Raw genomic sequence first — 72,089 nt, 5'->3', positions numbered from 1 at the left:
CTCAGTCAGACTCATTGGGAAAAGGGAAAAGTCAAGGTGAGTGTGTGTGTGTGTGTGTGACTCAATGGGTGAGCAAGTCCGTGTGATGGAAACCTCAGGTACTCGCTTTTATCTAGAACCCTCGAAATAACTGTGGAGAGCATTTAATGCGCTTCAGTCACGGCCAAACAATTAGCTGTTTGTGGTCCTTTCAATGCAGCTGCTAAGTATTTAGACACCCACGCATAGTATTCTGTTCTGGCTCCGGATTGTATTAAAGTAGAAGACGACAAAGAAGAAAAGAAGACTTACTGCCAAAACATACAAAGAAAGAAATGATGTGGTTACTGTGGAATGAGATAAATAACTATAGCTGTGAGTACATTGGGATTTGATGATTGGCTATAACTTTACACTGGTTATTGAAGAGTATCTTGTGTAGATTGTTTGATGATTTACTATATTATGTTGACCCCAGATTGATGATTTATATGTATTTAAAGACATTTTAAATGTATTGATGTGTAGTATTTTCAATATTTTTGAACTTCTATGAGGAAATCATTTGTGAAATTACTTTGTTGTTTATTTGTATGCGTGTTATTCGCATAAGTCAAAAAGTATTAAACCGAATCGCATGAAATTTGGTGGGATGATTGGTTATTAACTGGGGACCATGTGATTAGATTTTGGGATCGATCGGGTCAAAGGTCAAGGTCATGAAAAGGTCAACATCTTCTTTTTACCATAGTACGGTCAATTTATATCCAATTGGCATGCAACTAATGCCAAAATGTTCATAATTCAATGCCCAATCTTGTGATATGCGAAGGTATGCGCTCTACCGAGTGCCCATTCTCGTTTTAAATCTGTTATGCTGGAGTACGGAGACAAAACAACGGACATGTCTTCCTGTCCAAATTCTCTGGATGTGTCACTGTATGTGCAAAGTAGGTCAGGAGCAATGAAAAGTCGAGCTGGGGAGGAGGGTCGGTGGGAAGTGATGAATAGAAGAGAGTTCAGCTCAGTGTGAGTCATCAGGGGTGGTGAGGTGGTAGGCAAACCGCATTCCTGTGTCAATAATGAAGGAGGGACTCTGTGAGGAGGGCAGCCATCACTGAATCATCGAGTCATAGCAGCTCACAAATTAAACAGAAAAGGTATATCAGGTGGTCCGAGGGACACCGAGAGGAGAAGACGGATTCAAGTTTGTTTCCACGACTTGAGAGCAAACACACACACACACACACACAAAGGCATCCGGCTCGAGCCACCTTGCTGTCTTTAGGTCGTTACGGTGCCACCCTGGCTTTCACTCTAAATAGCCCGCCAGGGTTGAACGCCTTTCCTAATGAGCATCTGCAACACTGTCAGCATCGCAGTTCATGTTTGATGGCAAACATTGTAATGCATTATTCTGTTTCACTGAGAAAAACAACAAAGAAGAAGAAGTACACACAAGCAGGCCCTGCAAATCCAGAGGATGAATAAAACATGAGCAGACCAGGTTTTACATGGTGAAGTCTCGCCGTGGACTTTTTTCTGAACACTGAGAACCTCTGAGGTGATGATGCACACAGAAACACTCTATGGACAGTTAATTTGTGCTCTGCAGGTATTCTGCTCTTCATGCAGACAGTTAAATGAGAATATGAAACCTCACTCGAAATATGTGAAGCTTAGCCTCCTGTGGATGTTACAGTATTAAATGTTCTTTAAAGTGCCTGCAAACCTGTTTTCTCCATCAGCCTCCTAAGCTCCGGCATGAAACTATTATTCTCTGCCAAGGTTAGATAGGTAAGGTTGGTTCTTTCTCACGGGAGACACTTCTGCATTTTTTAAAACCAGATTTCTAAGTTTGACTGTGAAAGATAGCTGAGGATGTTTTTTGCTTTGACAGTTGCTTACTTAGTCTTGCATTTTTAATATAAATAACATCTTTTAGATGTTATAACCAAGTTTTCTCTTTATTCAACTCGTATGGTCTCTTGCAAAGTCAATTGGTTTTTTTACTTTTCTTTTTGTGGCCAAAATGGCAGTACAATTATGTTGCATGAGCCGGCACACACAAAGAGGAAGAGAACGAAAGTAGAAAAATAGGATGGAAAAAGTGGGGAAAATATGTACACAGCATTCCCACAAAAAGAAAAACAATTTAAAACATTTACATTTGCCAATTTAATTCCTTGAAGTGTTTATATTGCCACTCCACCTCCCAAAATCTGATTTTGGTGTGCGGTTTCCTCTGGCTGCACAAACATCATCAGACGATAGGAACCACGCTGTAATATGAAAGTGTAACCGTCTCCCCTCTCGCTCTGTGAAGGTGCCAGGATTCCATCTGCAATTTTCCTCTGGCCCCGTGAAATCTGTGAGAAGTTTGCTTTTCCACTCAGCTCGGCTGCACCTTGGTGACAGGCCGACCCAGAGTTTACATCCATGAGGGGCCCCGTTTTTCATAATTCCTGCGGCCTCGTTGCACAGTGCTCTGACTGTTTGGAGCTCCTGCCAAGTCCATAGTAACAGACAAGCCTATATTTAGCCGTGTGTACGGACTGTTGGAAAACGCTTAAAATAGTTCGGAGGGAGACAGGAGTATAATGCTGCCCCACAGGGGTCCACCGTGGGCTGTCGACTATTAAAACTGCATAAACACAGCTCTTATTGTGCTATCACTGGGTCTTGGCACTTGAACATGTAGCCTACATGACTGTTACCTGTGTGTGTGTGTGTGTGTGTGTGTGTGTGTGTGTGTGTGTGTCTGTGTGAAGAAGTCTTAAAAAACTCAATTGAAAAGTCTCTGAAACCTCATTGAATCATTTACTCCCCAAAGGTTGTCAAATAAGATTTTTCCGGCTCTGGATACAGGAGCCTTTTAGCCCGCGGCTGTGTGCGCTCACCTCCAGCCAACATGCTGTGGATTCTTAATGCAGCCTTTGCCCCCTTCACTTATCTAACAGGTTCAGCTTTACAACCACGGGGAAGGCTGTAGCTTTCAGAGACAAATCTGGAACCATGCCAACTAAATGCCTCCAGGAAACAATGACTGACAGTCGACAACATCAAAGATGTGACTTCTGGTCACCTTGATGCTAGAGGTTCAGAGACACAGGCAGAGGAACATCAAAACACACACACACACACACACACACACACACACACACACACACACACACACACACACACACACACACACACACACACACACACACACACACACACACACACACACACACACACACACACACACACACACACACACACACACACACACACACACACACACACACACGTGTGTCAACCATCTTTTCTATATTTTAGACAAGACTTTGAACAGCATGCACAATCAAAGGCTCAAAGGGAATTATTATATCATGAAAGGAACGTGGGCTTCAACTTCAACATTACATGTTGCCTTTAAATTTTTAACTCTCACATTTACAATTTCTTGGAGAGGAGGTTTCTTTTTTACATTTTGAAAACATCAGAATGAGACCCAACAGGCCATTGTCTCCATCACTAACCTGGGTGAGCCTAAGTATACTGTATGTTTACAGCCCGTTGAAGTCAGCCATCTAATGGATCATTGCGTGAAATATGGTGCAAACAAAAGCGCTGTGAAAAAAATGTTGGGACTTGCAAGCAAGTGAGCGATAAAACCCAGACCAGGCCACTGAGGCAATTGCTGTTTTAAGTGTGGAAGGAATCAGAAATTGATGGAAGCCGAGATAATGATGTGGCTCGAGCAGATAAACTGGCGGTATGAGCCAACAACCGAAATTCCCACTATTGTAAATATAGGAGCATATCAACACTATATTTAGACTGAATTCCATAGAGCCTGTTTGGATTATGCCATCTCTTTGTTGATATTATGGAAACATATCACAGCCAGATTTTCCGCGAGTGGAAAGAAAAATCCATCCATGTGCCGGCAATTTTCTTGACAATCCACTCCAGTCCACTGATCCACGCCTAAATAAAGGGTCTATCCCAGTCTAAGCATGGCGTCCACAACCGCAAAGTATACCCAGGGCTGCAAAACACCTGCTTCATACACTCGGCAATAACCTTTAACCAGCTGCAAAATCCACAACTAATAAACATCGAAATTCCGTCTGAAAATATTTTTTTCTCCACTTGCAGGACCCATAAGGAGCTGGCTGTTTCGGCGTGCACCGATATTGGGAGCAGAGAGGTGGAATAGATTTTTGGCCGACCTGTGGGCTCAGAGTGGCACGGTGGTCCGGGCTCCGTGACCCTTGCGTGGGATGGTGTTTGGGGACTTCTCAGACAGCGCCTAATATCCAGCCAGCTGGAAAATTTCCGAGAGCATCCTTGGCTCATTCCCTGCGCTGCTGACAGTGAAGCCAGCGCTCTCATCGCCTCCATCCTCCCCTCCCTCCAACTCCTCTTCCTCCTCTCCTTGCACCTCTTTAGACCTGCATGCTCCCGTGAAGCAGCGAGACACTGATTATGCTGAGCAATGCGCGCTGGGAGAACACCAATTACCCTGATGTGCCTTTTCATGTTTGCACATTGCAGGTCCTCAGCTCACATGTCTGCAGGGGCCACAGGGGGCGCTTTCATGAAGGCAGGAGAAAAGACGGAGGGCAGCAGTTCAGTCACGACTGAATCGGGAATAACACAGTTAGGGATGTCGCGATATACAGTGAATAACCGTGAATGTGATTTGTGGAAAAAAAAAAAAAAATGTATATCAATTGATGTCCTGTTAATAAAATGATAAGACGGTTTCTTCCCTTTTTCCCCCCTGAAGGGTTATTTGAGAGTTTTTCCTGATCCGATGTGAGGTTTTGGGACAGGGATGTCTATGTGTACAGATTGTAAAGCACTCTGAGACAAATGAGTAATTTGTGAAAATGGGCTATACAAATAAACTGAATTGAATTTAATTGAATAAGGTAGTGTAGATGTCCAGCACCTCTTAAATCACGCTTTTGTAAAGTTTTGGTGAGAGAATCCCTCCACCTCCCTGTACTTGTATGTTGAGCGTGAAGAGAAGACGCACAATAAACAAAGAATGAATTTTCAATTTTCCGCTGGTTGAGTTTTACATTTTTGCAGGAGCGCTTGAAAGAAATGTCCGTGCCTGACGTTATTCATGTTTATTCCTGGTTACCCGAAGCTGTAGGACTTTACCAGCCATCTGCAACTAATGAGTATTTTCAATATTGGTTAATCTCTTTATTATATTTTAATTAATTGAGTAATGTTGCAGTGTATAGTTTGTGAAAAATGCTCATCAACATTTTCCACAGCCTGGATTCATTTTAAATGATTTAAAAGCAGGCATAGGCAGAGCATTAAAATATTTGAGAAGCAGCGAAGGCTTGTTTTTTCTTCTTGAATTTCATCTTCATACATTAGCATCAACCCTATCACAACTGCTGACTCAGCATCCACAAAGTGCTCGCGGTTTGATGCGTATGACTGCAATAAATAGATGACCTCATGTCAGCTCTCCGTCAGCAGCCAGACCTTGGAGATGCCCTGTGCTGTGAACAGCCCCACCGGCACCGAGCGGAGGCAGCTCCTCATCACCGAAAGAGGAAGCGAGGTTAAACAGCACTATTTGGATTCAGAGTTGGGAAGCTGTAATTTTCTCCCAGCTTTATGCTAAGCTGCACGATATCTCGGTTCCATTTGGAGCATTAAATCGTTTCGTCTATATATTTCAGAAAAACAGCAAATGTAATGCTTATATGAAGCTTTAAATATTGAATACATGATTACAAGTTGCTGTTGAATGCTGATAGAATGCTGATGTGCACATTAAGATGAATAGAAATCAGCTTGTCACACATTATCCCTGCTAAAGTACTTAATACCTTAAGCTTAAGCTGACTCACCATACACATGTGTGCAGTTTCTAATCATATTTATATTTGGTAGAATCAACAAAGAGGAGCACACATACATGTCTAGAGTACTGTATGTCGAAAAGGGATTTTGTATAGTGATGTCATCCTTTTCATATCTGATGACATCTCTCCCCAATAAGGAGATGTGTTATTGTCCCCACAGTTCCCAATTCAAATCAAATAGTTCAGGTGCTCAATGGGTGAAGCAGATTCACAGTGCCAGTTTGACTTTGGGTTGTAAAGCCAATGATTCTTCTTCTAGGCTAGTTTTGAAAAAAATATCAATTTTCTTTTTGAGGCTGCTAGAGGAGGTAGCAGTCGCAAAGCTCATTGGTGCTTCCCAGAGGGATCCAGTCCGTAATGCCTCTATCTAACCTCCTGGGCTAAAAAACAATCATGTGTGAGGTGGAGGTCCCTCCGAGCGTCTGCCTTCAATAATAGCACCTGCCTTGTCGCCTGGAGGCGTGTTAGCAGCGGCCATGTTGGAGAGCTTTACAGCAGCGCCTATTACCAGCACCAGTCCAGGCCTAGAAAAGGCTGAAATACTCCAAAAAAAACCAAAGAAAACAAAGCTCGATCAGCCTGAAGTTGAAAAAAAGGAAGATTACTGACAGTCCCCTTGCTAACAACGATATTAAAGCAGAAGATGACAACAAAGACAAAACACAAATGTGTCCAGTATTTAGCTCCTTGCCGTGCATTTCCCTTTGGGATTTGGTGGAGACCGAAACCGAGCTAAAAGAAGAAAGAAAACATGACTCCCAATAAATGCTGTTGTTTCTTTTGTCGTAATACTTCAAGGTTTTGCTGACAGCCTGGTAAACGGCCATCAAGTGGCAGTGGAAAAGCTCTGTTGGAGGAAGACACAGAGGCAGGTCCTGCAACATCAGAGTTTATACAGAAAATGTCTCCATAAGACTTTATTGCATTCTCTTTTTCAATGTGGCAACATTTCTACCTCAGCCAAGCAACAACATCATTTGGTTTTCAATTTGTTTATCAAAAACAGGTCAATGGAAATGTACCTCCAGTCCTCTGCACCAGGCTTTTAGAACAGAAACAAAATGCTGCTGGCTCTTTGCTAAAAACAAATGGAAACTTTTGAGTATGATTCTGGAGCATGTGTGCAGTAAGAATGTAATGCAACATGTATCCCCACGTTCCCCTTTGAGATGAAACCACTCAAATGAAAAGCAGCGCTGAGGAGCATCTTGCGGTGTTCATTAAAGGCGAGCAGCGACATCTGAGGAATATCAAAAAAGGGCTTGCTTGAGTGGCTCTGCTCAACAACGACCTTTGAGTTCATTTTAGCTGCATCATTCATCAAAGCACTTGGTTTGATTACAAATGTCAGGATAGGAGTGCGAGGCTGATAAATGATAGCTTTTTAAAGGTCAGAGATCATCAATACCATGTGTGATATTTCGCTATTAATGGAATAAGCAAACGCAAAGGATTAGCCCCAACTAAGAATGCATCCTCGTGAATATTCATGAGTGGAAGTAAAATAATCCATCTCTTTATCAGCGTGCGTGCAGATACTGATCTGGGGCTTTCTGGAAGCCTCTTTTGATCCTGGTATCTCCTTAGTCGATTTATCTTCCCTCAAACCTTTACTTTGACGGAGATTTCTTCGGCCGATTATTCCACACGAGGCAAACAGGCACAACAGCAAACACACCCGAAGCCACTTTAAGTGTTTTGTATGCCTCGAGTTACATGAATAAACTTGAGAGGACTCATTGAAGTGTGCACTTGTTTCAAAGCATGCAAAGATGTGAGAAATCACGTGTGTATCGGCAGCAGGAGAATCACATCAGCCGCGATCTAATCCTGCATCCTGTGTGTGTGTGTGTGTGTGTGTGTGTGATGGCGTGGACCGCTCCACAGATTCACCCAGAACGCCATGAGGGATTAAGTAGCGTCCACATTTGCGACACAAGCAGAAGCAGAAGAACTGGATTCGTGAAGAATGTCCCATCCGACGACTTTGTTTTTTAAGGAAATTGCACGTGTTGCATAACAGCAGCACAACACAACACTGACCTTCGCTGCAGGAAACTCTGCGTCGATGTTCCGAGACATTCTGTCCTGACTGCTCTAAAAACTTGGCGACAGAGGAGGGCATCAGCGCTGACCAGAAAGCAGTTTCCAGTGGAATGTTGCCTTCATACTTTCCACATTAAGAAAACATGAGCATCGAAAATGTTCAAGTCCACATCTTCTTATAACCGAAATCGCAGTGAAAGGAAAGAGAGTCCTTCGCCGGTTTGTGTGCGGTCCAGTCCGGTCGAGATGATATTTCCACAAATACGGATCGATCCCACTCTAATGTTCTCCATCGAAGGAAAACATGCAATCCGACTGGGGGTAATGGACTTTACTTTAATGATGTTACACGGCCTTTCTATTATCAAATGCGTCTTAAATCGTCTTTTCTCTTATTATTTTAGTCTTTTTATCTTCAGCTGCATTCCTCATGTGAATGTTTAAATTTAAATAAAGTTTATTGTTATTTCTACTATAATATAAGTCATCGCTGAGGCTATTATGACACCTTTTTATTTAGAAATTAGCCCTATTTGACCCATTTGACCTGTATTATTTTAAATTGTTGCACCTGATGTAGTTTAAAAGAGTCTTTATTGTAATAATAGTGCAGCAAGGACGACTTTCTGATACTTACAGGTTTTGTTCAGCAAGATAAACTTTAGAAAAATGACCATTTAAGATTATTAATGCGCAAATACAATCACCAGAATTAAAAACGTAACATTAGGCCATGGCCAGACCACACCCTAGTCGCGTGACTTCACGTCACCACCACGAAGGGAAAGGCGTACGAGTGTTTAGCCTGAGGATGCGTCGGAGTCTCCTTTAGTCGCTTTACGAGCTATGACAGCAAGAATTCTTTATTACCTTTGCGCATTCAACGCGAATCATGAACCGATTGGTCGGGGTGAAAGATGCAGTGCGACATGTCTTGGCAGGAATTACTCCGCCGCCTTCTAAATAAATAACTACACGGTCAATTAAAACCTTAAAAAGTTTCCTTACTGAAGCAGTTTGGTTCTATTCGGCCTTTGCAGCCATGTGTACGTTAAGATAAGAACGCACTGTATGCTCAGTCAGCTCGGCTCCTCAATACGAGTAAAATGGTCTTTTAATGAGATACATTCGGCCACATGCTTGTTCTGCAACTTCCTCTCAACAAATTGTGGCATGTAACTCCTGTAGAGTGAGTAAAATGGAAGTGCGTCTATTCTCATCTTTTAAGACTGCAGTTTTGGTTGCAGGTTAATTTACAGTGTCTCCTGTCTACTTGTAAACAACAATGATTTATCCCACGGCGGCAGCTGCATGCGTCGGGATAAGAATCTCAGATGGATCGACGGCTAAGCACACAGCAGAAATGAAATGGAAAAAAAAACACATTTCGAGATAAACGGCCGAAAAACAAAAAGAGGGTAACGGCGCAGAGGAGTAAAAAGATGTGTTTTCAGTTTGAAACGCAATTCACCAAATTTAATTGGAGTGAAATCGGTTGTGGAATAATGACCCGGCTTAAAAGGCCTGAAGTGCTGACACAGCGCTTTAAACGTGCACGTACATCTGTAAACGAAGTCACTCTCGCATGGAACAAGTGAGGCAGGCGTGAGGAGTTTGAGCCCACTCGGCGAGTTTTGAGGGACGCAGAGCTGAGCCCACTTTGAACTTTACGACCCAGTTTCTCAAAATCAGACACAGCCGGCGTCATCCCAATGTTCCCCCCTTGAAAGCAGATCGGACCGGCCATTATCCGGCAATAAAGCCTTTGGCTCGCTGTACGGTGGCCAAAGCCCCGGGGTATGAGATAAGACGTGAGGCTGGATTTGCCACTCAAAGCTGTAAATCTCTTTTACATGCCCTCCTCCCAACTCATGTTGGAAGCTCTTGCTGTCTGCGCTAATTGGTTGAAAGGACTCTCTCGGCTCAGAACTATGAAAAGAGATTGAGCGGCGGGAATCCGATTGGCTCCGCGTACTCATGCAGGAGTTTGGGAAACGACAAAGGGATGAAACAAGGGGCGGTGGAATGAAAGGGGAAGAATAGTAACAGGGTTGTAACAACATAGCACACAACAATGTGTTGGTAAGGATTGCGCAAGATAACATATGGATTATAATATTTAAGGAATAGATTTGCCATGTTTCCCAGCGTTAGATTGATACCTCTCTCGTATCTGTGTGCTATATATGAGGTGTAGAGGCGGTAGCTCAGCAGATATGAGGGATATTGATCCAACTCTCAGCAAGGGAGTAAATCAGCAAATATTCTCAAGTTCAAACTATTCCTTGATTAAATCAGTTAATTCTCCCAAATGGTATGATCGGACATATCTGAACCGTCTCCACTGCAGCCTGAAAATGGTGACAGGCCTTTCTTAGAAAATGTCCATGTCCTTCCCTAGAAATGTATCTTTATAGTGTTTGGCGAGTCCAAATCAGACGTTGGCTCTTTATCTACGTATATGAGGCGTTTCCATCGAGGTGAGGGGTTATTTTTAGATTAAGAATTGCAAGTAAAACTGCTGCTGAAACAACATGATTTGCACTGTTACAAGAGGATAATTAAGAAAATGTTGACTGTTGTATTAACTGTCTTAATACAAAAAATAAAGATGGGAGAGCTAATGGCAAAAATAATCAAAGTATGCAAGAATCTGTGTTGTGTAAACAGCAGCTTGGAGGGTAATGATGACCTTGGACATGTGCCCGTGTCTGTTGGAGTCAGCAGACTGTGCTGCTGCTACAACACCTGAATCAGTGTGAAACAGCAAGGCATCACAATAATGCTCAGTAGAGACGAGGTGTGTGTGTGTGTGTGTGTTTGGGGGAGAGGAAGAGGAGATTTGTGGTTGCTGTTGGGACAGTATGGGAACATCTATTTGAAGGTTGCAGCCAGTTCTAAGTCCTAGATTCTTAAAAATTAACAATCACCGCACTACATTTTAAATAAAGAAAAACGTCAAAATGAAACAAGACGAGTCGCGAAGATGGCGAGAGGACGAGAAGCACAAATAACAGCCGGCGGCGGTTGCTATACTGAGCCGTTTTTTAATTATCATCCCCAGGGGAGCCGCATCTGTCAGAGGTCGTTGTCTCCCACTGAACTTCCGCTGTGATTTTGCATTTCGACCCCAACAATAAATCGGAACTAAGCGAACATGATGTGTCAATGTCTTTAGTGCTGAAATGATTCGGTGAATTAATCGGTCAGGGAATCAAAAGATAATAAAGTGCCAACAGTATTAATTAAAAAACCATGACATACAATCGTTAAGCAATCTCTGTGACATCAATATATGTAAAAAAATCTCGATATAAATACGCAACGGCCACTTTCCACTATTCTTTGAGATTGTGAGAAGATTGAATGATTAATCAATCAACATCAGATTTGCATGAATCATTCATTAGTCAGCCCTTTTTGTTTGTTAATTCCTTTGTATGGCCTTGCTTTGCAGTATTCTCAATTTTACAGGTGCCAGTGATTTTTCTGTGATGAATTTGCTATGTCCACTTTCCACTGCCTTGCCCTCCTTTATCTTAAGTCTTGCCCGATCCCCCCATCCCTTCTGCTCGATAGATTCTCCCTGTTGTGGATGAATAAGAGTCAGTGTTGGTGGATGATGTGAAGTCACCCCCTTGGCAGAGGAACACAGATTGGCACCTGGACTTGACTCAGATTTACTCACCTGTGTTCCCACCGCTCCTGACCAGTGGAGTGGAGTCCAATCAGACAACATCCCCCTTTTTCCTTTTTTACAACCGAGGAGAAGCACAGAAAACGTCCTCGTCGTTGGACAATCCAGCTCCAATTTCTGAACTGCACACAGAGCCGTGTGTCTCTCTAATTCAATAGATCAGCATTTGACAGGCCCCGAAACTTAACTCCAGCTAAATGTATTTCAACTGCAATTTGATCATTTAATCTGTTGCACAGAGGCTGACTTTGGCTCCTGAGTGAATATGAACGGCTGCTTTTTCTTAAATCTCTGGACTCTGGACTTTTTCTTTCATTAAATTGGCCGCCTGCTTTTAATCTAAAGTTACCGCACATGGCTCCATGAATGCATCACTGTCTGTCACCCCGCTGACCCGAGACACTTTACACTTGTCTTGGCATGTTTGATTTAAATACTGAATTTGAACTATGAAGTGTGTTTTTAGAGGTGAAACAATGAAGCGATTGTTGTTATGATTGACATACACATTTTAAGAAACAATGTCCAACCTTTGCTTATTTCAACGTGCTGCATTTCTTAGTTTTACATAGTTGTAAACTGAGTATGTCACGGTTTTCGTCTGTTAGTCAAGCAATTGAAAGAATTTTCACTTTTTCGTCCAATATTGACCTCAATATAAAATCTAAATTATGATTGCTATCATGAAAATAACCTTAAATACAAAAATGCTTCAATCAACTCCTGTCTCGGCTTTTATATTGTCTTAAAAATCTTTGCATGTGTTGAGTTTTGTTTCATAAAAGACAAAAGTTAACTTTTTCGCTGCCCGATAAGCACGAGTTTCCCTTTATAAAAAACTAATTGTCCATTTTTATGAGCTGCTGTGCATAATAGACTCAGACGTTCTCTCATTGTCATTTAGAGATATAATATCTCATTGTGCCTCTTAGTGCTCTGTAATGAATGTTATCGCCATATTCAATCTCCATATTACATTTTCCTTGAGAAATGTACAGGCTTTATGAACTTATGCTCTTTGAAAATCTCTTGTGATCACGGAAAAAAAAATCCAATTTGGGTTCCTCACTATCAGGCCGTGAGTATTAATGAAATGGCTTCTGGGGTATCTCTGTTTCAGAGAGGCATCCCGCAGGATGTTTATCCACCAGTACAATGTTAATTGCTCCATGGTTACGTGTGAAGGCCGCGCAGTCATCACGCGGCTGTAAATCCCACAACGCAATGTGCAAATCTTTTTGCGTTAAACCAATTATCTCCATTTGATCTGTGAGCGGAACACAGGAGAGGTCTTGAGCCTGTGAAATCACTTTTAATCACTGTTATTTGCATGGATATAGTTATTTATCGGTGAAAACAGCCACACTGCTGTGTCACTGAAAAACATTTAGAATGTGCTCACGATTCTGTTATCTCGGGGGAAGACAACAATCCATTGCAACAATCACACGATGAAAACGATGAAAACGTGACTTTGGAGCTAAATCTGCTCACAACAAAGTGCACACCTCCTCCGAGCCTGAATTCAGGCTTGTATTCATTCATAGCAGGATAGGGATATGCAACGGTGGTTATATCAAAACCAGAAACGCCTTCAAACTGTTTCTCATGAAGAAGAAGAAATGCGATCCCCAGTGTGCACACCCTGAAACACCGAGCACAAGATCTGAAGTGAGCCGACTGCAAAAGAACGTGCATCCACGCTCTGGCACACCGCAACGTAGCGTTCACAAATCGGCATCACTTCAGACGCCTCGATGTGGTCCCCCCCCTCCCCCCCACACTTAAAACATAAACATCACAAAAATATACTCCTCGAGCTGCATCTGCAGTTGCTGTTTGTTGCATGTCAAAACCAGGCAAGAAATAGTGATGTGAATGAGAATAAAACCGGTTTGACTGACAGGTTTCCGTTACTCATAATGACTTTATTATGACCCTCTTAGAGTCCACTGTTTATTTACACGACAATGCCGTTAGAGCAGGATGAAATGCAAATGGGAACACATGATATGCACTTCTGTTCACCTCCAGCCATCTTTTGGTTCACGTGCGAGTCTCGGTTGCTATTTGAATTCCTTTGTCGGCTCATTAAAAACCTTCAGTCCCAAACCAATGAGGCTTGTTTCCTGGCGTTAGGCATGTTTAAAATGATCCTCAGGAAGACAATAAGTATGGAGGAAGAATTTCTTTCACACTAAAATAGTGTTTATTCCCACATAAGTATGTGGAAATGTGAACATTTCCTGTGAAAACATGTTTCTATAATATGTTCTGGCAACAACATACAGACGACATTGCGATTAAGTTTCCATTAGCAAAAACCCTGTTGCCAATTACTGTTGGATATGACAATAATGCTGTGTGCGATGAACCAGCAACGTTTGCAGAAAGTTAATGTATTTGTAACCACGGAAACAGCCAAGGATCATTGTAAATGCAGGGGAAGCTATTCAAATAATATCTGAGGAGAAACGTTTGTAACAGTTTAGCTCCACGCCTTCCTTTTTGTCGTAGTTGTTTTCATCCTGTCACTAACTATCATGTCATTCCAGATCCTGCTTCCCATCTCGTCAGTCCAACTCCCCTCACCTGCCTCTGATCACCTCGTTAGTCCCTCATTCCCTTCACCTGGTCCTCACGCCCTTCTCACCTGCAGCCCATCCCCTCATTAGTCCCTCACTATTTAGCTCCCTCACTTGTCCTCTGCCAGATTGTCTTGTGTTTTCCGACCAAGCCCTCGAGCGTTCCATAGTTTGATTATTCTGTCTGTTCTGATCTTGACGAGCCTTTCAGTAAAGAATCTTTATTAGCATTATCTGTCTCCTGAGTCGTGCATTTGGGTCCACCCTAATCCCGTCGTGACAACGTTTTATATTTGGTTATTAGTAATCCATTCTATCCCTGGAGCTCTCTGACTACAGTCTATATGCTTTGGAAACTAAAAATATGCCTTTTTCTGACAATGCTTTCAGCAAATGCACAATTAAAATCGTGAAAGAGATGGATTTCCAAGGTTAAAACGCTGACAATTAGACTTCTATTCACTGTATTTTGCAGCCGGTTGAAAACGTCGGTCTGTGTTCACGTATCGTTTCTCTTTATGTGTGATGTGTGAACAACACAAAGCTTCGTCATCATTCATTCATTTTAAAGCAAGAAACACATTCTGTGTGATGACGTGTTTTGGCAACAACAAATACTTTCTTTCTTTTGGGACTAATCTCACAATTAGATGCTTTTGTTTAGCTTATAAAATGACGTAAGTCCATCATAATTACCCAAATCCCAATTTGATGTCTTCAAATTCCTTTTTCCAGACTCAAAGCTATTCAGTTCCTCACATTTCATCACATAGGTGCTATAAAAAAAATGTAATTGCCATTTTTGTTTGAAAAAATCGAAACCACAGAATATCAGATGTTTGTGCTTGAAAATTACTGAAACATTTAAAATCTACAATAAAACTAGCAGCTTGCAATGAAACAACCGATTAATCGCCTAAACGTTGTAGCTCAACGCAGCCAATCAACAACTCCAGTCGGCTCACATATTCCATGTTTGTTACATTATATGGTGTTTGTTTACTTTTACGTATGAGAGATGTTCTATAAGTGTGGAAAATATGCGTATGTGCACTGCGATGGGAAAACGGGTGGTGCCCCTGCCTAGCAAGCTGATGTATGGCATCCTGTCCGGCACTCTGGGACTCGGCTCTATTGGCTTCCTCCAGAGACAGAAGCTCTCCAAGAAAAAAAGCTTTCCCACAAGAAGCAACCACAAACACGAGCCGGCCCTCATAAATCAAATGTGTATTTCTCTCCCGTTTCCCCTCCAATGACTCGTAGAGCACAGCTTAGTCGATGCGCGACGCGGTTTATTAATTCTTTTGAGTTTTGCAACAGAACATTTAAAATTCTTCCATTCATCCGCCGACGTGAAAAGAGGTATGACGAAGACGATGGAGTGTGGCAGCTTCGATCGAAGGAGCCGCGTTTGCGGAAGTGCTGAGGCAGCACTGTTCAGGGGCTGATGGCTCCTCCTGGACTGTTGAGGCAAATATATTACAGAGATTACAGCAGATTAACACTTATAGTAATAATAATGATAATAATAATAAGGACACAGATCAGCTTTAGTCCTCTGAACTTGGAGGGACCCCTGAAGCCTGAGGAAAAACATCCAGCAATGGTGGTCATGCTGTGTGTCAAAAAAGTCATTATGCGAGTTGAAAACATTCAAAAACCTTCAAAAACGTGCTAACATTATCAACAGCATGTGAAGAAGTGACAGTGTTTGGCATAATGCCAACGCCATCTGTGTGTTGTGTTGCAGAGATATTTACTGAAATGAGCCAGTCAACCAGGAGAGGCGTGAGTCCTCACAGGCCTCACCAATACACGGCGGCTATCGGCGCGCCTCCATGTATCGCATCCATCATTTCACTGGATATTGCTACTTTTTCATAAATTATTACAGCACTCTGAAATATCTTAAAATAATCTACCGAGGTCAAACTCTTTTACCTTAATCAAGCATTGTGATTTCCTAAATACAACCATGCAAAAATATTACTCATGTTTTTTTTCGCTGCTAATTTGTTTGTCAGGCTCAGGAAACCCTTGCTTGCAGGTGTTTGAGAGTAGAAGTCACAAGTGATTTTTTTTTACTACCTACTTCGAGTTTTTTTCATGATATTCTAATATTTAGAGATAGGTATACTTTTTTTCTTAAGTAAGCCAGCATAAGCAAGCAATATTAAAAAATATAAAGGCTTGCAATATTTCAGCAGATATTGTAATAAAAGAGTGGCTCTTTTAGAGAAAACTAATTTAATCACAATATTCTAATTTTCTATATATGTATGTGACATGATTTTAAAGAGGTTCATCTTTTGCGGGAATGAATCAGCTCGAGGCTGAGAGCCACGGACGAGTTAGGGAAGTTGGAATGTATAGAGGCAAATTAACGCTTGGATAGTTTGGGATTTTTCATGAGAATTGTTGACACTATGAAAAATATAGATCACGATACAAACACAATCATTTTAAGGTTCAGAAAAGTTGCTCATTTTAATGATTTGGGGGTTTGTTGGGAAAGATGGGATTAAAAATGAAGGACAGTCATTTCTAAAACTATTGCGTCTTAATGTCTACATGTAAACGTAATAACTTTAACAGTGATATATATGTTTATGTTTCATGACATTTATCAAATGTTATCAGCTAAAGAGGAATAAAGCATTTGATATCGGTGGCGAACAGCTTTTACAAATGTCAAACGAATCAGGTTGTAATCGCCTTTCAGACTCGACATACGCAACGTGGAATGAAAGAGAAGAGCAATCCTCAGGATGGAATAACCGCCTCAGCTTCAGGGAGGTAATACCAGACCTGGCAACCGATTCAGCTTCACAAAGGACAAAATAGAGACATCTCATAATCTTGTCATGACCAGAAGCATGAGAAACACACTGCATTCAGTGGAAACCGTGAATAACTGAAACATGAGGTCAGCTCTAAAAAAATCCCCATTATGATTTCATCAAACGTCATTACCGCTTCCCCCCTAAAAGCTGCATGTAGAAGTTATTATTTCTAATCTCATTTGACTATCCTGCTCGGTTCTTTGCTACATTTGAAACTCTTTCCATTATACAGACCACTAAAGGCTCAAAGACTGTGTTGGAGCTGACAGTGATGTGCTGTTCATAAAAATACCCCTCACCATGGGGAGCCTCGCTCTGCTCACAGACTCACAGCTCACTTTCTTTCTTGTGGCTTTCACCGGGATGCAGTTTCCTCCTCTCTATCCAGGTGGAATAGAAATTAAAAAATGGCAAAATCCTGTAATGGATGTGCCTCGCATGGACTCAAATGAGTAAATTACAGGGAATCAACCCGACACAACAACATCTTGACTCCAATATAAAACTTTTCAGTTTGATTTCTTCTCGCTCCTATTTTTAGGACATATGAAAGCTGAACAAATTTAACTTTCTAGACCATTTTGTGGTTTTTTGATCTCATTTGGAGGCTTAAAAATCTGTTCAGTGTCGTGGAAAAGAGCCACGTTACGAGTTGGATTCTCTCACCACCAAAACTGTGCAGCGACGACTCTGATTGTTACAGTACTGCATCAGGCGAGTGAACTTTGGCATGCCGTTTTCTTTTGAGAAAGCTATACGAAGGAATGTGTGCAATGAAACAAGCGAACGCCACGACCAAACCAGATCAACTCCGGTTCCGGTTCAAATATCTGGTCATTCATTTCAGAGGAATTGGCTCAAAGTTGAAAAAACAAAAGAACTGACACGAGGGCCTCAAGAGCAAGCGCTCACACACACACACACACACACACACACACCTACACACACACAGGCGTGCGCCGCTTTCCTAATGTGTGTATGAAACAAACACGGGTATGCAATTTTCTTGGCTCCGAACACAGAGAGAGACAAACCAAACAATGGCAGCAACGTTTTTACATTAGTTTCCTTTCCAGTGACTTCCAGTGGGCTCTCATAGAGACAGAGGCTGAGAGACTTGTCTGACTGCAGATGTGGGGCCCACTCTGTGACTCATGTGCTCTGGATGACTTGCCAAGGAGACAACCAGTCATTACACTTCATCACCACCATCATCATCATCCGGGTTGTTCACCAGAAGCTTTGAGGATGAATACCTACAAAACTGTGTTACTAGTTGTTTGGATTGAGAGGATCTCGGGTGAGATATACAGCAAGGCGATCACAGAAAACCCTTTTGTGAGAAGATGAAATTCTTGAAAATGTATAACCTCCCTTGGGCTATTGCAATAAAGGAAGATCCATACTGGCAATAACGGCTGTCAGAGGCCTTTGAAACAATGGAAAACAGCAAGTGAAGGCTTAATGGGAACCATGATGATGCCCGCCATGATGATGATGATGATGATGGTGAAAATTGTGACTGCAGCAACGGGACACGTTGAAACAATACTTGAAACATCACATTTCCCAGCGTTGTGAATCCGCCCCTCGCAGAGAGAACCGCGGCCGCATGTGGCTCCGGTGCGGTTCAAGCTGCTCGATGCGTCTGGATCTGTCGCGATGAATCATCTCCCACATCTCTGTTCCACATGCTTCCCTCTCGCTGCAGGACGTCATCATGCAGGACTCGGTGGTCTGTCTGATGAAATGAGAGGGACGTGGTCATTTGCAGAGCTCTCCGCTTCATTCCTTTGTCTCGGAGGCGAACACCTTGTCGTGGTCTAAATTCAGCAGTAATATCAGAGACACCACAAACCCAGCTCAAGGGTAATGGACACCGAGTTAGGGTACACACATGATGTGGCCTCCTATTAATCCTCCTTTGCCTTAATGGTGGGAATAACCAGCCAGTGAGCAGCAGCTGTCTTGGTGTCCACCCTCCCCTCCCCCACCCTTCACCAACCCCTCTCCACACTCTGAGAGGACGGCGCAGCGCAATAATACGACGCTGGTCCGGTAGAGACGAGGGCATTCATATGTCGTGGTGTTTCTGTATTTATTCGGTGACGACAGAGGTCTGTCGTGTGTTTGGCGCAGGACTTAGAAGAGCTCAGTCAACGGTGACCTTAAAAAGGGGGCCGGTTCACGGCCGGTTCACGAAGATTAGAAAAGGCATGTGTGTGAGGTTGTACGTGAGGAAAGTCTTCTTACAGCATGCATACAATGTGTATGTTCTAAGGGTTTAGTATGAACAATTAAAATTTATATGTATAAATATATATATATATATCGGTTTCAGATATCTGACTCCACCCTGACACATTAGAGGTGAATGTAATTTCATGTGCGGTGCTCACAGCAGAGCTATTGAAAGATTGCACTTTAAAAAAAAAAAAAAAATTCATTGTATGAATGGTGTCATAGTTCTTATTCGGGGACCCCTGCGCCCTCCCATTGTTGCTGCCCCTCACCATGAGAGAGAGAGAGAGAGAGAGAGAGAGAGAGAGAGAGAGAGAGAGAGAGAGAGAGAGAGAGAGAGAGAGAGAGAGAGAGAGAGAGAGAGAGAGAGAGAGAGAGAGAGAGAGAGAGAGAAGCAGGAGGGAGAGAGCGGCTGTCACCGCGCAGATAGTCCACAACTTGTTCAGGTGGAACCGCACAGCCGAGGAAAGAAATAATAATTACACGGATTTACAAATAATGCCATTTATCCCGTGACTGGTGACCGGAATGGAAATATAGGAGCCGGCAATGAGAAGTTGTCTGATCCGGGTGGTCGCGTGAGCGCTGCAAGAAGAAACTCATGGTAGGTTTTTATTTATTTCACACATATATGTCTCTGTTTCACATGTTTATCCTTGTGTATTATGATTTCTGAACATGAATTTTTCATTTCAAAATTCTTATTTGTTGTTTGTTTGTTGTTTGTTGTGTCAGCTCCGAGCCGGTGAAGTTCATGTCCCCGGGGTTTTTCAGTCTCGTAAGCGAGTGTGTGCCGAAATGGAGAAAAAAAGTTTGTTAAAATTTTTGTTTGGGGGGGCTGGGGGTGTGATTTGACTGCGCGCCCTGTATACAACCGGAGACATCGCCAATATAACGGGCTCCTTTCAGCGGAGAGGCGCCCGCCGCCCGTAGAGAATGAATGGGTCACTATGTATTCTAATCTGAGTCCAGAGTTGACTCAGTTTGCTTGGAAGTGGGAGAAGAGCCGCTGCGTGAGGAGTTGACGGCGTGGAGACACTCGCATGTGGAAGAATATCATAACGCATCAATAATAATGTCAATTTGATCGACTGTCTAAAAAAAACAAAAAACTAATCACAGTCTCCAGCGAGGGACAGCTTTTAGAGCATGGATCTGATATGTTCACGCGTTTTCTTTGCGATTTATTTTTTCCGGGGCTTCTTTGCATGAGGTGCGTGGCTCGGCTCTTCTGCCCTGAGAGCCAAAACAAAAGGATCTCCCACTGACCAATGAGAGCAGGGGAAGCCTCGAGACGGACGGAATGGTCCTCTCTTTTCTTTGTCGGATACCGGAGACACGGAAACAGACCGCGTGCCGCCGCGGGGCGAACGACTGGCCGACTAGGGAATGCTGAATGGATCATCATGTGTGTACGAGAGAGAAATGTTGCGGGCAGAAACATAAGCAAATAAAGAGTTTTAGGTGCCTGGCTGCACACACACACAAACACACACACACACACACACACACACCCACGCACGCACACACACACACACACACACACACACACACACACACACACACACACACACACACACACACACACACACACACACACACACACACACACACACACACACACACACGCACGCACGCACTCACGCACACAGACGCGTCTCATATAGATCCCGATGTCCAGATCATTATGCGATGAAGTATGGTGTGTTCAGGACCCGAGCAGCCATTAAAGCACCTGCTAATTAAACGTCCCACAGTTCACGGCACACCATCCCTAATTGCCTCTTACATTTAAGGCAGGGGTCTCTCGGAAGACTCGTTGAAAATACATCACGAGACTTAACCGCCTACATAGGCCTACGCCGATGCAGTATGGATTCATGAGGTTGATAAGTTTTGGTTTAATGGTTAAGGCATGCCCTCGGGGAGCATCACATCACGTTAACGTCCTCTCAGTTCCCCTCATTACTTTCAAGTTCCACGAGTTAATGTGCGCAGGAGCACAAAAGGGGGCTTTAACTACTGTTCTCGGTCTTTGAATTACGCACTGATTGCCAGCACAGGGTTATAATGGAAGGGAAAGCAGGCAGATGGGATGCACATGCACAAGTCTTCAAGAGCAGTAGCCCTGGAGCTGCTACTCGATTAGAGTCTAATTTAAATGTCCGAGTCATTTATCAAGAATAGCATCCATGCACTGTGGCTCTGCAGCTTCTCTTGGACTTTTAACTTCATGGAGAGAACCAGAACACCTTTCTTTGACATTTGACTAAACCAGTAATATGTTATTAAAATGAGAAGAACACAATACTAATGAAAATAATAATTATACGTGTGGCACTAAACAGCACTTAAAGCATGTACGTTTCACAGTGAACGTGTGGACACGCGGTCTGCGCGGGAAGCTTGGAGACGGAGGCGTCGCGCGTAATATCATTCCGGTTGCGCTGTATTAGGGTACAGGAGTGGGATGGATGATTAGGATGATTTAAATGCCGCGACTGGCAGTTTGGTTGTTCCCACCGCGGGTTTCAGTGGAGTGACTGAAGCACTTTGATGAATTACTCCGCCCGGAATAAGTTGCGCTGTAATATTTCCGGCCGCTCGCTTATGATTTAGATGCATGCGTTAACGTCGCGTCTGATGAGGCATTAGGGAGTAAAATAAACAATGAATCGCGCTGTCACGCGTCATCAAATCTGCATGTGAAACAGGAATTTGTGTAACTTAATAAAGAGACACAGGAATATGACTGAATTACAGGATGTCATGATTCCTCTATTAGGAGAAGGCGAGATGTTCCTCGTCTTTCAGCCAGACTTTGATTATAAATGTGATCCCAGCGGGAAATGCAGCTTTTAGATTCACATTTTTCCATCGTTGGTTTTCATTTGAGATTCCAGTGATGCTCTTTCAGTCATGGACCAGCTGTGGACTAATCATCGCTGTATACAGACAAAGAGGGAATGCCTTTGTTATTGAAATCTTCGGATTTGTGAAGGGAATTCAATCGGAATGGCTGAGGGGACCTTGGGGAATTCAATTTAAATGGCCTTTTAAAAGTCACTTCATCATGCAAGCTGGGGAGAATGAGGAAGCAAACGTGCAGCAAGGCTGTTGCACAGAGGTCATTAGACAGCGACAGTGATACACTTTCGTGTTTACACAAATGTAGAACAACAGACTGGATTAGTGGGAGTCCTTGAAATGTGTGCTACTTCAGAGCTATATCTTTTGTACTTTTGGGGCGGTGCTTCCGGGATTTGGATGGCCATATTTGTTCCAATGTTGTGACCGTAGTGTGTTTTTGTGTCATTTTTGCCAAACATGCACTTAGTGAACTTTGTGCTTCTCTTAGACATTCATGGATCTGAGTAAGTACTTTCCCGTGAGTTGTACTGTCATCCACTGCTCACTGTCAGATGTAACAGACTGCCGCTCTTGTTTTTTCGTACAGTTTTAATTTTTCAAAACGAACAGAAATGTGCCCCTTTTGGAAAGAGATTCCAATTTCCTCAAAGCGCTGGCTGCGTTTTGATTCATGTAAACCACCTAGAAACCCGAAGCAATGATAAACACTGTGCGGCCCCGACTTGCTGCCAACTTCCTTTTGCTTCACTTTGTCTGCTTGTCCGGGACATTTTGCACTAAACGGGACATCCGGCTGTCCCGTAACCTCAATGTCTCATCCCCAAAACCTCTGACCAGTCCTTCAGGTACCCTCGATTCCTTGTTCTCCCAGTGACTCACATATTCCCCGCCTTGCTCTGATAACGCCAACATCTCCCCCTCCCCTTTCTGTTGGATACATCTCCTTTTTCAGCCTGAGAGCCTGAAGCGGCATTCTGTGTTTCTCAAATGAAGCATTTGACCTCTCTTTTAGGAGCAAATAACAGGTTCATCTGACTGTCCTTCAAATATGATGTAAAAGGCCTTTCCACACCACAGGGGCGTGGGAACGCGCAAATGCAAACTACTCGCCCGCGAATCTGTCTTCATCATTATGCAGATTGAGTCTTTGCCTCAACATTAACAAACCGACTGTCAGATGCTGTTTTGTTCCGTGTGTCTATTTAAAGTTGCGTCCCGAGCCGCTCAGCCGCCTATCAAAACATGTCAGCTCGTAAAAATGCCATCTTCAGCTTCACTCCCTTCACCAGTAACCCTTTCTTGCATGTAACTGTTTCACAGACAGGCTGCTGTCTTTGTGAGCAGACGTCTCCGTGACAGCAGGCTCCAGTTTTAGACTGAATGATGTTCTGTCAGGGAGACGGCATCCGGCTGCCTTTCCGACTCTGCTCAAGTGCAGAAGTTGGACTTTGAAAATAATGGCGCGTGCAGAAGACCGGTGAAGTTATGTCATGTGTTCTGGATGGGGAGCAGTGGATCAGCGGGCGGGATTTATGTGGCTGTGAAGGAGCAACCACTCCAGAAGATGCCGTCTGACTTGAGCGGCGGTCCGAGGCTATTTGTCATGGTGATCGATGAGCTGGCTGTGATTACGCTAACATGCTGACAGACATTCATCTGCTCGACCACGTGAATGACTCGCACAGAAGTTTGTATATTTTTCTTCTTCTTCCTGCTGTGTTATTGGCTCAAGTTCACAAGAGGCATCTAGCATGCTTCAATCTGGTCTTGTCCTTGACTCTAAGGTTTAGAGTCTTTAAGACTCATTTTAAGCGGGCTGACTGTCATTATATGCAGTACTTAAGTCAGAAGAATCACACAAAAACATCTGCCTATGAATTCAAATCACATACACTTTCTGGACTCATTCAGACGCAAGCATGATATATTTTCACGGTTCACAGTGTTTATCTTTTCAGATACAGAATAAGAACCATTTATTGCAATTATGTTGGACATACAAGGACTTTGTGTTGTCGGGTGGTGCATAATATTGAACAATAAGACAAATAATGTTGTATAGTAAGCAATAATTGCAACACAATGTTTGACTTACATACCTAGAGGGCACTTTTCTGCAATAACACGAGAGACTGCGCCGGAGTTTGAGATGCTGAGTAAGAAGGTAAATCTGGCACCCAAGAGTTGCTGTGTGCTGCTGCCAAGTTGGGAAGGGTGGGGAGTGTGTGTGTGTGTGTGTGGGTGGGGGGGGGGGGGGCTTGTCATGGTTTGTATTAATGATGCATGGGAAACCAAACTGGCTTCTATTTCCCTCACCATCTGCACGCAGTTGTGCTGTAGTCCAGCGAATGAGAACAGCTTTTCCAGCTCGGGTTTTGTTTTGGGACTGTGCGGTGTGGGGATGATGTTACTTCTGCAGAGAAAAATTGTATTTATAATTATGTAAAACAAAATCCTGTTTACTAAAATATACAAGTGGTCTTATCTCATCATAATTAGCATTAAAATGGGTGGAAAACAATAATAATTAAGCTAAATTGCTTTTGGCTTTTCACAGAATTTGTATTTCTTTAGAGGAGCAGGTTTTGAGGCCTCCCTCCCCAGGGAGGTGCAGGAGAGATGAAGAGGAGGCACGGTGGGAGAGACGTGAGGTTCATCATAAATATGCTGCTTGAGGTGAAGGCCAATTACTTTAAAACCATTAGCACCCAATTGCTGCAATTTGCATCCAAATTCATATTCCTTCTCAGTCATAACTCACATCTTAACAAACAGCCGTGTAAGACTTTGACAACCTCTAATTAAAACTGATATTCACTCTCACATGCCCCAAAGGTGTTCCTGCTGCAAGACGGTTCATAAGGGACGAGGTTGGATAGACGGTCGGGTGTCAGAAGCGTGATTGGAATTCCTACCAACAGTTAAAGTTCGTTTCTTTCAGCCTTCTGACCTTCATCTTTTCCCAACCATCACCGAAAAGTTTTAGTTAACGACAGATCAGAAAAAGTACATATGAATTGATTTTGTAACGATTGGCATGTTGGTAAATGAAGCATGTTTCGCTCATAAAAGCTTCTCATAAGAAGAAAAGAAAAATGGGGAGAATAGGCAGATTAGCTGTTGATGAAATAAAAAATAAAAATTACAGAGAGAATCCACATTTCTGTATTATTGATTTTAAAACAACAATGAACAATGTTTCCGTTTTTAAAAATCTATATTTAGGGTGCCCTTTGATCATGGATGCCCTCATGTGTTGCCATGGAATCCCTTAAGTTAGCAGGACCCATAATTTGTGTGTGTGTGTGTGTGTCTGTTCATGTGTGTTTGTAGACAGTATCTGGTGTCTGTCTTCCAGATGTCCCTCTAATGGGCCTCAGCCCACAGCTGTGGGGACCTCCTCAACAATGTACAGCGCCGTGGAGAGATGTGTTCATTTTTCAATTACCTTCAGCAACTCCTTTTAAATGAGCCTCTGTGAAGCCTTTCACCATCACAGCCGTGTCTCACGACACTGTGGGATTACTTTGTTTGAATGACATACAAACCACTGAGATTGCTCCTGATCATTTCATTGCATCACTGAACCGCAGACAAGTTAAACGATATTTACTACATATTATACCAACTCCAAATATTGTAGCCGGACGACAGTTTAGTCGGGATTGTAAGTGCATGCAGCAGCTCCCCGGGCAAAGTTCCACGAGTTAATGTGCGCAGGAGCACAAAAGGGGGCTTTAACTACTGTTCTCGGTCTTTGAATTACGCACTGATTGCCAGCACAGGGTTATAATGGAAGGGAAAGCAGGCAGATGGGATGCACATGCACAAGTCTTCAAGAGCAGTAGCCCTGGAGCTGCTACTCGATTAGAGTCTAATTTAAATGTCCGAGTCATTTATCAAGAATAGCATCCATGCACTGTGGCTCTGCAGCTTCTCTTGGACTTTTAACTTCATGGAGAGAACCAGAACACCTTTCTTTGACATTTGACTAAACCAGTAATATGTTATTAAAATGAGAAGAACACAATACTAATGAAAATAATAATTATACGTGTGGCACTAAACAGCACTTAAAGCATGTACGTTTCACAGTGAACGTGTGGACACGCGGTCTGCGCGGGAAGCTTGGAGACGGAGGCGTCGCGCGTAATATCATTCCGGTTGCGCTGTATTAGGGTACAGGAGTGGGATGGATGATTAGGATGATTTAAATGCCGCGACTGGCAGTTTGGTTGTTCCCACCGCGGGTTTCAGTGGAGTGACTGAAGCACTTTGATGAATTACTCCGCCGGAATAAGTTGCGCTGTAATATTTCCGGCCGCTCGCTTATGATTTAGATGCATGCGTTAACGTCGCGTCTGATGAGGCATTAGGGAGTAAAATAAACAATGAATCGCGCTGTCACGCGTCATCAAATCTGCATGTGAAACAGGAATTTGTGTAACTTAATAAAGAGACACAGGAATATGACTGAATTACAGGATGTCATGATTCCTCTATTAGGAGAAGGCGAGATGTTCCTCGTCTTTCAGCCAGACTTTGATTATAAATGTGATCCCAGCGGGAAATGCAGCTTTTAGATTCACATTTTTCCATCGTTGGTTTTCATTTGAGATTCCAGTGATGCTCTTTCAGTCATGGACCAGCTGTGGACTAATCATCGCTGTATACAGACAAAGAGGGAATGCCTTTGTTATTGAAATCTTCGGATTTGTGAAGGGAATTTAATCGGAATGGCTGAGGGGACCTTGGGGAATTCAATTTAAATGGCCTTTTAAAAGTCACTTCATCATGCAAGCTGGGGAGAATGAGGAAGTAAACGTGCAGCAAGGCTGTTGCACAGAGGTCATTAGACAGCGACAGTGATACACTTTTGTGTTTACACAAATGTAGAACAACAGACTGGATTAGTGGGAGTCCTTGAAATGTGTGCTACTTCAGAGCTTTATCTTTTGTACTTTTGGGGCGGTGCTTCCGGGATTTGGATGGCCATATTTGTTCCAATGTTGTGACCGTAGTGTGTTTTTGTGTCATTTTTGCCAAACATGCACTTAGTGAACTTTGTGCTTCTCTTAGACATTCATGGATCTGAGTAAGTACTTTCCCGTGAGTTGTACTGTCATCCACTGCTCACTGTCAGATGTAACAGACTGTCGCTCTTGTTTTTTCGTACAGTTTTAATTTTTCAAAACGAACAGAAATGTGCCCCTTTTGGAAAGAGATTCCAATTTCCTCAAAGCGCTGGCTGCGTTTTGATTCATGTAAACCACCTAGAAACCCGAAGCAATGATAAACACTGTGCGGCCCCGACTTGCTGCCAACTTCCTTTTGCTTCACTTTGTCTGCTTGTCCGGGACATTTTGCACTAAACGGGACATCCGGCTGTCCCGTAACCTCAATGTCTCATCCCCAAAACCTCTGACCAGTCCTTCAGGTACCCTGCGATTCCCTTGTTCTCCCAGTGACTCACATATTCCCGCCTTGCTCTGATAACTCCAACATCTCCCCCCCCCCCCCCTCCCCTTTCTGTTGGATACATCTCCTTTTTCAGCCTGAGAGCCTGAAGCGGCATTCTGTGTTTCTCAAATGAAGCATTTGACCTCTCTTTTAGGAGCAAATAACAGGTTCATCTGACTGTCCTTCAAATATGATGTAAAAGGCCTTTCCACACCACAGGGGCGTGGGAACGCGCAAATGCAAACTACTCGCCCGCGAATCTGTCTTCATCATTATGCAGATTGAGTCTTTGCCTCAACATTAACAAACCGACTGTCAGATGCTGTTTTGTTCCGTGTGTCTATTTAAAGTTGCGTCGAGCCGCTCAGCCGCCTATCAAAACATGTCAGCTCGTAAAATGCCATCTTCAGCTTCACTCCCTTCACCAGTAACCCTTTCTTGCATGTAACTGTTTCACAGACAGGCTGCTGTCTTTGTGAGCAGACGTCTCCGTGACAGCAGGCTCCAGTTTTAGACTGAATGATGTTCTGTCAGGGAGACGGCATCCGGCTGCCTTTCCGACTCTGCTCAAGTGCAGAAGTTGGACTTTGAAAATAATGGCGCGTGCAGAAGACCGGTGAAGTTATGTCATGTGTTCTGGATGGGGAGCAGTGGATCAGCGGGCGGGATTTATGTGGCTGTGAAGGAGCAACCACTCCAGAAGATGCCGTCTGACTTGAGCGGCGGTCCGAGGCTATTTGTCATGGTGATCGATGAGCTGGCTGTGATTACGCTAACATGCTGACAGACATTCATCTGCTCGACCACGTGAATGACTCGCACAGAAGTTTGTATCTTTTTCTTCTTCTTCCTGCTGTGTTATTGGCTCAAGTTCACAAGAGGCATCTAGCATGCTTCAATCTGGTCTTGTCCTTGACTCTAAGGTTTAGAGTCTTTAAGACTCATTTTAAGCGGGCTGACTGTCATTATATGCAGTACTTAAGTCAGAAGAATCACACAAAAACATCTGCCTATGAATTCAAATCACATACACTTTCTGGACTCATTCAGACGCAAGCATGATATATTTTCACGGTTCACAGTGTTTATCTTTTCAGATACAGAATAAGAACCATTTATTGCAATTATGTTGGACATACAAGGACTTTGTGTTGTCGGGTGGTGCATAATATTGGACAATAAGACAAATAATGTTGTATAGTAAGCAATAATTGCAACACAATGTTTGACTTGCATACCTATAGGACACTTTTCTGCAATAACACGAGAGACTGCGCCGGAGTTTGAGATGCTGAGTAAGAAGGTAAATCTGGCACCCAAGAGTTGCTGTGTGCTGCTGCAAAGTTGGGAAGGGTGGGGGTGGGGGTGTGGAGTGTGTGTGTGTGTGTGTGTGGGGGGGGGGCTTGTCATGGTTTGTATTGATGATGCATGGGAAACCAAACTGGCTTCTATTTCCCTCACCATCTGCACGCAGTTGTGCTGTAGTACAGTGCATGAGAACAGCTTTTCCAGCTCGGGTTTTGTTTTGGGACTGTGCGGTGTGTGGATGATATTACTTCTGCAGAGAAAAATTGTATTTATAATTATGTAAAACAAAATCCTGTTTTCTAAAATATACAAGTGGTCTTATCTCATCATAATTAGCATTAAAATGGGTGGAAAACAATAATAATTAAGCTAAATTGCTTTCGGCTTTTCGCAGAATTTGTTCTTTTTTGAATTTGTATTTCTTTAGAGGAGCAGGTTTTGAGGCCTCCCTCCCCAGGGAGGTGCAGGAGAGATGAAGAGGAGGCACGGTGGGAGAGACGTGAGGTTCATCATAAATATGCTGCTTGAGGTGAAGGCCAATTACTTTAAAACCATTAGCACCCAATTGCTGCAATTTGCATCCAAATTCATATTCCTTCTCAGTCATAACTCACATCTTAACAAACAGCCGTGTAAGACTTTGACAACCTCTAATTAAAACTGATATTCACTCTCACATGCCCCAAAGGTGTTCCTGCTGCAAGACGGTTCATAAGGGACGAGGTTGGATAGACGGTCGGGTGTCAGAAGCGTGATTGGAATTCCTACCAACAGTTAAAGTTCGTTTCTTTCAGCCTTCTGACCTTCATCTTTTCCCAACCATCACCGAAAAGTTTTAGTTAACGACAGATCAGAAAAAGTACATATGAATTGATTTTGTAACGATTGGCATGTTGGTAAATGAAGCATGTTTCGCTCATAAAAGCTTCTCATAAGAAGAAAAGAAAAATGGGGAGAATAGGCAGATTAGCTGTTGATGAAATAAAAAATAAAAATTACAGAGAGAATCCACATTTCTGTATTATTGATTTTAAAACAACAATGAACAATGTTTCCGTTTTTTAAAATCTATATTTAGGGTGCCCTTTGATCATGGATGCCCTCATGTGTTGCCATGGAATCCCTTAAGTTAGCAGGACCCAGAATTAGTGTGTGCGTGTGTGTGTCTGTTCATGTGTGTGTTTGTAGACAGTATCTGGTGTCTGTCTTCCAGATGTCCCTCTAATGGGCCTCAGCCCACAGCTGTGGGGACCTCCTCAACAATGTACAGCGCCGTGGAGAGATGTGTTCATTTTTCAATTACCTTCAGCAACTCCTTTTAAATGAGCCTCTGTGAAGCCTTTCACCATCACAGCCGTGTCTCACGACACTGTGGGATTACTTTGTTTGAATGACATACAAACCACTGAGATTGCTCCTGATCATTTCATTGCATCACTGAACCGCAGACAAGTTAAACGTATATTTACTACATATTATACCAACTCCAAATATTGTAGCCGGACGTACAGTTTAGTCGGGGATTGTAAGTGCATGCAGCAGCTCCCCCCCCCCGGGCAAATTTAACCACAGCAAGAAGGCAAAATACTAGTTCAGACTAGACACAAAAACTTGCATGCACTTGCCACCTAGCTGCACGTCGCTTTGAGTTCAAAGGTCAACGCTGAGTTCCGTTTACCACAGCCTCGAAATGTCAGACGTCAGACACACCTGTTTGCATTTCTCCGGCCTTCGGCAGCGAGGAGGCGCACTCCGACCTGGCCCCGGGTCACGGGGAATTTGTACAAATGTTATTTTCATCGCTGCAGCTTTCATTTCGTGAGAGTATTCCTGCCAAGTTCATTTGGAGCTGGAGTTTTATATATGTGCAGGCAGCTGCTGCCAGTATGAAGCTCTGGCAAACCAGAGAGGTTTTCTTTTGGTACACTTTGCAAGATGGATGGACTGTTGTCGTAAGAACATCTATCACCCTTCCCCCATTTATCAGGACGTGGCCAAGCAGGTGGAGCCGTGATTGAACTGTTTTCTTGTTTTGTGTTGCTACTTTCAGAGCATACTGAACAGGGGCAGCTGTATTATTGTGATTTATGCTAAACCTCTCACTCAAATTACAGCGCGGGGGATCCTTCATTGAGAGAGGTGGAACATATTGGCAACCCTAAAAAATGAAGATGCCTTTCAATTAATCCTCCGCGTTAAAGAGGGCACCTTTTTAATTTGCGCCCTTAATTTGGGGAATTAACCTGCCAGCCTGTCCGTTAAGACCGGAGAATTTGTCCAGGTCTTCGTTATTGTGGCATGTATAATGCAGCGGGGAGAAGATAAAACGCACCAACTTATAAATTGAAAATCCACAGGCCAAGTTAATATTATGAATCCACTGGGATGCCCTTGTGTAGCCTCCTTAAAACAGTTTGCATCATGCCCACTCCCGAGCGAGGAGCAGTAAGCCAGCCGACTCAGTCAGAGCCTACGTTTAGTTAATTCACACGTTTTATTGGCAGTCATAGACTCACACTCAATCCCATATCCCATATCTGGCAGGAGGCCTAGCGCGGTTAAGAGATGAGACTAACTAAGTGTGAAATGCTACTGCACAGGATTCCTACACGTTTCCCGCAGAACCTCAGGAAAGAAGGGAGCAAGACCGAGCGGGAAGGCACTCAGACAACATCACAGTGCTGTGGCGCTTCTCCTCCTCATCACATATAGTCACAGATACAAATGTAGTCTGTGTAGTTTGTTTGGGAGATGCTCGAGGTTTTCCTCCAGCTTTTGTCTCGAGTAAACACATTTGTTCGATGTCGAGAAAAAGCAGAGGCACAGCTCAAGTGGAAAGAAAGTTTAGCTCAAGTCTCATTTGATTTAATAAATGAGCTCCTCTTAGTTACTTGGCCGTCCAGCTTGGACTTCAGCTTATGCGACCCCTCGGTCCCGTCATCATCATCATCATCTTCTGTCTGCTCGGCCACTAAATATATCGGTCTACTGAGAGCAATGAATTAGAAACAACACGAAACATCCCGAGTGTCCTCTTCATTCTGATTAATGTGAGGAACATGAGTCAATGATAAATGAAAGAATCCCGACACCTCTACACATTACAAATTCATCGCACAAACCGTTGTGTTGACCTCAAGCATCACGTGCAGTAGTCACACGTACTTCAGAGCATTTCATAGATCAGACAGTTGAATGCTAACAAGCTGTAAACTGTTTGTTAATTATCCTTAAGTGTGATCGATTTAAAACAATTAACTCATGATTTAATTGAATTTCCCGAGCTGGATCCCCTGTATAATAAGTCATTGGGAATAATGACAGCACTGTCAAATGAAAACCTCTCTGATTACTTTCGTTTCTCCATTTCATTCACTATCTTCCTCTTTGCGTTAGAAAGCTTTCGCAAAGCCTTCCGAAAAACCAATCAGAAGAAGTCGTACCTGCATCGCCTTTGAGCTAAGAACACTTTTCCCACAAGTTTCTAAATGCGTTTGCGAAGTGGTTTTCAACATGGGGGGTCAGTACCACCTGTGGGCTGCCAGATGAATCTAAGGGGTCACAACATGGAAACAGAATAGAGAAGCAGAAACTAAATGAGATGCTTTTTTTCTCATGTTTGATGTTTTTTGGCTCCTCTTCTGTTCTCAGCTTCCGTTGGAAACACACATCCAGAGCATTTAGATCTATGTTTCCAATTTCTCGCCTTTATTGGCTCTTATGATAGCCCCATTAAGTTTACCGAGGTACATACTTTATTTAGATGTTCTACAGATGTGGCATAAAAGGCACATTTTTAGTGGCGGTTTACTGACTTTAAGTGCAGTGCGATTCCAGAGAATAGAATAGTATTCACAGATGTGTCCGATGATCAGAGTGTCAACGGGCAAAACAACATGTTGATGAAAAAATACATTATAACTGCAGTATTGTTTTATTGGTAACTATAGCCCTGGAAGTTCTAACCACAGCATTTCTGTCTTATTTCTACAAGTTATGGTTTTCCCCCAAAGTTTTCTGTATGCCGATTTGGATCCGAGCCATTTATGCTGCACTGTGGGCTCAGAGGGATTCCACTGGAAACAGTTAACATTTCCATTGGATTAATTACCAACCGCTTCCCCCCACACCCCCAGCTCTGCTGCTCAAAAAGGAAGATTAACAGTGGATTGAACTTTAGTCCACAGGTAGAGAGACTACCAAGTCTCATAAAGAGAGCGAGGAGGGGAGCAGGTGGAGGTAGAGTGAGAGAAGGTAAAGGAGCAACTTCTAGCATCGATGGTTTCATCTCAATTGTTCTTGAATGACACTTTCAATAAAGAATCGACACTTTCGCTGATTCGTCGGGCTGTTTGTGGGAAGCGTTGTTTTTGAGCCACCTCCTAGGAAAACACGTCTGATGCCGAGTTGTTAATGGTGCTCGATATAAATGTTTCAGGCTGCCACCCACATTATTGGCAATTTAAAATCACGAGAAAAGGACCTTTAGGGGACGCGGAAACGATTGGCACATACTTCATAAATCTCAAAAACATCCAGTCCTCCTACGCAACACTGAGCGCCGGAGAATCGAAGTGGGATTTTACGATTTCTCGTTCGCTTAGCCTCCCCCCCCCGACAATTTACATAAACATAATTTCCCTTAGTCAATCAGCATTATTGAACTCCTGTCTTCAATTTCAACCCACATCTGAAAATCCGCCAGCGATACAGATTCATATTTCACAAACAAAGATTATGACCGAGACACAAAAGACACACAAATACGAACATCTGGCCACTGACTAGACACACAATTAAATGAAGAAATTGAATTGAAGTGGCTGGAGGATCTTATAACAAAAATAATTTCACATCTCCAATGGTAGCAGGAAAAATATGGAAATTTGAATTCTATCAGAGTGCACATTTTCTGAAGTTAGATAATAAGTTACAGACACATCACATCCAAGTTGGTGCTGATACATTATTCATCGGAAGCTGCTGTGCGAACACAGCACTGTTTTACATATGCCCCTCAAACCTGAAGCTCCTTTTCATTTCACACAATGAATCCTTAATTGTTTATTGTCTTGGAAATGCACTTATTTTATTACAATTGTTCATTCATAATTTGATGTAAAATACACATGACCTTTCACCTTTCCTCTCATCCCTACATTCGCTTTTTAAGTCCCAATTTAGCATCATTGTAAGAGTTCTGCTTCATAACATATCCATTACCGCAATCAATAATTTAAGGAGCAGTCATTGTTTCCTGCGCTTTTTAATCACACAATCATAAGCACTTATCCACCTCAGAAGGAGCCCAGGCTGTGGGAGGCTGCCAGTGAAATTAAAATGATGAATAAAAGATAAGACGTAGCTCTGAACTGGGACTCCATCTGAGTTCCCAGCTGAGCATCAGATATGAATCCAGGGCAGAGGCCACATTTCTCTCGCCACCCTCCGCAGCAGCGAGAGTGTCCAAAGGCTGTGTTGATAATTTGACCCGGCGGCTCCTCGGCCGGGTCACGGTCAGGTTCCTCTGGACTCCTGCTGCCCGACTTCCTGGAGATTAGATTCTGATCTTTGGTCAACAGTGCGTGTGATCTCACGCAACGTGATGGATGACTTCTCCCTGGGCAATATGGCGAATGAATCCACTCTGAGCCACAGTGGATACTGCTCTTCTCTTTCCTGCTTGTGTTACATGCTTGTGATTTACATGATGAGATGGGGCCGCGGCCCCTGGGGCCTCTGAAGAAGGAAGTGGCATATTTGACAGGTCATAGGGCTCCTGCTCGCTTTGTTATCCCTGAGCTTTGTGGTACATCGTAGCCCCATGCGAGCCTATATCCAGATGTTTCTGGTCTACTCCCCAGATATTGTAAAGGGTAATTCCACCCTCAGTAGCTTGCTTTGGTTCTCGCTTGATGCCTTTTACAATTTATTTCATTTATTTAAATGGAAACTTTATAGACAAGGCATCATTTTCCATTTGTATTCTGCATTTATAACAAGTATTTATTTAGATTATTGAAATTGACGACTGTTACTTGAAGCATTTTTCAACACAAGAGGACCTAATTAACTTTAAAGTTAAATTAAGTATATTTTCTTGTTGCAGGAAACATATCTAATGCTTGTGTGGGAGACAAAGACGCTTACTTTTTTGAGATTTAAACAAAATCAAACCCCAGTGTTACAATTTTTTGGTTGTGGCGAAGTCTGCCAATCCCGTGTTGGATTGAGATTAAGTTTCTTCTAACGCAAACCCAACACTCCCTACTGCAGCTGCTTCACATTAAAGCGTTCACCACAGTGACTTTTACTGTGAAGCAGCCACAGGAAACGCAATACATTTGTCCCTGCTGTCAAGTGCTCATCAGAAACAGTCTACAAAACAAGACAGTGGTCATATTCCTGTTTCTTGAGCGATTTATTTTTAAAATAATAGAACAAGAATCAGCTCCAGCGAGCCATAAACTGAAGAGTTGCAAGTCACAAGCACACGTCCAACCCCTCAACAAGATAGCCAATTTGACCGTGTCCAGATTGTTTGGTTTCGCTGTAAACTGATACGCCAGCTGGCGTTCTGTTGCCTTTTGGAGAAAGCAGAGGCTCACGCTGTGTTTGCCGTAGTATTAAACCACTTTGGCTGGTAGCATGGTAACCACGGCTCTCGCCAAATCATCCAGGGCTGAAATCTCAAGGATTACATCTTTGAAATCGGTTAAAACCAATATAATCAAAAACAAAGAAATGGAGAGAGCTCTTGTCCCTTTAACATCCCCCCCCCAGCAAATTAAAATAGCCTTGACACTGGAGTAGGCAGTGTTAGTGTCATCAGCAGCTATTCATCACCAGCCCACGTCAACCAATCACAAGGCTGCTTCAGCGTCACGTGTCCGGCTCCGTCTCATGGCTGCTGTACCACCCTTGCAACGGTCTCATGCTGAACTTTAATTATTGTGAGTGGCCTGGAGGAAAAACATCTTCCCCCAGCTGACACAACGATGACACCCTCTTTGTTCTGCTCCTGTCACGCTCTCGAATGACGATACTTCCTGTGTTTTTGGTGGTCGTCAACCAAAATCCACTTCCCGTCTTTCGGAAATGTTTAAGGGGTCATGGCAGAGAGGAGGAGCAGATTGTTTCTCAGAAGAGAACATGCATTCTAGTTTACAGCCCTCCAGCTAGTATTGGTTTTTACAGTCAGATCATTAGCTATTGGATGCAGGCAGTACTGCTCTTCTGCTTCCAGTCTGAAGTCATTAGTAGTTTACTCGATTCTTCAGGTGTGTTTTTTTGTTGCACACTTGCTCTGGAGGATCTGTGATTGGTCATGAAGGGGAAACGGCTTCTCAGACGGGCTTCTTCCTGAATGACAAACTGCTTTTTCAGTATTACGGTGGATGGTTGAAATCAGTCAGGGAGAATAGGTCGCTGCTATATCCGGTTCTCAAGGTCTGCCGAGTCTCTTCATCACGAGCCTTTCAGTCCACATCAGTTCGTGCTCTTGTTTCTTTTCCTCCACACCTAGAATGTAGCTACATTACAGAGCTCGCTGGCTTTGTCACTTTTCTCTTGTGTGTGAAGGCAAGTGAGGAGCAGATTGTTGTTTATTCTGTGCACATCGTACTTGAATTAATCCGTTTCAGACATAGAGTATAGAGGCGAAATGTCCATGTTTGTGTCTGTATGGGGAGGAAGCAACACTGTCACTCACTTTACACACATGCACAATGTATCACTGGCGGGTACGATAGGCAATTTTCTGACGACGATATATCGTCCCAGAAATAATTGCAACACAATATGTTATACATGTCGGAAAAGGCTGCCATTTATTCCGTCACCATGCTGACTAAAATGTGACCTTCTAATGTAGACAAACAAGCATGCAAATACAATAGGCAATATCCTAGATATCAACAAATTCGCAAGGTTATGTCCATATAACGGAAAATGACTCAATAAGATTCAAATAATTAAGGTCTTGTCCATGTATTGTATGCTAAATCGACAAAAATTATCGAGGTCCTGTTTATATTTTGGGTGATAAGTCAATATAGTATTACTGTGATAGGCCTCTCAGTCAGTACATCACCTTCTCTGTTTCATACTTTTTCAATGCATATTGTGCATCTACAGAGTAATTTTTCAATAACTCTTCGTTAGGGATCAGGCTTACACTCTGTGGGAAAGCTCATAGCTACATGAGGTTTCCCACAGAGTGAGGTTTCCCTCTGCTTTTTAAGTCATCATCTCTCAGCTGCCTGTTGCTCCAGCAGATAATTCAAGTTTATGCTTGTCATGCTATGGTAACTACGATGCCATGTTAATATTTAAGAATGATAAAATATACCCATATATATATGACATATGTCTTCTGGTCCTCTGAAGACGGAGAGGTATATTGAGGAAAGTGGTCTTACACTGTGTTTTCAACAGTTTCCTGCACCATATTTCAAAGAGAAAACGAGCCGGAAACATCCGAGATCCACTGTAAATGGGTTAGCGTTATATTCAAGAAAAGAAAAAGTCCTTCTAATCTTCTCCAGCAGTCGAAGAAAAAGACAACAACACCGGGAGGTCTGTGGGAATTACTAAGATATTTTAACAATATTCTATGATATGGAGCAGCAACTTCCATGTAGCCTGAGTGAGCTGGCCCTTTGCTTTGAATTCAAACCAAAAAGGGTTTTTCAGGGGCCCATCAGGAATACCAGTGAGCCTAAGAAGTAGGACGGTGTGCTCTCCAGTGCACAGACTGCTTCTCCAGCCAGGTATAATGTCATGCGTCGCTGTGGTGGGAGGAATCAATGATTTAAGGGCTGTGGAGTGTTTTTTCCCCCAATCCTAATTGTCTGAGACAAAAAGTCATGGCTAGAATAGGAAAAGGAGAACAGTATTCCTACCCTGCAAGTTGAGGCCAGTATGACCACTTCACCAATTCTGTCTCCGTAATCAATGCCAAAGAAAGCGAATTGTCGTAATATAACCAGTTTGAAATGCGATTTGAGACAACAGATGGATTAATTGCGGTGAACATCAACATATTTGGATTTGTGCTCTTCTTTTTTTTCTCTCCGAGGTACAATAACAGACCAATCTGTCCAGCTGCTTTTTTTTCGTCAAATGATCGATCCGACAGCAATAAACACAAAGAAAATGAATTGTTCAGCGGAGAAGAAAAGGTACACAAGAGGACGGCAATTAGCTGCCAGTGTGCCAGACTGGTTGGACTTCCCAGAGCGGAGATGGACAGCTATAGGAGTAGACGGCGGACTTTAAACAAATCTGCCTGATGGCCCGTTTCGCTGATCCGTCTCTGAATGACAGGGCAGACCGGACAGTGAGGTCTCCCTCTGATCAGTTATTGAGGCCCAGGCAATATTCCATTTGCACCACACAGCGAGGGAGGTATTGGCACAGCGTGCAGGCCATTACCACGGATGACAGAGTCTCTGAAGTTAATTACAATCATTATGGATGTGAGTGGTCAATGTGTTTGATCTCTGCAGTCAGATGACACTAACTTGGAACTTTCTGACTTGCAGACTCCCCGAGTCTGTGATAGATGCACCACACAGCTTCGAATAAAGCATGCTTTATCAAAGGGTTTATAGCGTGGACTATATATTATTCATTTTGGCTTAAGAGTTCAGAAATAAATCAGTAATAACACCAGTGTTTGAGCTGCTGGGTTGTTCCAGCAGATCTGCTCCTGGACTGAACCAACTTTCAAAAGACATGTTAGTTCAAAACCAATTAACACATTCAAATATCATTTTGGGTTAAAACTGTATCAGTTGCTTAAGGTTTACAAATGCCATTCGCAGAAACAATGCAAAACAACAACAACAACTCCTACTCAACATGGTACAGTACGAGTTCCCTCTTTTCTTAAGCCCATTAGATGTGTTCACTTCATGTCCAGTTTGGACCCCATCCAGCACATTTTAAGTTGCATATCACTAATTCATTAATTTGAATGTGTTAATACAATGAGTGATTATTTCATGAAGAATATCAAACGATGACAGTATGCATACTGAAATTGCAATACCAAAATGACTTTGAACTTTTGCAGGTTAGCATATTAATAAATACTTTACGACCCATCAATAAAGCCATAACATACAACTTACTTTCAATTAACTGTAAACAACCGTCTTCAACGTGGAAAATGTGAAAAACAATACTTTCTTACTGTTATTTGAAGGTTTGATTGTGCAACCTTGTCTCCTCTTTGTCCACTGCCCTTCAACCACATTCCTGCTTTAGTTAAGCTGTTTTATCATGTTTGATTGACATGAGCAACACATTTGCTTTATGAATAGAGCAGCACTGTCAAGATGCCAGTTGCCCAACACTACAGTAAGTGTCTGTTTGATTTAGATGTGAGTTCCCATGAGGGTGACATTCTCTCATCAATGCCACAGTCTCTCTCTCTCTCTCTTTCTTCTTTCCCCCTATTTTAAATAGCATCGAGCACCTCATTGACTTCAGCCTTGACGAAGGACACACACAGTCAATAAGTGCTAATGGGATGACGACTACAGACGAGCTTATATGTTCATCAGTAGCAAACAGTGGGCTTGTTACTGAAGTGCAATCCTCAAAATGTCATCCTACTTGTAACGCCTTGATTACACAACGGAGTGTCCATATCTGTGATGAAAACAGGACATATAACCTGCGGTAATTACATTTATGTTAAACGAAAACCTCTTAGTCTTTTTGGAGCTGACATCACTTTGGAAAGAATGTTGTTTGTTGAAAGTGGACCCGAAAAACTATTTCAAACAACAAGAACAACATTAACTTGTTGTGGTGAAGATGGATCTAAGACAAGCTTCTTCCAATCAAGTTTAATTAACTAATTTAATAGTGTAATTTTAAACCCATTACTCATATATAGGATAAATTCTTTTTTTCTAAATTTTAAAAAAAAACAAAAAAATCAAATTTCAAATTCATCATTACAAATCACAAATCTTATTTATCTTTTTTTATTCTTTTTTTTGCTGATGATTATGGCTTACTCAAAAAAACAAATAATCATAAATATTAGAATAATAATGAAAAAGTATACTAGTATTATATTACAAAAATCACTGAAAATCCTAAAACTTTCGAAACACCTGGAAACACATTTTGAGGAAATATAAATATATATATTAATATATATATATATATAAAAAAATACATGTATAGTGCGTGTGTATATATATATATACACACGCACTATACATGTATTATTTCCCCCGCTAAACACAATCCTGCTCCAAAAACAGGTTAATATCCAAAAATCGACATATCAGCATCTAGTTCCAGCTTCTTGTATTGAAGCCATCACTCTCCAACTCTCCCATTCACTCACAATGTGGCCAGACTACTTCTGGCAGTCATTCTTCTGAGAGCGTGGCTTGTTATTTCTCCACCTGTCTCCTGGAGAGACAGTTGCTGTGGGGTGACCCGGAGGGCCCAGCTGGGGGTAAATGGCATTGCTTGAGCAGGGAGGCAGGCGCTCTCCAGCCACCCTCTTATCAGCTCTGCCGCGAGCTCCATGAATACAGAGTTGTGCGTAGGTACGATGGACGGTGGTGGTAGTAGTGTCGGGCAGACGATATCATCAGCCGTGCGGCGCAGCGGTGACTCACTTCCCATACAGCCCTCATCTTATGATGTATGCAGGTATAAAATATGTCAACCTCCTCATGCCTGTATTCATGCAGTTTCAAGGCTTCAGCCATATTCCCGTACATCTCACGGATACTTTGAAAACTAGAATGGGCACTCGGTAGAGCGCATACCTTCGCAAGATTGGGCATTGAATTGGCATTAGTTGCATGCCAATTGGATATAAATTGACCGTGCTATGGTAAAAAGAAGATGTTGACCTTTTCATGACCTTGACCTTTGACCCGATCGATCCCAAAATCTAATCAAATGGTCCCCGGATAATAACCAATCATCCCACCAAATTTCATGCGATTTGGTTTAATACTTTTTTACTTATGCGAATAACACGCATACAAATAAATAAATGAATAAATAAATAAATAAATACACGGCGATCAAAACATTACCTTCCGCATTTTCAATGCGAAGGTAAAAAGGATCCTCGACCCTCGGTTCTGCTGGCTTTTTATCACGCTGGATTGTATTCACTGCTGATAACATAATCAGGGTCTGGTAATATATGCCGGGTCTCTCTTATATTTGTGTCTCTCCCCAGGAGAGTCTGACACTCAGCCTCGTCGTTTCTAGTCAGAATGCATCCCTCGTCCTGACGTCCATATCACTCCTTACACATTGTGACTGTTGCACAGGGAGGGTGGGAAGATGGACTGTGAGGTTGGGGAGGGTGTTGCTGTGCTGTTTGATTAAAACAGGAAGTGTAAGCGGAAGTCAGTGAAATTAGTTTAAACCTTGTGAAATGCAATAGTTGTGAAATTAATAATCACACAAACAAATAAATCACATTTTCCAAGATATGGTTTACAGGATGACAAGTTACTTCTTAGTGGCATCTCATCTAATTTGTCAATATTCAGGGCAGACATATTCACATCATTGTATGTTGCCAGAGCTGCGGAAGCACAGAGGTATAAGAGAAATTCTCTTCCGCTATCTTACTGCTTTCACAAAGAGGCACTACTTTGACTTTCTGAGACTGAGGGATGTGATGACATGCTCTGGAGGTATGAAATATACATTTCCCTCCCTCGAAAATGGAAAGAATTTCAATCAGTGCCTCAGCATTTCATCAATCTATTCTCTGTCACAGTCTTGCATCAATAACCTTTTTGGACTATCTGATGCGTCTTTCAGATATTGTGAATGAGAAACGGGAAGCCTCAGCCACGCAGACAAGTGTGGGTGGAGGGTTATCTAAAAAAGGTTTTTAGAAGCTGCTGCGTCAGCCCCGTTATGAAACAATGAGTCAATGTAAGCTGACTGTCTTTTTCCTCTTTCCACATAGGCAGGCGTCCGTGGATGAGGTGGGCTGTCCTCCACAACCCATCATGGACATCAACTGTCAGCCGTCCCGCCGTCCCAAAACCTCCTGTCCCGCTGGATCCTGCTCCGGAACGCCCCCCTGTGCCTGAGCCGTGATACCTGGGACCCCGCAGGCTGTCGACACCATGACGCAGATGGACTACAAATACAGCCTGCTGGGCTCCGCAGTGGACGAGTACCGCAAGAGGCCGTTGCTCCTGCAGGTGGACGACACGCCCATGAACCTGTTCGCAGTCCTGGAGGTGAAGCGGGAGCCGCCGAGGCGCTGGAGCACGCTGGGCTGCTTCCGCAAGATCCGGCTCTACAGCTTCCTGTTCGGCCTGGCCGTCATGTTCCTCATCGTGGCTTCGTACATTCTGACCGGCGACAAGAAGGGTCTCCTCCTCACCCCTTCCCCCTACCACTTCAGCAGCCTGGTCAGCCCGGGACCTTTTGCCTTCAACCTCTCCTCGGTCAAGGACGACGCACATATCAAGCTGGTGGTGAAGTCCATCACATCCAAAGTGGAGTTTCGCAGCAGTCGACAGCTCCCAGAGCTCAAAGCACTGGTTACCAGTGAACCCCATGTGAGTATATGCATCCTGGAGTCAGAGATCGAAAGGATTCAAATTCTATAAAACATTTTTTTTTTTGCAGATTGATGGCTAAAATGAATACCTCAATGTTTTACAGTGTAAATGTTATCTCTCCGTTTTAATCATAATGCAAACAAGTCCCCGGGTTGATATTGATCTCTCTTTTAATTGACAATCCGAGATGTGTCTTGAAGCTTAATTAAATGCAAAGTGAAAAGGTGACTCAAATCAGTATTCATGCCTACAAGCTGTCGACACCGGGTTCAAGACAGACACATTGTTGCAATTCCCCACTGGTTGTAGTTTCTAATTTAATTTATAAAGAGATAAAACTGCTGTGAAAGCCTTGTATAGCACTTCATGTCACACCACATAATTGCACATGTCCCTTCCAATTTTTTTTGCGCAAGGGATTTAAAGCTCAATGTCATCCCACTTCCAACGCGTCGGTCCTGTGGCTTTCTCTCGGTGTCCGTTTCACCTCGAAGCCTGGTTCAATTCATTGTTAATCCTCATGATAATGACTTGCGCTAGGGCTAATTTGCAACATAACTAATTTCTTATTGAACCAGTTAATGAAAAGGAGAGTGTGTGGCCGCGGGACGATCAATACCATGTCTGTGGATGGATCCGGCATTAATGGTCCTCAAAGTAGCTGTGCCTCACAGGAGGGGGGGGTGGGGGGGAGTCAGAGAAGCAAAGGCCTTTTTGGTGTGATGAGAAAAAGACTGGTGGGTGGGGAGAAGCAAAGGCCTTTTTGGTGTGATGAGAAAAAGACTGGTGGAAATGTGTGTGTCACCTCACTTCTACAGGGGAGGATGAATCTGCTTTGTTAATGGCAGGTCTGAAACACAGGTCCACTTTTTATTTTCATATAGTTTTCCTTAAATCCAACACATTGTACTTCAAATGAAACAAGAAAACAATACATTTTAAGTGATCGGGGGTGTCCCCATCCATACTGGGTAAACAATAAATAATAGCTCTTTTGCAGGCAGTGCATCAGGAGAATGATGCAAATTTGAGTTTAATGATAATAATAATGGATTCCATTTGTAACTCTTCATCCCAGAATCTCAGAGTGCCACAGAGCCAGTACATAGTTAAAACTATAATAAAAAAAGGAATATTTGGAACAAGTCATAAAAGTCAACTAAAAGTGATAAATGCCTTTCTGAATAAAAAGGTTTTTAGGGCAGTCTTAACAGAGTCCAGTGTCTGTGTTGCCCTCAGTTGGTCAGGGAGACTGGTCCACAAGCGGGCCGCTGCTGAGCAGAAGTGTTGTATGGCCGAAGGGGGCGGATACCAAGGGAGATAGAATATAGCCTATATGCAAATGATTCTACACCAAAAGACATGACATTATTTGAGTGTATGTTGACGAGTCATTTCTCTCTCAGGACTGTGTATCAAGACAACAGACATGTCCAGTTCCTAAATACTGTACGACTGCACTATAGATGCTTACTTGTGTCTATGCATCCCACGCAGAATGTGTTTGCCTACACAGGTGCCTGTATACATTACATTGTTCTTTAATGAGTCTGTGAAATGATTGGAAGGTATCTATCGTCCATCCTTAGCCGTGAGGATCTCAAGGGTCACAGCAGCCTTTGTCTGAAATGGATTTAATGTTTTCAGGAAGTACGGCGACTTAATTTCCACTCGCTTTCTTTGCTTTTACAGATGTTTTCTGCAATCCCACGCAAATTCCTGCCTGGTGTCAAGAACCCATGCTGGTATGAGGAATATACTGGGAATATCACCTGGGACCCGTACAGGACAAACTTGTATGCGCGCTATTCGAGGCGCTTCCGGACCGTGTTTCAGCACTTGAGGAACACTTTCCGAGAACACTTGCATCACCGCGATGGGAAACTCTACCGCATGCGGTGCCTTCCGTATTTCTATATCATCGGCCAACCAAAGTGTGGCACAACGGACCTGTACGACAGACTCAGGCTGCACCCAGACGTCAAGTTCACCACTTTCAAAGAGCCACACTGGTGGACCCGCAAGAGGTTCGGTGAGTAGAGAAAACTAATTTGCTGTGGCTGAGGCCTTCATGCTGGACACAGTAATGAAAGCCCGAGAGCATTTGAAGTGTGAAACGGGGCCCTCGGCAGGATATTATTTTGCCAGAGCCGTGCCTCAGGGGGCTCGAGACAGGCGTTTGAAGGGGTCTCAGCCTCAAAGACAAACCTGTCTTTTTTCTAAGCATAATTAATCTCCTGTATGCTGTCATCATTGTGATGATGTGTGGATTCTAGAAACTAAATTCCATCATTTATATACATTTCAGGATAGTTAATTGGGGGAAATGTTACTGGATGACAATTTCACGCTCTGTCAAACTACCGCTTCTGCTTTTTCAGATATACCAAAAATGCACTCGCAATGATCATCTTTTTTAATAATGTGAAACCTATAGCTGGTCGTGAGCCCTGCATGTGACATGAATTCAGTATCTCCGATGCACGCAGTTCAATCTCCCGATGCACACAGGAATTAATATTCAACAACCATTTTGTGCTGTGCATGAGAATAAGGAATGAAACTGTTTATCTTCTACCTGAGAGCGGTTGCCCCCCCCCAGATGTACACCTCTGATGGTGTATTTAACACCTTATTGCCCCGCACATTCAACATCTCCATTGCTGATGATCTTTTTCCATTTCCCCCTTCCCGTATACGTCTTCTGGGCTCACGCGGCGGCTGTGCTCATTAACGGCTCAACTGGGACGATATGCAGAGAGACTGCTGCTCTTCTCCGTCATCTGTGACGTAGATGTGTCTCTGTGGTGGAAGGAACTTGAAAGGAGCATGTGAAGAACACAGCACACGACGCTTCGTGGCTTCCTTTGAACCCCCGTGTGGGCGCACTGCTTCCTGCTCTCGGGACACTTGCAACACGTCTTACCACCATGAACTTTACTCAGCGTGCAGGTTTTTGGTTTATTTGACACCTTTCTGGCTGCTGGATTTGAGTTCTCATTTAAAAGAGTAACAGAGAAATCATACATTTAATTTAATTTTATTTTATTAGGGAGCTGTTCTTATTTTTACAAACGCTTAGAAGCCGACGCCAGATGGTATTTGTCTTTAGTTTTAGGGAATAGTTGTCAGTTGAGGAAGTGAAGACCTGCATAGTGCACATAATCACCGGCACATTTCAGTTCAGACTTTTTAGAGACGCACGCACACACACACACACACAAACACGCACACGCACACACACACACACAAACATGCACGCTCACACACACAAATGCGCACACGCACACACACGCACACACACACACAAACAGACACACACACGTACACACCCACCCCCACAAACCCCCACACACACACATCCACACACACACACACACGCACACACGCATACGCACGCACACGCACACACACGCATACATGCATACGCACGCACACGCACACACACACACACGTACACACCCATCCCCACAAACCCCCCCCACACACACATCCACACACGCACGCACACACATACACACACACAAACACGCACGCACACAGACACACGCACGCACACACACACACACACACACACACACACACACACACACATCCCCACAAACCCCCACACATACACATCCACACACACATGCATACACACACACACACACACAAACACACACACGTACACACCCATCCCCACAAACCCCCCCACACACACATCCACACACGCACACACACACAAACACGCATGCACACAGACACACACACATCCCCACAAACCCCCACACACACACATCCACACACGCATGCATACACACACACATGTACACACCCACCCACCCACACACACCCACACACACACAAACACACTCACACACGCACATACTATGAGGGGCCGTGAGGGACATTATTCAGAATACCCTCTCACACACACAACTGAAATGCTCTCACACACACTAGTGAAATGCTCTCACACACACACACTAGTGAAATGCTCTCACACACTACTGAAATGCTCTCACACACTAGTGAAATGCTCTCACACACACACACAAGTGAAATGCTCTCACACACACTACTGAAATGCTCTCACACACACACACTAGTGAAATGCTCTCACACACACTAGTGAAATGCTCTCACACACACTAGTGAAATGCTCTCACACACACACACACTAGTGAAATGCTCTCACACACCAGTGAAATGCTCTCACACACACTAGTGAAATGCTCTCACACACTACTGAAATGCCTCAACACTACTGAAACTATCACAACTGAAAATCTCACACATACTAGTGAAAAGCTCTCACACACACACACATGATATGAAAAGCTCTCATACACACATATGAAAATTTCACTTGAAACGGAAGTCATTTCACTTGAAACGGAAGGTGCAGTGTTGCCAGGTCCGCGGTTTTCCCGCGGAATTGGGCAACTTTTGAAGTGTTACCACGGGTTGAATTTTGTGTCCGCTGGTTCGGGTAGACCTATTTTGCATGCAAATTACATGAATATCTTTCAATAAAAATCCATATTTTAAATGAAATAATTTATTTATACCCAAATCCTACCATAAACTGCTTTTAATGCTGGCATACTAAACATTTGGTGTTACTTTGTAGATATTACAATACATTTGGCAATAATAGCAATGCTGTTGGACTTTAAAAGCAGTGTATATGGTTTGGCACGGGCATATTTTGAGTTCTGATATTGGGCTGGTTTTTGGGCTGGTTTTATTGGCCATTGGGCTAGTTTTGTCAGACCTGGCAACCCTGGGAAGGTGTTTCAGTTGAAACGGAAGGTGATCAAGGATGGCAGATCAACAATGTGCTCAACAGCCCTTAAGCAACGGCGTTACTAAACAACATATTGGCCTCAGCGGAGACAATCAGAACACTGTCTAATGCCTCAACTGTTCGACAGCAGCCGGTGTTACACCCCTACTGGTTTTCAAACCTACTGGTTTCCCTGCGCGTGCGTGCGTTGTGTTCTCTTAACATCTGCAGCGGGGCTCTGTCTCGCTCACCAGATTCGTCACACATTCACAAACATTGCTGGAGATCTTCAAGCCACCGTGCATATACATTTCGTCGATTACGATTGTATAAGTGAGCAGTGCATCACAGCCACGGATGAAGAAATACATTTTCGAAAAAATAAAAATAAAAAGATTGCCCGACCTGGTTTCGATCTCTTTCACGCAAAAGGAGACTGCACTCAAAGACATGCAGTCTGCGCGCTGCGCCACCAGATATTAGTTTTAAGTCAAGTAATTTCTATATTGATCCATTAAGTCACATTTCTTATGTTGCGAACAAGCATCGCTAAACATGTTTCAAAGTGTACATATCCGCTCAAGGTAACCAATTGTTTCAGATCCCTTCGACTTAATGGATCAATATATAAATTACTTAGGCAGAAGCTAATATCTGGTGGCACAGCGTGCAGACTGCGCGTCTTTGAGTGCAGTCTCCTTTTGCGTGAAAGAGATCGAAACCAGGTCGGGCAATCTTTTTATTTTTATTTTTTCGAAAATGTATTTCTTCATCCGTGGCTGTGATGCACTGCTCACTTATACAATCGTAATCGACGAAATGTATATGCACGGTGGCTTGAAGATCTCCAGCAATGTTTGTGAATGTGTGACGAATCTGGTGAGCGAGACAGAGCCCCGCTGCAGATGTTAAGAGAACACAACGCACGCGTAGGGAAACCAGTAGGTTTGAAAACCAGTAGGGGTGTAACACCGGCTGCTGTCGAACAGTTGAGGCATTAGACAGTGTTCTGATTGTCTCCGCTGAGGCCAATATGTTCTTTAGTAACACCGTTGCTTAAGGGCTGTTGAGCACATTGTTGATCTGCCATCCTTGATCACCTTCCGTTTCAACTGAAACACCTTCCCAGGGTTGCCAGGTCTGTGTGACAAAACCAGCCCAATGGCCAATAAAACCAGCCCAAAAACCAGCCCAATATCAGAACTCAAAATATGCCTGCCGAAACCATATACACTGCTTTAAAGTCCAACAGCATTGCTATCATTGCCAAATGTATTGTAATATCTACAAAGTAACACCAAATGTTTAGTATGCCAGCATTAAAAGCAGTTTATGGTAGGATTTGTGTAAATATAAATTATTTCATTTAAAATATGGATTTTTATTGAAAGATATTCATGTAATTTGCATGCAAAATAGGTCTACCCGAACCAGCGGACACAAAATTCAACCCGTGGACCTGCCTTCCGTTTCAAGTGAAATGCCTTCCGTTTCAAGTGAAATGACTTCCGTTTCAAGTGAAATTTTCATATGTGTGTATGAGAGCTTTTCATATCATGTGTGTGTGTGTGAGAGCTTTTCACTAGTATGTGTGAGAGATTTTCAGTTGTGTGTGTGAGCGTATAGTTTTTCAGTAGTGTGTGTGAGAGCATTTCAGTAGTGTGTGTGAGAGCATTTCACTCGTGTGTGTGTGTGAGAGCATTTCACTAGTGTGGGTGTGTGTGAGAGCATTTCACTAGTGTGTGTGTGCGAGCATTTCAGTTGTGTGTGTGAGAGGGTATTCTGAATAATGTCCCTCACGGCCCCTCATACATACCCTCCCCCCCACACACACTAACACTCACACACACACACACACACACAGACCCCCCCTCCCCCCACACACACAACCTACTTCCACAACCCTGGCGTAGACTGTTGCTTTCCGAGGAGTTTGAACAGGTGGTATTTCCCAGACAAAGAGACAAACCCTCAAGATTCAAGATGTTTTATTTGTCACATACACACACAGGGTGTGCAGTGAAATGAAAGTGGCAATGCTCAGCAGGAATGTGCAAGGGCAACAAGTACACACTATTTACAATAAAAAACAACACAATATTTACAGTAAGTGTGTGTGTGTGTGTGTGTGTGTGCCTAAGAGGGGCAGTTGTGTGGGTCTATGGGGGTCCTGGTGAGGTCGGAGTTCACAGTCCTGATGGCCTGAGGAAAGAAACTCCGTCTCAGTCTCTCTGTTCTTGCAGCGTGACTACGGAGGCGCCTGCCTGACCGCAGCAGCTGAAACAGTCTGTTGTTGGGGTGGTGAGGATCCTTCATGATCCTGCCGGCTCTGGTTCTGCACCTCCTGGTGTACAAGTCCTGCAGTAGTGCGTTCAGCCGAACGCACTACTCTCTGCAGAGCCTTCCTGTCCTGAGCGGAGCAGTTGCCAAACCAGGCTGTGATGCTTCCTGTCAGGACGCTCTCTACAGCTCCAGAGTAGAAGGACTGAAGGATCCTCTGGGAAACTTTAAATTTCCTCAGCTGCCTGAGGTGGTAGAGGCGCTGCCTTGCCTTTCTCACCAGAGTGTCTGTGTTCGTTGACCATGTCAGATCCTCGGTGATGTGGACTCCCAGGTATTTATACCCGCCACCCTCTCCACAGTAGTCCTGTTAATCCCCAGTGGTGAGTACGTCCTCTGTTGTTGTACCCTCCTAAAGTCCACAATCAGCTCCTTAGTTTTGGTGACATTCATGATGAGGCTGTTGTCCTGGCACCAGAGTGACAGATCAGCAACTTCCTCCAGGTAGGCCTTCAGTTGTCGGAGATCAGGCCCACCACCACTGTGTCATCCGCAAACTTGATGATGGTGTTGGAGCTGAACCTGGCCACACAGTCATGTGTACAGGGAGTACAGTAGGGGCTGAGGACGCAACCCTGGGGATCCTGTGTTCAGGGTGAGGGGTTTGAGGTGTGTCTGCCCACCCTGACCACCTGTGGCCTGGCGGTCAGGAAGTCCAGGATCCAAGCACACAGGGGGTGTTCAGTCCCAGCTCAATCAGCTTGCCGGCCAGTCTGGAGGGACTATGGTGTTGAAAGCTGAACTATAATCAATGAACAGCAGTCTCACATAGCCCCCTCTGGCTGTCCAGATGAGAGAGTGTGGTGTGCAGTACCTGGGAGACAGCATCATCCGTGGATCTGTTTGGGCCTTAAGCAAACTGCAGCGGGTCCATGGAGGAAGGAGGAAGGCGCAGATGTAGTCCTTTATCAGCCTCTCAGCATTTCATGACCACCGAGGTGAGGGCCACGGTCGGTAGTCATACATGCATGCAGGAGAAGCATTCTTGGGCAGAGGGACAATAGGGGAGCTCTTGAAGCAGGCGGGACCACGGACTCAGCCAGGAGAGGTTGAATATTGTGGTGAACACTGGAGCTAGCTGGTTAGCACAGGTCTTCAGTACTCGCCCAGATATGCCATCTGGACCTGCAGCTTTCCTGGTGTTCACCCTCAACAGAGCCCTCCTCACACTGTGCTCGGTCACAGAGAGTGTGTGTTCATCCCCAGCGGTAGAACTCACCTCGGCTACGCTTAACGGTGTTGTTGTTAGCCGGCGAGCTAGCGCTGTTGTTGCTAGCCTCAAACCGTGCATAAAATGAGTTCAGGTCGTCCGCTAGGGATGCGCCGGCACTCACCATTGCGCGGGGTCTGCTCTGGTAGTCTGTGATAGTCCGTAGTCCCTGCCATAGGCGCCTGGTGTCGCGCTGCTCCATCTGTGTTTCCACTCTGTCTCGGTACCTCCTTTTGGCTTCCTTCACCGCCCTCCTCAGTCCATAGACCGCTGCCTTGTACTCGTCCATGTTGCCGGATACAAGACCGGAGTTATAGGCAGCAGTACGGGCGTTCACAGCTTCACGGATGGATCTATCAACCCACGGCTTTTGGTTAGGAAAGACCCTAACTTTTACTGTGGGGACGATGGTGTCCGCTAGCGTTGCTATGAGGCTCATTGCTACTGCTGACGCCACTGGAACTGGATTGGATCATGTCCCAGTCGACGACACGCAGAGCGCCCTGTAGCTCAGCCTCTGATTGGTCAGACCACCGCTTCCGCCTCGTCACTACCGCTTCGCGATCTTTGCCGGTATTCGGAAGCAGAAAATGGCGGCATGGTCTGATTTTAACGGAGGGAGAGAGACAGCCTTGTAGCCTCTCTTGAATGGCGATAGCAGTGGTCCAACGTTCTTTCCTCTGGTAGCACACGTAATGTGCTGGTGAAAGTTCGGCATGACTTTTTAGGTTTGCCCTATTAAAGTCCCCAGCCACCACCACAGCCGCCGGATACTTGTTCTGATGCCGACATAACACATCATGTAGGTCCGATAGTGCTACGCCGGTGTCCGCTTGTGGTGGAATGTAGACGGCTGTGGTGATGACCGAGCTGAACTCCCGGGAAGGTAGAATGGGCGGCATGAGATCGTCAGATGTTCCAGGTTCGCGAGCAGGAACGAAAGAGTCTTAATGTTCTTGGGGTCGCACCACTTGTTGTTAGTCATGAAGCAAACCTCCACCCTTAGATTTACCAGACTCTTCCGTTCTGTCTGCACGGAAAACAGAGAAGGACTCGGTTGGGCATATGACTCGATCCGCACCAGCGGGTCAGCCATGTTTCCGTCAGACAAAAGATGTTACAGTCCTCATGTCCCGTTGGAATCTGATCCTTGCCTAACATCATCCATCTTATTTTCCAGAGACTGGGCGTTAGCAAGAAGGATGCTGGGCAGAGGTGTTGAACTCTCAGTCTGTTCCGAATGTTTCCCTCGATGTTTTCGTCGTCTCCCGTACTGTTGTTGTTGTGGTTCGCCGATCTCGGCCGCCACGCTGGATCGACAAAACCCTTGTTTTGCGCAAAAGTTTATGTCCAAAAGTGTGCTGCGGTCGTATGCTGTTAGTGCCGATGTGTTTGTGGCAAAGAAAACATTAAAAATAAACACAAAAACTAAAAGAGCGCACAATCTCCGCGGAGCTACCTCGACGGCGTCTGGACACAGCCGCGCCATCTCATGTGTGACTGTCTCAGACTGTGCGTATGAGAGGTACGAGCTGCCTCGCACCCAACATCTGGTCCAATGGCGCTGCTGCCATCTAAATGTGTGGATGCCATATTGCGTTTGCTTCACCATGTGCATCTGTGATGTTACTGTAAAAGAACCATCACACCACCACAGATGGGAATAAAAGCCAATGCGAGATCTGTGAGTGCGACTGTATTTGGTGGAACTGAAAACCTTCTGAATTTAAACCAACTCCTCCCGTATCTCGCGGATGCTTTGTTGCACCGCTCATTTGGTTTGGTGACTTTCATCTAATGACACACAAAAAAAGCCTTCGGTATAGTCTCTAGTCTCTAATTAGTGTCTAACAAAACCGTAACACTTTTTAAAAGAAACTGATATTCTACATTTTTGTCGTGTTTTTGCTCCCAAAAGAAGGCAAATAATTCTTCTCAACACCTCTCATGCGTTTTGTTTTGTATTATAACTTAAAACAGCGATAATGACTCATGAATAATGGAGCATCTTCAATAGGCATCAGTGTGAGTCAGTGTGTGAAAAAAATAGAAGAAGGAAAGAAAAACGTGAAGAGCATATATACATTTGGTTTTGCCTGCAGCTATCTGCTCAAATATTTCTTAATGATTTTAATAATTTCACACCAGGGGGGTTTTGGCATGATACTTGTTAAGGGAGCTCCACACAGTATTGGCCACATTTTCTAAAAAAATGTGATCAAAATTCTCACTGCAGAAATCAAAAGGAGGCTTAACCTAATCGTCGTAGCCAAATGGATCCTTTTGAAGTTCATCCAGTTACTGATCTCTCTGAGACGAACGGAAACCTAACTGCATGCAATACTTATGTTAATGAGATGTTCAGTTTGAGTTGATGATTGGTTGAACCTCATAACGCAGCGCCATGTGGGTGAGTCGTTTGCTTTAATTTGTCTGCCTTGTGTTTGTGTGTTTTTGCAGCCTGTGATGCAGCTGTATCCCGAGGACATAGGTCCCCCTCAGATATTGCCCCCCCCCACATTAATGCTTTCATTTTTGCTGCCACTTTCCTTCTTTTTGGCTCTCTCCCTTCCAGTGTTGCACTTGGAGCTATGTGCTGATAATCAGCACTTTTCTCGTCCTTTGAGAACACTTAGAATTCAAAGAGTCGTGTTTTGTATTTATTTATTTTATTACCCCCGAGGCTCCGCTCATCCGATTCAGTGAAAAGGTGACATCACTTCCTTGAGAGGAGCGGTTTGAATCTCATAAGACGTGCCTGCCGCAAACAGCGGCCATCAGGAAAACAAAAGGCTTTTTGAAAACAGTCCGACGCTTCATTCATATTAATAAGCCAAAGGGATGAAAACAAAGCCCTGAAGCGAGACGCACACACAAGCGCCATCATACCTCAGACAAGTGTAACCAATCTGGATGAGTAAAGACTTTTCTAATCATGTTTTCCTGCTAGCTAGAGAACCGTGTTTTACTGCGACACCATCAAAGCACCGCTGAAAGTAAAAGACGCCGGAGCTATACCTCATTATCGTCATGCTGCATGGACACTCCTAAATCCGACCCTGAATCCCCACAATTGCCTGCTAAGTTGTAATTATGCTGCGGACGACAACAACACAGATGGAACACATTTTCTCGTCCTCCATTTAAAAGCACGCGCTGCACATCGGCCCTTCATTGGAAAATTGAACAGGGTGCAACAATCCTGCTGAATTTGGATTGGAACTTGCATTTAATTTGCTCTCCCCACAGTCAAGACAACACAAGAGCCCTAATGGCCTCTTTTGAAGTGATCACCAAAAAGAGAGGTGTCATGGATCCACACAGATCTCAGTGCTACAGATTCTCACCCAAACTATGTCTAATATTGATGACTTTGTAACCTCAAAAAGAGAAACATGCATAGAGATGTATTTGTACTCTAAGGATATTTTCTTCCTTCTAGGTATCATCCGTCTGAGCGAGGGCTTTCATGATCGATACCCGGTGGAGGACTACCTGGACTTGTTCGATCAGGCTGCTTATCAAATCCAGGGAAACCTCGCAGTAAATACCAGTGGAAGCCCGAGCGACCCTAACATCATCATAGGTAAGCACAATGACAGTCAAGTCACATGGGTATACAAGTTGTTGAACTAACGCACTAATTCTGTTTCCTGTGAGCATGTCAGCGTTAAATGTATGCACTTTTCTTTCCACATGGTGGACATGGTAACCATGTGGCCAGAGGATTAGCTTGAAGCTAAAATAAATCACTTCAAAGCAGCTGAAAACAAGGCGTGCAAAGGACACAGCCACAGGATCTGTAATGGAGAAACTATTTAGTTGATTCTTCAACTTGGACTGGCCATTAATGAATCACAGGAACTGCTGTGTCGGCTGTATCTGCTGACAAACAGGGTTGTGTCACTTTTTGTGTTTTTTTTATAGACTCTGGTCTTCCCCCTTTAAAAAAAAAAGACCAGCTATCCACTTTGATATTTTCCATCTCATTAAGGGCACTAGTTTGCGTGATTTAAAGAGAAAACTTAATAAGTATGCATCTCCAGGAATTTTTTGTTATGAATGTGGTCCAAAGTCCTGTCTCGATCATAAGGATCTCAATCAGGGCATATTTTAATAGTTTACTATTTACTAAAATTAAGACAAACAAATTCCTTTCCTCTCTCTATCTATCTATGGATACACATGTGGATTCAATTTATAGAAATGAGGGTTTTCGGTGGAACTTGTTCGAGATAGATTAGATTTTACTTTATTCATCCCCAGGGGGAAATTCTTGAAGCAGCAGCAACATTTTTTTTACAAATAAACATATTATACAATAAAATAGAAATTAAATAAAAAAGGAAATAAAAATGAAAGTGTATGCAGTGTTTCTAGTATCTATTCCAGTGCCTGTGGGATTTGGTATAAAGACAAGCTGAGACTCCACCAGCCTCTTGTCACTTTCTTTTTTACAAGTCAACCATCGCCTAATACAACACTGAGCTCATTTAAAAAAAATATTTATACAATAGTCTTCAGATTAACTGAACCCTGAAAACCAAACATCAAACATAGCTTTTCACACCAATCAAGGGAAGTGTCATGTGAAACTCAGTAACCCTTTGGGTTGGCACATAAGTCTAGATCACGGTAAAGCACCTCAGATCTATTTCAGAATGACTATCTGAAGCATCGCACGTTAGTGGGAAGATAAGAGAGACTGACAGCGTGTACAACACGGCCCAACGTCTCTCTAATCAGATCTCAAGGCAGTTTTGGTTGCACAAACATTTCCTGTTCCGTGTCATCTCTGCCTTCCTGTTTTGTGAAACATCATGTCAGGAGGACAGTCTCAGCCGCCTCCCTCCGCTGTATCGTATGAGTCACTCAGGTCCTGTGCGGGGAACGCGGGGCGACAATATTCTGGGCCGTCGTCGGGCTACAGCCAATACCATTTGGCTCTGAGAGCCCTGTCACATTGTCACTTGTCTGGTACTTCGCTTGTAATCTCACCTGCACTATTACAAAGCTGCTATTATGGCAGCGGGTAGTGAGGCTGAAGCAGCCGCTCTCACTCAGGCGAGAGCCGGTGACTCAACCCCTCACAGCTTTAGATAGATAGATAGATAGATATATACTTTATTAATCCCCAAGGGGAAATTTGTCGTAGCAGTAGCAGCACCAATAAACCAAACACACATGAATAAAAAATAAAAAATAAAATATAAAAACAGGGATGAAAGATATAGAAGCATACAAAGCAAAATATAAAATAAAATATATATGTATATATACAACATATATGCATACACAATACTAATGACAATTAAACTAAATATAAAAACACCAAATATAGACAGTGTGCAAAATGCAAAGTGTGTGTATGTGTGTAGTGCAAATGAAATGTGTGCGTATGTGTGTAGTGTAAATAAAATAAATGAAATGTGTGAAGTGCAGATCAACATATTTATAATACTGGACTTCCTTCTGCTTCGCTTAGCCACATCTCGGAAGTGCCGTATAGAAGGAATCATTGGTTGTGTGTGTGTGTGTGTGTGTGTGTCAGGACAGCTATAATAACCACAGTTGGGTGGATAAGTCTTTCAAACCTTCGTCCTCTATTGACATATCCTGCTTCCATCCGTCTCGGTCTTCTTCCGTCATCCAAGCACAGTCTCGAAGCACTGGCCGACTGCAAAGAAAATCTGATTTAAGTTGTTCGACAATAGCCTTTTTCAGACTGGCCCGAGTTGGTGCATTGAGCGCAGCTTAGCGTGCCGCTCTGTTTTGTTTTCCTCTTTAAATAAATAATTCTTGTAAAAAGGAGGGGGAGTGGGCCAAAGCCCCACTCAGTATTCACACCATGCCCCGGGAGAGCCCAGCAAGGTGCAGGCCTGTGGCCATGCAGGATCTTGGGCTTCCTACTCTCTTCAACCGTCGGCCAAGACCAGAGGCATGCCGGTCTGGCTCCGGCATTTGTTTGCCCCATTACGGCTTCTCCCCATGGGGCAAAAACAGCCCTTTTAATGGAGACTGAGACCTTTAAATAGACCTGATTAGTGTGTACTATTGCAAGTACGACAGCATTAGCAGCGATCCTGTTTCACTCTCACCGTTGTCATCACAGAAAATAAGTCCTGGCTCTCATCAGATGAGGCCTGTGTTGTGTTTCCTGCAACTACATCACAGCTTCGCTTCACAGATAAGAGGATAATGAAGGCAGCCTAATGAATCCTGGATATCAGCACAGCCTGATAAAGTTTCTGCTCTCAAATTGTTTGAGAAACAACGTCCTCCGACTCGCTATGAGCAGCTGCACTGCCGCGCTCTTTCCACAATTTGACTGCAGCTTTCTTTGTTTGTTTTTGCTCTCGCTTCAGAATATTATGTTTCATTAACTTGGCCGTTAGTTCCAGCCTTGGTTCAAAAGTGAATTATATGTAGTGAGTTGAAACAATCGGACATTCATCTATGATTATTATTTTGTTATTAGAGACACTGATTGGGGAAATTATCGGTTCATACCAAATACAAAAATGAGTGAAAATCAATAAAACAAAAATATTTGATGTTAAAAAATAAAAATCCTAAATTGAGGGAGTTTGATATGAACCATCAATGTCTCAAGAGGATCTTGTTTCCTGTAAACTACAATTGCAGTTTCTTTTTAAAGCTTGAAACACGTTTTCTCTATCTTCATTAACAAAATCCGGTAAAGATTTTCTTGATATATCTATTATTTACTTATTTATTCGCCTATACAATGTCAAAGATAGTAACGTCGCAAAGCCAAAGATGACGTCTGACCCGAAATATGTTAAATTCACAATATTATAATAAAACAGAGACAAACAAGCACATCATCACATTGGTGAAGCTGCATCCAAGACATATTTAGCTTTTTTTACTTTAAGTTTATTGTGGTTCAAACCAATCCACTGCCTTGTGAAGACTGTGAAAAAACAGAAACAGTGAGCCGTGCGTACTCAACTACGCACATCAAATGCAACACCAATGAAAAAGACATTGTAAATGTGTGTGTGTGTGTGTGTGTGTGTTTGCTTTCGTCTCATAATTGTATGCCTGTGCATGCTTTTATTTGAACCGCTGTGGGTGTATTTTGCAGGAGAAGCCAGCGCGTCCACCATGTGGGATAACAACGCCTGGGTGTATTTCTATGACAACACCACAGAGGGAGAGCCTCCCTTCCTCATCCAGGACTTTGTCCACGCCCTGCAGCCCGACGCTCGCTTCATCATCATGCTCAGGGACCCGGTGGAAAGGTGAAAGTAATCTCTGTCTTACTGCATCTCACCGCATACCTGCACTCAAATGCGTACCAACACCTTTGTGCCTCCATCATAGCTGTTTACACAGCAGATACAGACAGATACTTTTCATGTTTATAGGAAACAAAAGACCTGTTGTCTGTAGATGCTGCGTTGTCATAATGCCTTTATCACAGTGGCGAAAAAAACCTACTTCTGAATGCCTGCTGGTATTACTTTAACATTGATTTTCTATTAAACTGTTTTTTAGTTCTCAAAAAAATTATTCACATTGCCATAAAATATATTCTCAGGATAAATGTGTGTCTTCATATCATGCCAATTTTATACTGTAAAGTTCGCAGTCCAAGGCTTTCATTTCTATTATATCTCATGAACACTTATTTTGAGTATTGCTATTTAATTCTCTGAAAAAAGTGATCCCATGCTGAATAACCACTCTCGGATCACTTCAACGGCAAACATTTACTCTCTGGTTTCAGGTTCACGTTTGTTTACAGAGCATCTCTGTTGTCTTGCAGGCTCTACTCGGACTACCTTTACTTCGGTATCTCCAACAAGTCTGCGGAGGACTTCCACGAGAAGGTGTCAGAGTCACTGCAGCTATTCGAAGGGTGCCTTACGGAGTACACGATGCGCTCCTGTGTGTACAACACGGCCGTCAACAACGCCATGCCAGTGAGTGTGCCCGCCCTCCCTCCCTCCCGCCGTCATCTCGTGGCCCCGCTGAGGGCCGCAATCTAGCGACCGGCGTATTAGCTGTTGGGAATAAATAAATCGGAGGAAAAAAAAGGCAGTGAAAAAGAAAGATGGAGTGGAATCCCCACTTCATTAGCACATGCGAAAGCAGGGCGGACTTCATTAAAAGGGATTGGCAACACTGTGGAACAGGGGGGGGGGGGGGGGTGTTCTAGAGCCTCTCTTTGTGTTGGAAAACCACGTTTACCAGTTGTGTGTGGACTTGCTTCTTATTCACAAAAAAGGCCAAGTCTTAGTGTCAGTGCTGGGCCCCAGTGTCGGGCCCCTGGCCAGCTTTCACAACAGTGCGTTGAGGCAGGCTGGCAGGGGGAGGAGGAGACCGTCCTCTTTTGGCTCCTCCTCCAGACAGCCTTGGACTAGAGCTCCTCCTCTCCAACTGCCGCTGACAAGCGTCACGTCCGACTCGCTCCATCTATCTTCAGAGTTACGAGACCACGTAAGAAGCCGTGTGTGTAAAAAGACATGTCAACAACAATTTGGCTCTCTGCAAAACGCGCTTGTGAAATCTCAGAAAAGATTTGTGGCAAATGTATTTTTGGGGATTGTTTCAGATGTATTTTGAGAAACACCCATCACAAGTTACGAAGGTGACATTTTTTTAGATTTTAATTCGAATCCAAAGATATTCAACTTGTGATATAAAAACAGAGAACAGCAACACACCCTCACTTTTGAGAGACTGCAACTGTAATTGTAATTTTTTTAAACGTATGCTTGAAAGGATCACACCAATGGGGTGAAACAAAATACAATAATATTATAGAGGGCTATGAAGTGAGGACCTGGTCCACTGACAGGTGGTGATTAAGGTTTCTGATCCTAGACGAAACCTCATCTTTCTCGAATCCCTCAACCACACACACAAAAAAACACAAACACACACCCACACACACATGATACCAGCACGTGTTCACATGCCCACATGTCACCCGGCCTGACGCAAGGGGAAGATGAAAGAGCATGCTGGTGGAATTCCCTCCTTCGGTCTTCCCCATCCCTTCCCTGTTCATCCACACTTACTAAGTTTAACCCATGGATACAACCCTGTACTCTTCCGCTTACAGAGGTTATCTCCCAATGATTCTCCCGTTGTGTGTCCTCAGGTCAGGTTGCAGGTTGGCCTGTACATTGTGTACTTAATGGACTGGCTGACCGTCTTCAGCAGGGAACAGATTCTGGTCCTGAGGTTGGAAGACCACGCCTCGAACAGGAAATACACAATGCACAAAGTCTTTGACTTCCTTCACCTGGGTGAGTAAGCAGCACATCCCCACACACGATCCTGGCCTGTAGTCATTCCCTCTGGTGACTGATCAATAGAAGTAGGGATATGGGAAAAGTCATGCCTGCATGTAGTTAAAAGTTCTCAAGGGAGGTAATTAGAGGGTTCTAGTGTCTACTGTGTTAACAAAGAGCAGTGCATGTACTGCATTTAAAAATCCTGTTCATTTTAAAGTGCCTGGCTCGTGTGCTCGTAGCTTAGAAAATAAAATCAAATCTCCCTAGGATGAAGTTCTGGGCTTTCTTACACCTTCTATACAATAGTTTTATTGTCAACCTTTCATTTGGCTGTACAGTAGATCACTTTAAGTAACAGGCCATCCATGTGCTGCAGTCATAATGCAGTCCTGCCCTCTAGTCTGGAAGCCCCCTCGTCTCACTGGTTCATCCCACAGTTGAGTTGCCCCAAAGCTCAGACTGAGCTCTTCAAAGAGCTGCCAGCGCCAGCCAAGATGTGATTAACTCCCAGAGCGTCAAATCTCCTGCTCAGAGCCCGGCCGACACAGTCACACAGTCCTTCAACTGTATTTGTACCTTCGCATTGAAAATGCGGAAGGTTATGTTTTGATCGCCGTGTATTTATTTATTCATTTATTTATTTATTTGTATGCGTGTTACTCGCATAACTAAAAAAGTATTAACCCTTGTGTTGCCTTCGGGTCAATTTGACCCGATTCAATGTTTAACCCTCCTGTTACCTTTATATTTACTAACATATTTTACCCTTGAGGTCAATATGACCCCAGCTATTAAAATCTCCAGAAAATTATTAGAATTAATATTGTTTTCCAAGTTTAAGTGTGAGGTACTTTATGTTTGTTTGTTGACTCCCGAAAGAACACCGACATTAAACATTGAATCGGGTCAAATTGACCCGAAGGCGACAGGAGGGTTAAATATTGAATCGGGTCAAAATGACCCGAAGGCAACACAAGGGTTAAACCGAATCGCATGAAATTTGGTGGGATGATTGGTTATTATCCGGGGACCATTTGATTAGATTTTGGGATTGATCGGGTCAAAGGGCAAGGTCATGAAAAGGTCAAAATCTTCTTTTTACCATAATTTTTATCCAATTGGCATGCAACTAATGCCAAAATGTTCATAATGCAATGCCCAATCTTGTGATATGCGAAGGTATGCGCTCTACCGAGTGCCCGTTCTAGATGTTCTATTTGTTCGGTGCTGCTGTGAAATCTGAAGTGGCCCAGAGGAGGCATGTGAAATAATGTTGGCGTGTGTGTTTTACAGGGCCTCTTACGAAAGAAAAAGAGTCAGAGATCACAAGAAGTCCGGCATCAAATACCAGGAGGCCGGCGGACAAAAACCTGGGACCCATGCTGCACATCACTAAAGAGATCCTGCGGGATTTCTACATGCCGTTCAATGAAAAATTGGCCAAAGTTCTGCGGAATGACTCTTTCTTCTGGCAGAACAACTCGAAACACTGAACACTGCCCTTTTAATTCAGTTTGGAAAACCACTGATGTGTCGGCCCCTTCATTTGAGCTTCATCTCTCTCAAGTGCCCATGGAAATCAATGTCTTTTTATATAAATTATTTTCTAAGTTATAAAAGCAGAGATGAATCAAAGATAGAAAATAGCACAAGAGAGCGTGGGGATTTTGTGTGTGAGAGAAAGCGAGAAAGAGAGAGAGAGAGAGAAAAAAAAAGAGAGAGAATGAATGAATACAGGAGAGAAAGAGATGTCGGCAAGTCTTGATTGTTTTTGTTTTTTGTGACCAGATGTACAAAAATTAAATAGTGAATTCAAAGATAATGAATCAGAGTCCTGTGTTGTTCTTTTAAAAAAAAGTTTGGTTTGATTCATAGAAACAATTAATATGTCTCACAGTATTGAAATGATGACACCTGTTGTAATGGTTTCTCGGACACGACTGGAATATATCCAGCAGATAAAATACTTACCCTTGTTGATAAATCAGAGTCCCCATATAAATAGCTAGAAACAAGCTGAATTCATTGAGCTGTAATACGAGGATGAGTTTAGTGAAACAACAGCGCCCTCTACTGGACATCACACAGCATTACATTAACATTGGCCCCATCCAACGCTATTGATGCTGTGTGACCAACAGCAGAACAAAGGTTAAAAACAAAATACATCAAAAGAAAACTTTAGATATTAATTTGTTGTATTATAAGCGTGATTTTGTATTATAAGAGTGAAGTAAAGTTTAAAGTTTTGGATTGGATTTGAGGCCAAATCTGTCAAAAGAATTAGGCAAATGAAACAGAAACAAAGCTACCCAAGGTTAACGCATAAGTGTGAACATGTTAACAACCATTTCACGCGTTTAAGAACACCTCCAAGCACTGTTGAACGTTTAAAAATAAGCACAATGTATACTTTGACATACAGAAATACTGAAGTTGGAACATACACTTTTTCTACACCAGAGGGCAGACGATGCTCCCCAATAAACAGTTAAAACGTGGGCTTTGAGCATTAGTAAGAGCAGCACAATGGATCCAGAATCAACTTCCAGACGATTTAGTGTACTTTAAAAACACAAATCGCCATACATCATGTAATGCATCTCTTCTCTGATTGCCTCTTAGCCATCCTCCCCAAACATCAAAGCAAAGACACCACTGGAAAACCTTCTTTACGTAAATAATTTGAAACTTGCAATCACACAGATTGAATAAATGTGTGACCCCATTAGCTCTTTTTCACTGTAATATCTCAAAATGCCAGTAGCTTTAACGACTTCCTCTGAGTGGGGAAAAAGGACTGCAAGTAATTTGCATGTTTTTGCTTGGACGGCCCATCCGGCTGAAGAGGTTCCGCTTCAACAAGAGCCTCCAACCAACTTAAATTACCTCAGAATTCACAAACATTATGAACACTTCGCTCATCCAAGTATGAGCTGTATCCGAATACCATGGCCGACAAGAAACTGCACAACAATGACCACTGAGGAGACTCCAGAGACTCTTTGAGACACATTTAGCCAACAGATCCCATTATGTTGCATTGCTTTGTATTGTGTTGTCAAGGTAAACGACACATGTGTTTTTCATGCCGTATCAACAGTCTGTCAGACAAAATAATAATTCTGTTGACCAGCTCACGTGGAACAGATTCATAATGATAGCAGAGTTGATATCTGAGTAGATATGAGCCCCGTCACATCCCACAAGCAGACACTGAGGAGTGCTGATGGATGATAAACTTCACCCCGGAGAACTTCAGCTCAGGGCCAACAGGTGGATGCTGGGGTGCAGGTGGAGCTTATGAAATGCGATATGAGCAAAGGCAGGAAGTGTGTGCAGTGACCGGCAGAGTTTTCAAAAGAGACGGACAGGAGCAGCGCAGCAGGGACGAAGAGATAAATGTACTAAAGCTTTATTCATCTTCAATCTTCAAGCATGTCTTAAAGACATAAAAACATGGATGACCTGCAACTTCTTGATGTTAAACTCAGACAAAACCGAAGTAATTTTAATAGGCCCTGAGCACCTCAGAGATCAATTATCTGGTGATGTGGATTCTGTAGACGGCATTGCCCTGGCATCCAACACCACTGTAAAGAATCTTGGCGTTATCTTTGATCGGGACTTGTCCTTTAACTCCCACGTAAAGCAAATCTCAAGGACTGCATTCTTTCATCTACGTAATATTTCAAAAATCAGGCACATCTTGTCTCAAAAAGATGCAGACAAATTGGTTCACGCGTTCGTTACTTCGAGACTGGATTACTGCAACTCCTTATTATCAGGCTGCTCTAATAAATCTCTTAGGTCCCTCCAGTTGATCCAGAATGCTGCAGCTCGTGTTCTCACTAAAACTAAGAAAAGAGATCACATCACTCCTGCACTAGCTGCTCTGCACTGGCTCCCAGTAAAATCAAGAATCACTTTTAAAATTCTTCTTAACGTACAAAGCCTTGATTGGTGATGCACCATCATATCTTAAGGAGCTTGTCGTACCATATTGCCCCACTAGAGAGCTACGCTCACTAAATGCGGGACTACTTGTAGTTCCTAGAGTCTTAGAAAGTAGAATGGGAGCCAGAGCCTTTAGTTATCAAGCTCCTCTTTATGGAACCAGCTTCCAATTTCAGTCCGGGAGGCAGACACAGTCACCTCGTTTAAGAGTAGACTTAAGACCTTCCTCTTTGACAGAGCTTATAGTTAGGGCTGAATCAGGTTCACCTGGTCCAGCCCTTGATATGCTGCTATAGGCTGATAGCTGCCGGGGACGTTTTAGGATGCACTGAGTACCTATCTCCTCTTTTTCTCTCCTTAAGGATGAATTTTCATCTCTCAATCACACGTTACTAACTCTGCTTTCTCCCGGAGTCCTTGACTTCACGCCTCATGGGGTCATCGGACCCTATGAGACGGCATAGATCCCATCTGCCTGATGGATCATCGAGGTCTGGGTCGTGGAATTCCTGCCCTGACTACGCCACTGTCCTGTTGAGACTCCCACTCCTCCTCCCCACCGCCATCTGCCTGATGGATCGTGGAGGTCTCCATCGTGGAATATGCCTACTATGAACTATTCATACACTCTGTCATATTCATTGAATGTATTTTAACTCTAAATCTGTCCTTCTGTACACATTACATCTATTGCATCTGTCCATCCTGGAGAGGGATCCTCCTCTGTTGCTCTCCTGCAGGTTTCTTCCCTTTTTTTCCCCCTGAAGGGTTATTTGGGAGTTTTTCCTGGTCCGATGTGAGGTTTTGGGGCAGGGATGTCTATGTGTACAGATTGTAAAGCACTCCGAGACAAATTTGTAATTTGTGAAATTGGGCTATACAAATAAACTGAATTGAATTGAATTGAACGTGCAGACTGGCCACCAGCGACAGTGCCTCTGTTCCCCAACAGAACACGCCAATTATCGTAGACTTTCTTGTAAATTGAGATGGAAAAATCTAAATCCAGCAGGACATCTCACGTGCAGCAACATGCTGAAACAAGAGACCTCTGCAGAGATAGCACTAACTTTTTCATACCAAAATCAGATGACCATTATAACATGTAAATTAGCTTACAGTTGGAATTGAATGATATTAAATGCAGCAGATTACATTATGTTATGGATAGGGAACCTAAGAGTCATCTAAACTCCACATTTTCAATTCAAATATTCTCTATTGCTTAGTGGGCTGAATAAATGAACTGAAATGGGACAACAGCAGCCATGTTTAGATAAATAGATAGATATGTACTTTATTAATCCCCAAGGGGAAATTTGTCGTAACAGTAGCAGCACCAATAAACTAAACACACAAGAATAAAAAATTAAATATAAAAAACAGGGATGAAAGATAGAGATGTATACAAGAAGTATACAAAGTAAAATATAAAATAAAATATATATGTATCTATACAACATATATGCATACACAATACAATACTAATGACAAATTAAATTAAATATAAAAATATTAAATAAATATATATTATGTTTACATCTCCCTATAGCTCATACACGGCATCACCCTGATTTACAGTGAGCCAATTGGGGGGAACAACAATACAAGAAAGATAAACAGTATTCATCATCATATATCAACAGCGTGGAACATTCACAAAGCATGCTCTATAAAAAACAAAACCCCCCAAAGAAAACAAATTCAGCCAGGAAGCCGAATAATTAATAATTGAAAATCTACTAATGAAAGAAAAAACACTCCACATAGATAGTTTATGTGAAAACATAGATAGTTTATGTCTTTTCATTTTCATTTTCACTTCAACAACAACAAAAGCACTATGAGGTGCTACATCTTATTAAACAGGAGTTATTGATACCAGTGATATGCACTTTAGAAAAACCCGTAAGCCGTACTGCCGCCTCCTTCCTCAGGAGTCGGCTCTGTGGTCCTTGTGCCTGTGTAGATCCTCCATCCTTGAAAGAAGAAGTCTGGATGCCGACAGCGTGGCGTTGCCATCCCTGAACCTGTAATACGGGGCGTCACATCCAGGCCACACTAATGGGATTCACAACAGGATGTTGGACATGGGAGAAACTTTGGCCCCAGGCCCATTTGTCCGATGTCAGTTTTGATAAGCTTTGAAACTGGGCTCTCTCTTCAACGTCTTTTCTATTCGATCCTCATCAAGTTTCTCTTGACACCTCTGCTCTTCCTTCTCATTGTCCTTTAGCCCTCCGTCTGATGCATCTTTAATTCCCTTGGTGTGGCTGACTTTTTAATGTAAGGGATGTTTGTCACTGGCCCCTCAGTTATTCCCTAAGTTTAAGACATTTTGACCATAGCAGCAAGGGAAGAAAATGCAGTCAAAGACCACCAACAATGACGGTTCACAACGACTCCTGCTCGTAACCCCCCCCCCCCCCTCCCCCGCCCAAGATCCTCTCAAGTGAAAACCAAATATTTTTTAACACGGCTCAATTGTTGTCAGTGTTTAATGGAGAGCGTCTTGAGAAAACAAGAAAGAAAGATTTTGGACAAACAAGTTTATGCAACAATCCATCACGGTGATCAAGTGCTCTGATAGCCTGCCAGTTATATTTAAAGAGGCAGTCATGGCCGCTGATGAACGAGCAGGCGAGGAATGCAGGAAACAAACAGACATTCATCACGACTGGGTGAGATTTGTTAGAGAAAATTCGGAATAGAGCGATTATTCTCTTTTATATCACACGCAGGACTCCAACAGTAAGTTAAGGATATTACGATGTAGGATCCTGCAAGTCCTCTTCCGTTCTCTCACATTAATGGTTATCCCAAAACATCTGTTTGTGATATGCAGTGCTGTGCAGTTATATCTGTATCGGACACATGTTGTAAAAATAGAAATGATCCTGGCGTTGCTAGTGATTCCTGATTTCCCCTGCTTCTTTCCACGCTGCTAATGTGATAGAATTGTCAAACTTCTTGCAGTTTTTAAAATGTTTTTTGGGCACTGGGCATTTTACTTTGTTGCCCATTTCGGCTCTTTTCAAAATCTGTTTAGCTATACCTCCAAAGTCACGGGCAGAGAAGATCTTTCGAAATACCTCAAACTTCATGAACTCCTTTTACTGCATGAATGGTTCTTTTTAGTGTTGGCAAGTCTCCATATGGCTGAATTGATCAATTCAGCTATTCTTATCAGACTAACCCCTGAACAAAGGAGGATGTGCTAAACCAGATGTTTCTTCTCTGGTTTTTTATGCTCTTTTGTGCCGTTACAGTTGTGTAATTGTTCAACAAGGTTAAATAGATCCAAGGTCGTTGCTCTGCATTAACTCCCACCTAAGAATCCAGTCGAGCATTTCCCAACAAGGACAGTACAGAACTCGAATGCGGTTACATCTGTAACCGGGCGGACCGTTTCCTCGCAGCAGCTCAACGACCAGATGTCCTAGAATGTGCACCACTGCTGTCAACAGCCTGAACACAGCTGTATTATCAAACCCTTGATGCTGAATTTGAGCATTTAAGAGATTAACACTCTTTTCATTTTGTCATCAGTGGGTCAGCGATTCTTTTGGTTATTAGTTCTACTTCCCTGAGACAATGCAGGCGAAGAAAACAACAACGTGGCAATCGAGGACACACACGGCAAATCAATGTGGGATCAACTTTTATTACAGGTCCGGATTCTCTTTCCATTAGAATTAGAAACTGTCACTGTTATAAGATGCAAACATCTGGTCTTTTTCAGTCACATTCATCTGGAACACGTCCCCATTGAATGTGGACAAAAGAATTAGAAACACAGGTGTTCAGGAAGGGAGCGTTTTCTGGGAGGAAACCGAGTGTGGCTGTGCTGAAAGAACTCATCGTATCCAGGCCACCGACAATGTTACGGAGCAGCTTGAGGTCTAAGTGTGGAAAGGTATTCAAAGGGGAGACATTTTAATCTCCCCAAATAACAAAATGTGTAATAACAACATATTAAACCGTTTTGAAGGACTATGACACAATACATAGTTTCTGCAGGAAAAACGAAATATTGCTATAAATGGACAGAGCCAATTCAGAAAGCAGAAAACCATAGAAACAGGTCATAGCCAGTATAAAAGACAGATGTCCAAGTACCGTCTCAATTGGCCTGCAAAAACAACTGACTGTGCATGATGAAAAGCTATTATTCACATACCGGTGCAAACATTTAATAAGACATTTTCAAGTACCTTTGACAGATTCTTAGTTTCAAGCCAGTAGTCTTTAGTTTGGCCAATAAGAAGCAGCAATAACAAGCTGTAAACAAAACACTATCATACTTTATTTTACCCTTTTTAAGTTGGCAAACTGTGGCTCAGTAATGCATCCTGCAGATATGTGGCAACTTTAGCATTAAGCTGGAGTCATGTCGAAAATTCAAATATTCAACTTGGTTTGGCACTACAAATGACTGCTTTTGCATATACAGGACTGTCTCAGAAAATTAGAATATTGTGATAAAGTTCTTTATTTTCTGTAATGCAATTAAAAAAACAAAAATGTCATGCATTCTGGATTCATTACAAATCAACTGAAATATTGCAAGCCTTTTATTCTTTTAATATTGCTGATTATGGCTTACAGTTTAAGAAAACTCTAAAATCCTATCTCATAAAATTTTAATATTTCCTCAGACCAAGTAAAAAAAAAGATTTATAACAGCTGAGTGTTTGTCAAGGCTCAGGAAACCCTTGCAGGTGTTTCGAGTTAATTAGACAATTCAAGTGATTTGTTTAATACCCTACTAGTATACTTTTTCATGATATTCTAATATTTAGAGATAGGATATTTGAGTTTTCTTAAGCTGTAAGCCATAATCAGCAATAAATCAGAATAAAAGGCTTGCAATATTTCAGTTGATTTATAATGAATCCAGAATGCATGACATTTTTGTTTTTTTAATTGCATTACAGAAAATAAAGAACTTCATCACAATATTCTAATTTTCTGAGACAGTCCTGTATATATATATATAGTCATTTTTTATAAATAAATATTGATTAAAGTAGCTTTAATTAGTTGGATATTTGAGTGTAAGTGTAAGGTTCCCATCCTGTAAGGGCAACTGGCTTCCATATTCATCTCTTCCTACGCTGTGGTGCATCACCAGCCTTAGCGTGAAAACACAGGCTGCAAAGACTCTTTGAATATCCATGCGTTCACAAGTTACACGTCATATGACTCAAACATCCTCTCCATATATCATACAGTCATTTCTCATCGTTTCTTTTTCTCTCTTTAGTAGAAATGGTGACATAACTGTAATTTTACAAAATAGCATTTTTAAATCGGCTTTGATTCGGTATGTGGTTATTACAAAAACAGAGGAAAGAAAGGCGCCTCACTGTCTTGGACTAATCAGGATCAAGTGTACAAATTCCTAATTTGTTTAAACTGGTTCAACTGAACTTGCTTCAAAACATCTGAAATCAACTTGAGCGCTGGGCCCCGGAGTATAAATATCCCCACCTGACTGTAACGAGGTGTGACCCTGCTACACTAAGTTACAACATATGATATATTGAATATATTGAAACCAATAAAAAAGTACTTATTACTTTGTCTTAGCTGGTAAAAAAAAAGGTTGTGAGTTCCAAGAAGAACACCAGGAAAGCGTAAGCTGACACACACTTCAGGACTAAAGGCATACTGCGTCTGTGTGTGTGTGTGCCGGTCGAGCAAATTGACCATTTCCACGTTTCACACGGTTTCCATGGACACAGAAGAAGTCCTGCTACGATCCAACACCAGCCTTTTACTTCCTTCTGTTATCAGAAATATTCACAGAACGAATTGAACCAAGTTTGACTGGAATTATGCAGATATACATTTAGTTTCCATATGTGTTCAAAAATCCTCAATAATGTGATTTCAACCCTTTCAAAGTGGAACACCCAGGGGTGCACCTGTTCGTCCTCGATAAAAATCTGAACATCTTAGACATTTTGGCCACAAGCCAGTTTGACACACTCAAGGTTATGTCGGTCGGATGATCACAGGAGGGGTTTGCATGCGTACAGTTGAGTCTGCGTGTGCCCAGAATGTGTGAGATGGCACACAACATTAATCAGAGTAAAAAAGCCACAATCAAAATAAAAATCCACATTTGGAAGCAACTGCGGGCCTTTTACTGACTCGAATTGATGTTACATTTAAAAAGCAGAGTTGACTCAGTGTGTGGTATTGCATTTGTGTTTTTTGTCCGGGAACAATTTGCCTTATCATGTCTCGCCAGGACAAAACCATCACACGTCATTCTTTCCACCCTCACAATCTCTGTCTCAAACGGGTCCCCCGTTTTTTTCATCCATGACAAGGTGCAAAAACACCAGCAGGAAGGTTTTTGCCACTGAGCCTCCAGTCTGTCACCCTGACGCCCAATTAATGAGAATTCAGCTCAGGGTTTTCATCCCGTAAGAGATAATGGAGAGAGGCAGCAGCCATCACTCTCAACCCTTTGGTTTTCTTCACTGAGAAAGACAGCTATTGTCACAACATCACTGCCTCCACAGCCGGATGAGCAGCGTTTTGATCTTCTTATTTCCAGCTGCTGCAGTTATTTCAAGGCAGGCATTCTGTCAGTCAAAGACAGAAAGTTTAGGAAAACACGCCCGGCTTTAATAAGTGTTGACCATGCGTAATTAACTTCTACAGTTTACTCTGTAAAATCCATGTGTGTAGTGGCATAGATCACTCTCGCTGAAGGCGGAGGATCAATATAGTCCATATATAGGGTTTCTCTTTGCTATAAGCAGTTATTGGGCAGTAATTCATTTATCGAGCATTTATCAAAACAAAATTGCAACGCAAACAAGGAAAACAACAACGAGAACATTACAGGAAATAAAACCAAGAGCAGGAAAATTCTTGGGTTTAAAAAATTAATCAAAGAATAAGCAACGTTCTTGAAGATCCCTTTGAGGAAGTAACGACTCCGTGCCGGCCATATTTTGTAAAGTGAAGGCATACTTGGACAACTGAACTGATTTCAGAATGGGAGTTAAACATCTGGTGAAATAGCACTTAAAAATGAACAGAACCCAGTCGGTGCTTGGTGGTGGAGGGACAACCACAACACACACAATCTGTCACGTTACCGCCTCTAAGCGGCGGTGAACAGACAGGCCTGTTAATCCTTTGCTATGCCAAGGATCAATCTCTCCTGTGGAGCAGATCTGCCTCAGTGTCGTCATGCTCGTGAAGAAACCTGACTCTGGGAGCTGTGTGCAGGGAGGGAGAATATTTCATGTCTAAAAAAGCCTTTGAGGTCAAATGCTTACAGCTCTCTTGGCGGCCCTACGTGTTTGGCTCCTTCCGTTTCCTCCCTCATTCTTCCACCCAGACAGTTTAGGGTGGCTGTTGTCGAGATGAGAAGTGGGCGAACGGCGACCGCACTGCCTGGCATGATGAAGCACTTTGCCAGTGGAGCATAGACTCTTCCCACCCTGAGCTGTCCACCCACTCCCGCTCCTGTTCAGCCCGCAGCCCGGCTCTCCTTAAGCCCCGTTCTGAAGCGATCAGTCTCAGGTGTAAAGTCTGATTTCCATACGACCTATTCAGAGTTCTCTGTATGTCTATCCACTTATATGTAATGAAGCAGTGTATTTGAATTGGGCAGCGTCCATGCGGAGCACCGCGCTTGTTAAGGGATTATTATCTTTGCCTGAGTGGGTTTTGCCTCAGGTGGACTAAATGTCAGGAACTGTACTTGTTAGGTTTGCCAATGTTCTGTGGAATCCCACTTCTCCTTTTGACGAAATATGATACGCCCAAGGGTAGACTTCAAAGTCTCTGATTAGAAATAACACAAAATGCTACTTAAATGCCAAATGTAACACACTGAGATCCTTCATCTATCTTAAATATAAATTGTTCAAGCTGGAAAAAAATATGGTTTCAATCAGGAGTGTTTTGGCTTTGGGCTTGTTTTTTTGTCTTCTTGTGAAAGTGAGGCTCAATCAGCTTCCGCAGTCATGTGTGTGTGTGTGTGAGAGTGAGCAGAGCTTCATGAGGA

General features: G+C 43.1%; 1 protein-coding gene across 2 annotated transcripts; it reads left to right on the top strand.

Annotated features, from left to right (window-relative positions):
• The first annotated feature begins 19,706 nt into the window (after positions 1 to 19,706).
• Positions 19,707 to 61,920, top strand: LOC130204095 (carbohydrate sulfotransferase 15-like). 2 transcript variants are annotated; one of them, XM_056430610.1, is made up of 9 exons: positions 19,707 to 19,883; positions 28,855 to 28,913; positions 41,895 to 42,498; positions 44,194 to 44,533; positions 54,265 to 54,408; positions 57,934 to 58,090; positions 58,618 to 58,774; positions 59,959 to 60,106; positions 61,388 to 61,920. In XM_056430610.1, the coding sequence occupies exons 3-9, from the start codon at positions 42,058 to 42,060 to the stop codon at positions 61,585 to 61,587; spliced, it is 1,587 nt and encodes a 528-aa protein (XP_056286585.1). In that variant the 5' UTR covers positions 19,707 to 19,883; positions 28,855 to 28,913; positions 41,895 to 42,057; the 3' UTR covers positions 61,588 to 61,920. The 2 variants fall into 2 exon arrangements, with proteins under 2 accessions (XP_056286585.1, XP_056286584.1); XM_056430609.1 differs by lacking the exon at positions 28,855 to 28,913.
• The last annotated feature ends 10,169 nt before the right edge of the window (positions 61,921 to 72,089 follow it).

This window comes from Pseudoliparis swirei, chromosome 13, assembly GCF_029220125.1.
Source record: "Pseudoliparis swirei isolate HS2019 ecotype Mariana Trench chromosome 13, NWPU_hadal_v1, whole genome shotgun sequence".
NCBI classification, from domain to species: domain Eukaryota; kingdom Metazoa; phylum Chordata; class Actinopteri; order Perciformes; family Liparidae; genus Pseudoliparis; species Pseudoliparis swirei.
Note: the sequence above shows the minus strand (reverse complement) of the source record. Positions and strands in the feature narration are given on the sequence as shown.

Coding starts and splice junctions, on each gene's coding strand:
- LOC130204095 (XM_056430609.1), top strand. CDS start 42,058: ATGACGCAGATGGACTACAAATACAGCCTGCTGGGCTCCGCAGTGGAC. Junction 42,499..44,193: donor TGGTTACCAGTGAACCCCAT/GTGAGTATATGC, acceptor TTGCTTTTACAG/ATGTTTTCTGCAATCCCACG. Junction 54,409..57,933: donor CGACCCTAACATCATCATAG/GTAAGCACAATG, acceptor TGTATTTTGCAG/GAGAAGCCAGCGCGTCCACC.